General features: G+C 36.7%; 1 long non-coding RNA gene and 1 pseudogene across 1 annotated transcript; one reads left to right on the forward strand and one right to left on the reverse strand.

Moving 5' to 3' along the window:
• Positions 1 to 4,458: 4,458 nt before the first annotated feature.
• On the forward strand, positions 4,459 to 6,333 carry LOC110902602. Its single transcript, XR_002571254.2, has 5 exons — positions 4,459 to 4,650; positions 4,900 to 4,946; positions 5,471 to 5,560; positions 5,673 to 5,835; positions 5,941 to 6,333. It is a non-coding gene; the product is annotated as an uncharacterized LOC110902602 (long non-coding RNA).
• Positions 6,334 to 29,661: 23,328 nt separating this feature from the next.
• LOC110900795 lies at positions 29,662 to 38,035 on the reverse strand (annotated as a pseudogene).
• Between the last annotated feature and the right edge of the window lie 34,054 nt (positions 38,036 to 72,089).

Below are 72,089 nucleotides of genomic sequence, written 5' to 3' on the forward strand. Positions count from 1 at the left end.
TCGGCTCGTTTTAAATACTATTTTACATGTCAAAACACTTTTACACAAGTTCATGTTTCCTGTGTGGTGGAGTTTCACCTTTTAACCCTCGTACCGCTAGAAACAAGCTTATGTCAAGATTCGTGATCTTAACAAAGTCGGGTTAAACGATGATAAGAGCCACCACATCATAGATCGGGTCTCTACAACCAACATATTCGAATACTACGACTTTTACACGCGTTATAAGCTTTTAACCAACAATAATCGAGTTTTAGTAGCCTTTAAAGATTTAAAAGATGGGTTTCCGACTTTTAACCGTTAAAAATCCTTTTAACCACTTTAGATACGTTCAAGAGTGAGTTTTAAATGTTATACCTCTAGCTCGGGGCTAGGGAAGATCTTTGGCGAAAATGGCGTGGATAAAAGCAAATGAACGAGGTCCTTCAACTTCCGCTTGCTTCAAGCTTCCTCGTACGTGACCCGAACACCTTGTTTAAGCTTGGAATGGCAAGATCAAGACTCGAGAATGATGGATGGATTGTGGGTGCTCTCGGCCGAGAACCAAAGAGAGAGGGAGAGAGTGTGTGATGTTTTGTGTGTGTGCAAATCTCTTGTGTGTGTGTGTGTTTATATAGAGAAAATTGTGCCATCGTCCAACGGTCTTTCAAGCTTTCTAGATATCCACAATCAATCAATTAAAATATTCAAAAGTGTACTCCTAGTTCCATCATGTTGGCCGAAATCTTTAGGGGGGTGGGGTATCCGGTTAGATCTCGATTGTTCAGTTAGAGTTCAGTTACATTAAGTTGGTTACTTTTAGAGATTAACCCCGTTAGTTGTTTGACGCGTTATAATGCGGGTTTTAGGGTAATCAGGGACCCTAACTGGCTCAGAAAAATACCAATAATATTTCTGGCAATATTTTTATGTTCCGGGTATAGTCCGGTTGTTTGGTTGGATAGTAATCCGTTAAAGCGCTTAAGTAATCCTTTAAGCGTTGTAAATAATATTTTTAGCGACACGATTTATTCTGCAAAGTGTCAGGAATGTTTCCTCAGGTTTTGGCACTTTATTAATTAGCTAGAAGCTAGTGTGTTGATAAAAGTGCTGTGTTTCGTGCTTAGAGTACGTTTTAGGCACATCCAATCTCTGTATCTTATTCCTAGAGACGCAGTTATACAACCCTTGTATCCCTACACACACTATGGGTGTAGTAAAATATTTCTGGCTCATACAGGCCTTTAGAGGCAGTGTTTGCCTGATGCTGGCTATATCAGCATGTTCAATAGGTTATCTGTTCAAATGCTACTGTGCTTTTGTGCATCATGTTTGTCACTAGAGTTCAGTAAGTAAATAATGTAGTGACGGAAAATCAAAGTATGATGCAAATATGTACAAGTATCAACAATCAAGTAGCAGTTTATCATAAATCTCAGTTAAGCACAGTAATTAGGCAACAATTAATAGTTAATTAAGTCGTACGGATACCTGGTTTAGTGAGGGTTGTCACAATAGGATGAGTATATTATCCAACATTACCGATTTATAACAAGACGTATTCCTTTCAGGAATACCCAAACAAGTTTCCCAAAACCTATCCCTCCCCGGGATACTCAAAAACTGTCCCAACCACCGGGACGCATGCTCAAGAGAGATGAACTCACCTTGGATTGCTCGGCAGAGTGGTTCACTTGGTTTAGTTATTAAGACCAACCACGCCCTATTACTGATTCCATTTAACATTAGGCTCGTATTCAAGTATTGTCACATACACAATTACATAACACATAGCACCTAGGAGTCACGTATTAATCATAACGTATTTAGATGTTTCTTATTTAACACGTGAGTCATTACATATCCAATACATCACATTCGGCATGACATAATCACAATTCAAGTACGCAGTTTCAATAGAGTGGGCGACCCGGTTTCGTGAATAGGCATGGCCCAATCGACTTGGCCCGGTGCAAAGCCCGATTGCCTGACCAGGCCCACACGGGGTGCGGCCCAATTCATTTGAGCGATTCGTCTAACTGTGTGGCACACCTCCCTTGTGTGACCCAATGAAAGGTGTGCGGCCCAAGTTTTTTTTAGTGCAATCTAGTTGCACATTTAGTCCGGTGTGTGTGCGGCCCAAAATTAATAGGCCAACTTAAGTGTGTGACCCACATGCTCAATACATGGCCCAGGTGAAAACCTGACCCACGTAGATGTGCAACCTGAATGAAGTGTATGGCACCCATGTTTTCCTCATTCATTAGTTGATTTAAGTAACAATAATTAACAACTAGTACACACCCCAAAACCGATCAAACCATTGCAAGATTTCAGTCCATTAGTCCCTATCATCTGTTTGTTTATTAAGAGCAACGTTCAAACAAGCACATACAGTTTCTAAAAGAACCATTAACTTGCACTCTTAATTTCAAATAATAACAAGTTATCAGTTAGCAATTTCATGGACATCCAAATTAAATATTAATCATGATTTCACATCTCTCGAGGCCCACTAATAGTCCCTAATTATTATTGAATCCTTAATGCATGATCATTACTCGAATCGAATCAACACAACTTATGAAAGAACCAAACAGTTTTGTTAATTATCCATCATACAATTCCATATATGTTTATAATTAACTAATCTAGACCTCTTATTATAATCAAAGTTAGCAAACATTTATATAATACTCTACACCAAATCATGTTACAGCCGATTACACTTATTAGATTTATATCATTCTTTTAACACTCTAGTCATCCGTTGAGTTTCTCATGATCCTATCTTAATAATTATACACCTTGTACATAGCATCAAATCATGTTTCTATAGAACATACATATACAATTTTTGTTAATCACATAACAAGATCAAACAATTAAGAATTTAAAACAGATACGTACCTACTAACCAAAGGAGGGGTCGACTGAAAGAGATGATGCCTCGATGGGGGGGTTTTACTGCCATCACTTGCTTAGGGGTATAGGGTTTGCAATAAGTTGTATATTGAAACATTTAATTTACGTATACATAAAGGAAAGGATGAGGTTGGGCCGAGTTTAATTACAAGTGGTGGCGGCCCAATTAAGTTTATCTTGATTGCCCTATTGTCAGATTCATCATACTCAAAGTAAATCACATGAAACTTATCAGATTGCATTCAATATGTGTCAGCCCACAACATGATTGGTCCAATAGCTTTAATCCATGAGTTTGAAAGTTAATTCAATTAATGTTGCATTGACAAAGTGTGGCTTCAGAATATTATTTGTCCACTAAAGTGATCGGCCCACTTACACATTTTGGTCCACGGTTCAAGGTGATTAATGCAACTGATTGCATTTTTGGCGGCCCATGCTAGTTCAACAGTTCATTCAACATGCACAAGTTTACAACACAAACAATTATGAAAAGTTAGTGTGAAACAAGTAACATGTCGGGGAAAGGCCTTGAAAGCTCGGGTTGTCACAGATGCGGTGGCATTTTCATATATAACATAAATTTTATTACGTGGACGCGCTTCATTAAGGGTAAAAAAAGGTAAAACATCCTTTCTTACATAAAACGCCATTTGAAAATATAAAACGCCAAGTAAATACGAAATGCCAATTTTATTATTGCGTATTTTTTTTTGCGTTTAGTTAAGGTCTTAGCCTGCAAAAACGCCATAAAACGTAAAACGGCATAATATATAAACGCCAAGCCTTACATCCGGATAAATGTTAATTACATTTATTGTTATAATAATAGCCTAAAATACGCGCCAAAAAATCCTATAAATAGAAACATCTCACCACCTTCCATTGATCACACCAAAAAAACACATAAAACACAATGGTTCCTAAATACCACTCACAGTAAAATGCCAAAAAGTTGAGTGAAATCAACAATGACAAACATCTTTTCTTTGATACTCGGTAATGTTCTGCACGAAGTTTTGCTGAATGGTTTGTTAGGTGAGGGGAGTAAGATTTTGCTACATGAGATGGACAAATTTCAAGAAAGAGATCTGATGACACCCATATGTCATTTTGTCTTCTTTGTTCTTGAAGAAGGTTTGGATGAGGAGAAGAGACCGATCCCAGTGTAAATGCTACTTTGGCCTCGATGATGATAATGAAGATGACGGGCAAATAGCATCCACCCACACGGAGTCGATCTATGTCTCCAACATCCACAAACCCACTTGAACACACGAGCAAGAAAAAAAACCACGCCAAACGAAAACATCATTTATTTGTGACAGTTCTTGTAATTTCAAAAGAAGAAAGAGACTGATGACAGTGAAGATTTGGATCAAAAATTGCTTCTATTTTTAATTTTAATTTTCAGCTAAGAACAACAATACATTAATTCTCTAATCTATTATATATAATAAATGAAAGTTTTTTGGGCTAAAGTACCGCTTGATTAGGGCATCACTTTTTGCCTTTTCCCGCCCAACAGTACCACTCCCCTAAAAAACCCTAAAATATTCTCCTTCACTTCACTTCTCCTTCTGTACTCTCTTCTCTTCTCTCTTCATCGAACCCCCAGCTTATGAAATCCACCTTTTTCTTAGTTGTTATACGATTCAAACCCTAAATCGATTCAAACCCTATGAAATCGTCTCCTTCTCCTGTCGTCGAGCAATTGAACGGTCGAAGAAAACCCTAGATCAACAGGTAATGGTTCCTTGATCTTCTTCTTTTATGATTGTTTTTGCCTGTAGTTGTATCTCTTAACGGTCCGGAATTTTCAATATGGTGGGTTGATTTGCAAAATTAGTATGTGCTAATGATATTGGTCTTTGTCATGATCATTTGCAATCGATGATTTGAATGTTATAAGTGATTTGAATGAAATTGCTGATAGTGTCGGTTTGTAGGCTAATTTTTTTGACGATGACGTTGTTTTGTTGTGTGATCGTGTAGATCGTCTATTTTGGGGACAGAGTTATCCTGGAGGAACCTATAGAGAGGTATATTTAATATTTTATATAGTTTTGGTTTGAAAATGTCAACTGGTTATTAGCGGATTATAGTCTTGATTATACGGCTTACTGTTAAAAATTATCACTAAACAGCTTTAATGAAATATGTGTTTTTAGCTTTTTGGCTAAATTTCAAATACACCAGTCCCACATTTCATTATCTATAACTAAAACATTTCGTACCCAAATATATGTGTTTTTAGCTGTAAGCTCTTCACTTATCAATAACCAAAACATTTCATTGGTTTTGCTGTTGGAAACTGGAGGATAAAAATGTTCACTATATAAAATGACATATAATTGCTCTCCGGTCGCAAGAGTTGTTTTTTTAGTTTTTAACCATAAAGACACTCAGTGTAATGCGGTGAATGTCAGATAGCAAGTCAATAATCAATATTCACCATCTTGAAAACATATTGGTTTTCTCAAATAAGCGTTTTGGGAAACAGTATTGTTAGGATATTTTGCTTTTACGTGCTTGCACTTTTATAGCCTTGACTTTGCTGTTCCAGGTGGCCAATATGTGACTGTTTGATTGCTTTTCATTCCTCTGGATATGGATATCTGCTTGAGAAGGCTGAAGCTTATGCTGCACTAAGGAAGTATGTGGTTTTCTTTTTTTTTAAATATCTCCTCTTCTTGTCGGCATGTAGTTAAAAGAAATTGATCGTCACAATGAGACTTTGGGCTGAATATGACATTTATTTTATTTAGGAGTGCACGGTGCAAGTTAGTGAACGTAAACATACAAAATAAAGGAATAAACTGGAGTTCAGATAAAAATCTCTATTAGAAGCATGATCTTCAGCGGTTTGAGGCATTAAAAGTCATACTGCATGGAAACGCTGAATTTGAGGCTGTTGATGTTAACCTCGAGGTTAGATTTCTTCTCGTCTTTTCACTCTAGATTTTATTTAAGAATTTGATTCATATCTTCATGATCAATTAGTCAAACACTTGTCATCTTTTGTTCTTTATTCAGGGAAATCATGTGTTTATTGGCGGTAGTCTCAGAGGAGCTTGAAGCAGAGCTTGTGTTTATTTTTTTAACGTTTAACCTACCTCTCAAAGTGACGCTTATATCTAATTTTCAGGAACCTCAAAAAGTACTTCAACCAGTAGACAAGACTTTAAAGACTATGGCTACCGAATTTGTTGGGTACCAAGTAATCTTTTTTTTAGGGAAATAACTTTTAGTATGTTGTTTTCATATATCTATTTTTAACATTTTCAGGTCTCAGGTATTTCTTACTACTCAAAGTTATGTTAACATTGCTTCCATATCTGTCACACCCCAACCACGTAAAACAACAAAACGTGGCAGAAACGTCGGGGAGTGTTGTAACAGAATTATCGTTTATAACCATGGATACAAAAAGAGTTTCATTTTATTGATAATTTTAACCATTAACATTGTCTTAACACATAACAAACAAGTTACATATTGTCTATCACTATTATTATGTCACTAAGGCCTTGTCCAGATCCTATGTGATGCATGCATCCTAGAATCAATCAAGCAACAACACCTGAAACATATGTAAAAACAAAGTCAGCAAAGAAATGTTGGCGAGTACATAGGCTTTATAAGAATATCGGAATCATGACTCATTTATATGTTGCAGTACTTTATTAGACTACAAGAGTCGAAAATACAAACCTCGTTTTGAAAAGTGTATTGCAACATAACATAATCAACTCAAATCAAGTTGGTTATAGTTTGTAAAATCTCGTAGCCATGACTCTTAACTCCAAAACATTTGTTTTTAGAAAACCATCTTGTAAAACATCTCGTAAAAACTCGTTAATAAAACTCGTATGGTTTATATCTGTTAGAAAACATCGTTGTGTGACATCGTTTAAAAATCGTTTACCCAAGTGAACTAAATAACGCCACGGTATGTAATATGTTGAAAACACTTATATATAGGAAATACCAGCGGCGTATCCACCATGCTTTCATCACATTACACCCGTCCCTTTATCTAAACACTAACGAAAAACCAATCGTTTACCCAAATGTTTAACTCGTTAAAGTCGTTTTCCAAATAGTTTCCAAATTGTTTACTCGTTTAAATCATCTTTGTTTTAATTGTGAAAACTTATTTATGGTTGTCTCGCTAATAACATTCAAACCTTCGTGACTCGACTACCTCGTTTCTCGCTTCTCGCATTAACAAACCACCAAAGGGTAAGTTAACTACTACAGATTCAGTCGCTACCCACAACCCCCACACATAACCATGGGTGCAGTAAGATAACGGGATTTGTCAGATCCTATGGTACCATAACCTAATACTGGTCGGTTCGGCCAAAACGAATGAATGTCATTCGTTATGTAACTACAACCAACAAGTTTGTTCACCTTATTGAAATCGTTATTAGTTTAGTATAAATCGTTTTAATCGTTTTTGAAATCATCGTTTAATTCTTGAAATCATTTTTGTACATATGAATCACCCCAAAACACTTTAAAAACAGAAAAATAGGGGAACTATGTACTCACATGTAGTGCAAAGTATCCTCAATCAAAGAACTTCAACAAACTCAAGTAAACCAGAGAAATCAAGCAGCACCTAGTAATCTAATCACTAATCAAACAATAGACGCCTAAATCGGAAGATCGGATAGAATGAAGTCTTGTAAACCAAATGAGTATTGGAACTCATGTGATATAGTTTAACAAAGCCTACATCTTAAATCGGAACCTAACCTAAGTGCTTTCGACCCATCGCGACCCATTAAGGTAGCTTACGCTACTTTAACGCGTTGTGTGCGCAAATGCCCGTTCGAGACGTCTAACTAGTCCTATGACAAGTATTATATGCCAAAACATGTTTAAATATGTTACATAATCAGTTACGTGACAAAATTTTAGTTTACATATGCTTAATTAACAATTATGTATGAAAAGGGCATTTTAGTAATTTACCTAAGGCATATAAACTACCTATCATACAACTACTTAAACTAGGTGACCATAAGGTATAACCTCGGAAGGTTATTCCCTATGCTACTATGGTCACTAATAATGTTTGGTCGGATCCTAATGATCGACCAAATGGGTCGTGTTCGAAAGTCTAAGCGGGTCTTTAGTCCGCTTGCCTTACGACTCTACACAAGCACTAATCTAAAAGTGACGAGCTAAACATGCTAAAACATGTTTAGTTAAGTTAGAAAACAGGTTTGGTATCAAAACAAACGGTTTTGATACCTAAAGGTAGCTTGGTTACAAAATACGCGAGAATACGCATTTTGGCCGAAGCTACGACTCGTCACTGAGCCTAGATAACGTGGTAATCAGTAGGTATAGTCACTAGGGACCATAACCATCGTGATTACGCTCACGTTATGAAGTTCAAACAAACTTTGTATTGACCATAAACTGGTCAATGCAGAAAGTCAAATGCAATTTGACTTTTACGATAAAAACAAATAAAAAGAACGAAAGAATACTTACAAAAGGTCCCCGCAAGCTATGATCCGATTTACCCTCAGGTATGAAGTGTTCACTCCAACTTAGAGGGCCAAAATCAGATCAATTGTGCTTTGGGAGTGAAATGGGGGTGGGTATTTATAGGAAATCTAGAGCCATTAGGATCGTTTATCGGGAAACGAGCTTTGATCTAAGCCGTACAAGTGGGCACATGGTATTTGAATACAATGGGCACTCAAAAACCATCAAAATATGCCCCTAGAATGATCAAAATCATGTGCAAAGGACCTGCAAACCAGCTGCTGTTTAAAAAAAACTGGTTGCTGTACTGGGTATCTCACGCGGCCCGCGTAGCCAGACACACAGGCTTACGCGACCCGCCTGGGCTGAGTTTCCAGAAATTGCAGTTTAGTCCCTACACTTGAGAATCTTGCATTTCGGCTCGTTTTTGGCACGTTTAAGCCCCGTTAACCTCATTTCAAGGCTCTAAAATGAAGTTAAAATATAGGGAACTCAAAACATGCTCAAAAATATCTCGGATGTCGGTTCGTTTGGTCGTACGATCGCGTTATTCGCTTAATTACGACGAAAGTCGTAACGAACGCAAAAACGATCCAAATTAAGCGACGAATGGAATTTTATCATGCCAAACAATAAAATAAAATATTTTAATGCTTACTTAAATTTTTGGAGGTCCGGATATATTCAAAACGTAAGATATGCGCGAAAATGCAAATTTATGCACTTTTTGACGCTTTTAGTCCCTATTGATCAATAAAGTTTATTTTAGCATACCGAACCCCTCAAAGCCTATTTCTAAGCTATGTAAAGGTTATTTAGGGTATGTTTAACTTATGATCAAGTTCCGGAATGTTCGTTACTATACAAATCAGTATAGTTTCGCAGTTTGACACAAATAGTCCCTACAATCGAACAAACTTGATTTCAACACACCAAACGATCCAAAACTTATTTCTAAGTTATGTGGAGGTTATTTAAGGTATGTTAAGCCTATTTCACTATTCCAGAGTGTTCGTTGCGTTAAACTGGTTTTATTTACGCATCATTGCGCGTATAACTTTCTAGAAAGCGATTTAAAGCTTGAAATCGGAATCGAATCTAATTGAAAAATCACCAAACATAAATACACATATAATAACACAAAAACACACATAATAACACCAAAGCACACTGTTTTATTAATAATCAACATTCTTTTACATTGAACATCGATTACAGAACACAGTTGTCACAATATCCATCGTTCCAAGGACGATTGGGGGACAAGTAATCGTAATTACTAATTAAAACGACAAAAATTGCGACTTGCATACTGATATTATATTATATTATTATTATTTTTTCTTTTTCAGATGTATTATTATCACCCTTTTTATGCTCTTTCTGATCCTGCAAAACTCTACAATGATCTTCGATGGAACGTAACAAGGCCTCAAGGGTTTGAAGTCGTGATGCGTGTTAGGTGCAACTTCGTGTTCTTCACTCTCATCTTCATCAATCAAGAACATAGGTATGCTTATCCCTTCCAATTTTGATGTTTTTGTTATGTGATTCCAATCATAACAGTCCTGTTTTTGGTTTTTGTTTTTGATTCCAATCATAATAGTCCTTATGTTAGGAGCATTAAAATATGGGTGCAATCGAGGTTTTTGAGAAACATTCTGAGGCGGTTGTAGCTTACATCGAGGTTTTTAATGATGTTTGAAGCCTTGAAGTTATATGTTTATATGTTTTTATTAGGCAAGCATTCTTCCGATTTTGTTGTTTTATTTTGAATATCCTGCTCTATCTCGGTCGATTGTTTTGCTTTCGAGGATTGCCAGAAATGTGTGATTTTGATTTGTGATTTCATTTTGTTTTGGTGTTAGATCTTGACTACTGGTGTTCTGAAAGAAGACGAACTAGGGTTCCGCCATTTCGGAATTGGTAGGAAGAAATCTGAATTCATACAAATTGGGGACTAACTGGTAGGTCATTTCATTATTTTTGCAAAACAGAGGGTTATTAGTAATTATCGATTTGTATAGTTTCAAATTGTGTTTTGTATGATTGATTGGTTGATTTTGAAACTTTATATAGATCATACGCATTAATATATACAATGGGTATGTCTTTTTGCTTCGAAATCCTCTGTCTCAGGATTAATTTGTGATATGTTTGTGATTTTTTTATAGATCGTTTCATTTCGTGGCCAAACTCATTCAATACGAACAGATCAAAACTCTGAGCACATCAACAGTATTTAGACATTCTCGACAACTTGATTACTTAATTAGATTGTTTATGATAATTTAAAATTAAATTTCATTTGTTGTTTCAGCTTTGGAATGGAATTCACGGGTGCCTCAAATAAGTCTTGCCCAAGTACTTCAGCTCAGAGTGGTCAGTGGCCCAGTTTCGTTTGGTTGAAGGTTGACAATACATTGTTGTGTTTGGCCACCAGAAGAATACAGTTGTTATTCTTAGCATGGATGGAAGGTGAGTTACTACTTTTGTATTATTTCACTCCCTGTCTAAAACAAACAAGAAATTACATATTAAAAACGGTAATTTTGCATTTATCTCAGTTTATATTCGAATTCAAACCAAACACATGACTCATCAAAATTTCATAAAATCATATTTATCTTTTAAAAACACAAAAAATATCATGCTTAGTCGTTCCATTGTAAAGAAAATATGATCAATAGTAAAGAAAATATGATCCATAGTAAAGAAAAATAAGATTATTATGAACTTTAGAGCATATGCATGTAATTGCGTCTAAAAATGGTAAAAGAACATTATTATTAGATATATTGAATTGATACAATCTTTATTTATTTTTTGTTGAGATGTAGTTTTTATAGATGCCAATTTGATCCTACAACTGGTGGGGAGATGATGCAACTGGAATATCGTAATTTTATATCTTTTTATTATAATTATTGAATTTTATATCTTTTTATTATAATTATAAAGGTGTATAAAGCTTAAACCGTAAAACCAAACCATTTGTAACGGTTTGGTTTGGTTTGATTTGAATTTTCAACAGTTTGAGCCAAAAATTATCAAATAGTGTTTTGATAAGAAACCGTTATTGACGGTTTGAGCCAAAAATTGTCAAATAGTGTTTTGCAACCACTATTAGGTTAAACAGTGTTTGAAACCACTGTTGGGTTAAACAGTGTTTCGAAACGACTGTTAGGTTAAACAGTGGTTTCAAAACACTGTTGGGTTAAAACAGTGTTTTGTGGAGAAAACAGTGGTTCTTTTTATCCAAATAGTAGCTTGACTTTGGTCAAACAGTGGTTTGACTTTGGTCAAACAGTGGTCAAACAGCGTTACAAGAGTCCAGCCAGGATGAAGTCGAGATCTATTATCTATTATAAACATGAATAATTTGGGCCACGTGTCGGCATAATGTTACATCTCAGATTGATTTTGGCATAATATCTCCAGATTCAAGGTTAGTATACCAGTTAGTAAGTTATATATTGACGTGATTGATTAATATTGTTGTTTACGCAGAAGTAAAGTTGTGGTGTTGCTAGATTAATATTGTTGCAAAGAAGGTTCAACGGCTAATTGGTGATTGGAAGTTGACGAGATATCTCAGGCACGCTGCCTTCGAAGGAATACTAGAGAGCTCAATCATTTAACGAGATTGAGATCGACGATTGTATAACTGGGGAGCTTTTATACCTTCATACTTTCAAATTTGAGCCGTTGTTAATGGGTTTAACTGGTGAATTTAAATTCCTTCATACTTTTTAGATTTAGCCTTTGGGCTCTACAATGTAATTGTATAACAAGTTAGAACGAGTTGGGTTGGTTGTGCCAATCCTTAAAGACATATTCTAATACTTTATTTTTTACTTTTGTAACATGCTAAGGACGATCCTTATGGCCAAAATTAAGAAGATCAACATTATGCATGGTAACGGCTTGCAGGTATGTACATATCATGCTCATTTGGTGAAACTATTGTTAACTGTTTGGATGACTAATCATGAATCTTGCGATAGGTTAAGGACTGACCGCTATTAGACTTCTCATTTCACCAAGAAAACACTCTTTGCCCCTCCCTTTTGCATCAGTTGCAGAACATTATGACACAGCACGATCTTACTTGCAGTTGCAAAGGTAAGATGTACACATTGTTTTGCATTGGAATTTTATTCATGACTTGTGAGAAACTGAAGCAAGTATTCTCAAAATTAGACGCTTGCAGGTTGCAGATGACGCTATCAGAAGTGTGAAGCATAGCCTCCTAACTCAGTGGGTCTCGCCTCCAGAATATGTGGTGAAGCGAAACAGATGGGTACCGAGTAAAGTATTGATTTTGGCCTGTAGAGTGGAGCACGAGAGATTACTGACTTTTTGTTCTTTGGTAAGAAGAAATATCAACATGGGCTCTGAACTATGTGTGGGGATGCACCTGAAATAACGGAGCATCTTTTCATTTTCGCACAAACTGTATGGCAAGTGTTCAATCGCTCAATGATGCAAACTATCACCTATTTTTGCTTTTGATATGCGAGACATATTATTCTATTTGAATTGGCTTGAAAGTCTCTATTTTTAACCCGTTTACTTAAGAATGAGTTGATTTGGGTTATGTTATCAGTTATCCACAACGGGTCAAATGGGTAATTCTAAAAAAAATAGCTAAAGCTGTAACGCGGCAAATGGGTTGATCCAGGTATGTTCTAGCAATGGGTCACCTGGCTAAACCCTAAAAATTAGTTAAAACTGAAATAGGTCGAACAGGTTGAAAGTAGTCCAAAGTGTATATTTAATTATATACTGAATAAAACTGATTCAAATGATTTTATCTACAGGTTTGTGTAAAACAAAGGGAATTGAATTTGGCATTTTCAAATTTTCTAATGTTTTTGGATTTTTTAAAATTTTCTACTCCCCCTAAAATGCAAACACATTAAAGAAATTTGAAAAACAACTATGTTCTAGACCCACTTGAAGAAAATTCAAAACAAACTGTACAGAAACATGACAACCGATATCAAATCACCTCAATTCGCCATTCACTAGGCATAAACAATTTGAACTCCCCCTTTCACAAACCATTTTCTCATTTAGATTCCAAAACACTTAAGTTTGTTTTAATCAATATGATTTTTCCGGAAAATGAGTTTGTTTTTACCACTTGTAAGTTTACCACTTGTTTAAGTACGGGGATATGGTTCATCATCTTGTCATTTTTATCAGCTGTAGTAAATCAAGTACAACTTAATGTCCTTGATTCACTGTTTGCAATCAAGCAACCTCTAAACCACTTGTAAGAATAACCTCTTGCAGGTATAACCAATCAATACCAATTGTAGGAATGAATCATCTACATTTTACCCATCAAAGTGCCGATTCCTGCTTCGCACTTACCAACCTGGAAGCTCCGGCGTAATCATTCAACCTGTAATATTTTAACAATTTCAAGTATTTTCAAAAACAATCTTATGAAACATGAAAGATGTCGATTCCTGATCCACGATTACAAACTTGGGATCTCCGGCAAGTCAGGATTTTCAAGCAAAGAAAATGTCCACCCAAGCCTGACCAGCCTTGGGTGATTTCAATTCAGATTTTGTTGGGGAGTAAGTTGCTTTCTTTTAAACGTAGAGATCCTTTACCCCTTTCACCTTCCCATCAACCATTTTTCTGAAAATCTTCTTTACTTTCCCATTAAACGCTTTCTCAACATCAAAATTATCCTTTTCAGAATAACACTGACTTGAGATTTCAGACTTTCCAACTTTCCTTTCAAAATTCTCAGTCCTCAATGGTGGAATGTTCTCGTCATCCATTGAAGGAACTGAGTTTTCATCACTCTCATCAAATTGTGGCTCCTCTGATTTTGTGGAATCAGATTCATTGCCAGATTTTACTTCAGATTTCTTAACAACCCATTTTTGGTTGTCAAGTTTCACACTACGCCTGTAAAATCTCTTCGAACACTCACCAACTTCAAATGTTGAATTTTTGAAAACTTTAAATTTTTCAGTTGGTGGTTCGGTTTTATCAAGAATAACTTCTTTCAGTTTTCCAGAAACTCCCTGTTTTGTGTTTGTCGCTTTCGGACAGTTCCATGCAACGTGACCAGCTTCATTGCATCGGAAACAGGTTCTTGTCTCTTTCTTCACATAAGCTCCATTCTTTCTCTTCTCGGCAAGAAATTCTTGGTTAGATTGTTTCCAGAATGGGCTCTTTGCTTCCTCTTCTGGGCTCTTTGCTTCCTCTTCTGAGCTTGTACCTGAAACAAATTTTGTATTTGTTTTAGAAAATTTTTCATTTTTATAGTTTTCTGGTGGAATAAAACCAAGTCCTTTCTTTTTGTAGCTACGATTTTGGTTTGGTTTCTTTTGAAAACCAGAACCAGAATTGTAACCTTTTTTCTTGTTTAATCTTTGTTGTACTCTTGAGGTGTAAGGCTTAGGTTTTACATTAAGATTTTCATCTTTTATTTCAGAAATGTTAATTTCTGTTAGTTTGAAAACCTTTTTATCAATTCAGTTTTAACACCTCTTATTGGAAACTCCTTATCAAAATATAATTTGTCAGTATCATTCAAAGTATATGCAACTTCAAACGTTTCATCATTCAAATTAGATTTTGACAGCAAAAATTCTTTACTATAAACCCGTTTTCACGATTATTTCGAACTCTTTTCGTACGAATTTGAACTCCCGACTGACTAACACGAACTTTCGGACTCGGACTTTGACTCTGACTCCTCATCCTTATCCAACACCTGATCGACCACTCGTTTTATCAGTTCTGACTCATGATCTGTGTCGGACGCTGTAAACGTGACATCAATATTGTCTGGTAAAACATCGATTACCTCGGATTCTAGCTTAAAATTGACCGCCTGTTTTAGTTCTTCTTCATTAGGTTTTCTAGGCGAGTACCCTTCCCAAATCGGAGGCGGACACTTATTATAACAGACACCCTGTTTCTTACCAGTATCCTTCTTCTTCTTTGGCTTTGTTTCTTCACCTTTAAATGCTTCAAATCCTTCAACTGTTGGATAAATTCTATCAATTATGTAGTCACAGCCTTTGTAACTTTGCAGCAATCTTCTGATTCTTTCATTTTCAGCTGCTTCACTATCCAACTCTTTCTTCCACTTTGCACATTCTTCTATGTACATGTTGATCTCTTTCTGCTTTGTCATCATGGTAGCATTCATCATTTTCAAAGCTTTCTCTCTTTCAGAGTTAGTCTTCTCCAGACTATTCACATGCCTATTCAATACATCATACGACTTTTTCAAATTCTTTACATCAAATAACAATTGTTCTTTCAACTTTTCTAACTCACTAAACCTCTCGTCTTTCTCTATACATTGTTTACAAGACTCTAAACATGTAAGACAGGGTTTTGTGATTTCAACGATCTTCTCGACTTCAACTATCTTTTCAACTTCCACAATCTTCTCAACCACTTTGACTTCTTTCAATTCTTTTGCAACTTTCTTCTCTTTCAATTTCTTCAACTTTTCTGCAAAATAAAATTCAAAAGTGTCAGAAGATAAATGTGTTTTTCCAAGATTTATATGTTCCATTTCTTCATCACTATCACTTGTTTCTGATGAACTGTTTTTAGATGAAACAGATCCTTCATCTTCACTTTTCTCTTCATCAGATAACACTTCCATCCATTCTTTCAGCATATCTGGTTGTCGAACAATATGTGCAATAAAAGCTTGAACATTTGGATCAGCTGGAATAAACTTATCCCAGCTAAAACCTTCAACCATTCTCTCATCTTCTTGATCAACGACGCCATAATAAGCTTTCCTATTTGCATCCTCTATCATTTTTCCATGTGCCGTTTGAGCTACTTTTTGTTGATGCGGCTGATGAGTGATTTGCTGATAAATTGTTTTCCTATAATAATCATCTTTCCCAGACGACTCCTTTGCTCCTCTCGGCTCCTGATTCTTGCACTCTCTTTTAAAGTGGCCTTTCTCCCTGCAACGAAAACAAACAACTTTAGATTTATCAAATCCAAGATTAGAAAGATTTGTATCCATGAAATTAGTTCTTCCTGTAACCAATCTAAACTTTTCTGCTCTCCTCAAAACGCTCGCTAAGGCCCATTTAATATCCATCAGTTCTAGCTCCTCTGCATCAATTTGGTCATAATCTTCCTTTGTGAGCATCGGATTACCAATTCTTCCGGCAATCAACCCTTCATAAGACTCTAATGCTGTGACCAATAATCCCATATGATGCTTTACAATTTCTTCAGAATAATTTTGACTATTTTGAAGATGTAGAGCTACATTACACTGAATCGAATGCCCATTTCCAGCAGATGCACTTTGAACACTTGGAGAATTCACCGTTGAGAACCCACTAGTGTTGACTGATCCTTGACTGCTTGGTGTAGATTGATTTCCAGCACTAAATGCAGTTTGTATCTTTGGACTTGCTTCAACAGTTTGAACATTTCCTTTATAGTACAATTTAATATATTGTTGATGAGTAGAACTGTTCATTCTAGCAATTTTCTGCTGCTCCAGATCCTGTGCCTCCAACTTCTCTATAAACTGTGCAATCGATAACCTGCTAAACTGTCCGGAATTCTTCAATATCATCAGATATGTACCCCATTCCTATTGTGGTAACGCATCAGCAAGCTTTTCAACCCATTCTGCTGGAGTCTTTGTAATTTTCAACTGTGACATAGTGCGAACCAAATGACAGTATCTTTCAATAAGAGTCTTCATTGTTTCACCAGGCATGCACGTAAAAAGTTCAAACTCCTTTTTCAACAAAGTTGCTTTACTTTGTAGCATTTCAGTACTTCCCTCAAATGCAAACTTATGCACTTTTTGACGCTTTTAGTCCCTATTGATCAATAAAGTTTATTTTAGCATACCGAACCCCTCAAAGCCTATTTCTAAGCTATGTAAAGGTTATTTAGGGTATGTTTAACTTATGATCAAGTTCCGGAATGTTCATTACTATACAAATCGGTATAGTTTCACAGTTTGACATAAATAGTCCCTTCAATCGAACAAACTTGATTTCAACACACCAAACCATCCAAAACTTATTTCTAAGTTATGTGGAGGTTATTTAAGGTATGTTAAGCCTATTTCACTATTCCAGAGTGTTCGTTGCGTTAAACTAGTTATATTTACGCATCATTGCGCGTATAACTTTCCAGAAAGCGATTTAAAGCTTGAAATCGGAATCGAATCTAATTGAAAAATCACCAAACATAAATACACATATAATAACACAAAAACACACATAATAACACCAAAGCACACTGTTTTGTTAATAATCAACATTCTTTTACATTGAACATCGATTACAGAACACAGTTGTCACGATATCCATCGTTCCAAGGACGATTGGGGGACAAGTAATCGTAATTACTAATTAAAACGACAAAAATTGCGACTTGCATACTGATATTATATTATATTATTATTATTTTTTCTTTTTAAGATGTATTATTATCACCCTTTTTATGCTCTTTCTGATCCTGCAAAACTCTACAATGATCTTCGATGGAACGTAACAAGGCCTCAAGGGTTTGAAGTCGTGATGCGTGTTAGGTGCAAGTTCGTGTTCTTCACTCTCATCTTCATCAATCAAGAACATAGGTATGCTTATCCCTTCCAATTTTGATGTTTTTGTTATGTGATTCCAATCATAACAGTCCTGTTTTTGGTTTTTGTTTTTGATTCCAATCATAATAGTCCTTATGTTAGGAGCATTAAAATATGGGTGCAATCGAGGTTTTTGAGAAACATTCTGAGGCGGTTGTAGCTTACATCGAGGTTTTTAATGTTTGAAGCCTTGAACTTATATGTTTATTTGTTTTTATTAGGCAAGCATTCTTCCAATTTTGTTGTATTATTTTGAATATCCTGCTCTATCTCGGTCGATTGTTTTTCTTTCGAGGATTGCCAGAAATGTGTGATTTTGATTTGTGATTTCATTTTGTTTTGGTGTTAGATCTTGACTACTGGTGTTCTGAAAGAAGACGAACTAGGGTTCCGCCATTTCGGAATTGGTAGGAAGAAATCTGAATTCATACAAATTGGGGACTAACTGGTAGGTCATTTCATTATTTTTGCAAAACAGAGGGTTATTAGTAATTACCGATTTGTATAGTTTCAAATTGTGTTTTGTTTGATTGATTGGTTGATTTTGAAACTTTATATAGATCATACGCATTAATATATACAATGGGTATGTCTTTTTTGCTTCAAAATCCTCTGTCTCAGGATTAATTTGTGATATGTTTGTGATTTTTTTATACATCGTTTCATTTCGTGGCCAAACTCATTCAATACGAACAGATCAAAACTCTGAGCACATGAACGGTATTTAGACATTCTCGACAACTTGATTACTTAATTAGAATGTTTATGATAATTTTAAATTAAATTTCATTTGTTGTTTCAGCTTTGGAATGGAATTCACGGGTGACTCAAATAAGTCTTGCCCAAGTACTTCAGCTCAGAGTGGTCAGTGGCCCAGTTTCGTTTGGTTGAAGGTTGACAATACATTATTGCGTTTGGCCACCAGAAGAATACAGTTATTATTCTTAGCATGGATGGAAGGTGAGTTACTACTTTTGTATTATTTCACTCCCTGTCTAAAACAAACAAGAAATTACATATTAAAGAACGGGAATTTTGCATTTATCTCAGTTTATATTCGAATTCAAACCAAACACATGACTGATCAAAATTTCATAATATCATATTTATCTTTTAAAAACACAAAAAATATCATGCTTAGTCGTTCCATTGTAAAGAAAATATGATCAATAGTAAAGAAAATATGATCAATAGTAAAGAAAAATAAGATTATTATGAAATTTAGAGCATATGCATGTAATTGGGTCTAAAAATGGTAAAAGAACATTATTATTAGATATCTTGAATTGATACAATCTTTATTTATTTTTTGTTGAGATGTAGTTTTTATAGATGCCAATTTGATCCTACAACTGGTGGGGAGATGATGCAACTGGAATATCGTAATTTTATATCTTTTTATTATAATTATTGAATTTTATATCTTTTTATTATAATTATAAAGGTGTATAAAGCTTAAACCGTAAAACCAAACCATTTGTAACGGTTTGGTTTGGTTTGATTCAAATTTTCAACAGTTTGAGCCAAAAATTGTCAAACAGTGTTTTGATAAGAAACCGTTATTGACGGTTTGAGCCAAAAATTGTCAAATAGTATTTTGAAACCACTGTTAGGTTAAACAGTGTTTGAAACCACTGTTGGGTTAAATAGTGTTTCGAAACGACTATTAGGTTAAACAGTGGTTTCAAAACACTGTTGGGTTAAAACAGTGTTTTGTGGAGAAAACAGTGGTTCTTTTTATCCAAATAGTAGCTTGACTTTGGTCAAACAGTGGTTTGACTTTGGTCAAATAGTGGTCAAACAGCGTTACAAGAGTCCAGCCAGGATGAAGTCGAGATCTATTATCTATTATAAACATGAATAATTTGGGCCACGTGTCGGCATAATGTTACATCTCAGATTGATTTTGGCATAATATCTCCAGATTCAAGGTTAGTATACCAGTTAGTAAGTTATATATTGACGTGATTGATTAATATTGTTGTTTACGTAGAAGTAAAGTTGTGGTGTTGATAGATTAATATTGTTGCAAAGAAGGTTCAGCGGCTAATTGGTGATTGGAAGTTGACGAGATATCTCAGGCACGCTGCCTTCGAAGGAATACTAGAGAGCTCAATCATTTAACGAGATTGAGATCGACGATTGTATAACTGGGGAGCTTTTATACCTTCATACTTTCAAATTTGAGCCGTTGTTAATGGGTTTAACTGGTGAATTTAAATTCCTTCATACTTTTTAGATTTAGCCTTTGGGCTCTACAATGTAATTGTATAACAAGTTAGAACAAGTTGGGTTGGTTGTGCCAATCCTTAAAGACATATTCTAATACTTTATTTTTTACTTTTGTAACATGCTAAGGACGATCCTTATGGCCAAAATTAAGAAGATTAACATTATTCATGGTAACGGCTTGCAGGTATGTACATATCATGCTCATTTGGTGAAACTATTGTTAACTGTTTGGATGACTAATCATGAATCTTGCGATAGGTTAAGGACTGACCGCTATTAGACTTCTCATTTCACCAAGAAAACACTCTTTGCCCCTCCCTTTTGCATCAGTTGCAGAACATTATGACACATCACGATCTTACTTGCAGTTGCAAAGGTAAGATGTACGCATTGTTTTGCATTGGAATTTTATTCATGACTTGTGAGAAACTGAAGCAAGTATTCTCAAAATTAGACGCTTGCAGGTTGCAGATGACGCTATCAGAAGTGTGAAGCATAGCCTCCTAACTCAGCGGGTCTCGCCTCCAGAATATGTGGTGAAGCGAAACAGATGGGTACCGAGTAAAGTATTGATTTTGGCCTATAGAGTGGAGCACGAGAGATTACTGACTTTTTGTTCTTTGGTAAGAAGAAATATCAACATGGGCTCTGAACTGTGTGTGGGGATGCACCTGAAATAACGGAGCATCTTTTCATTTTCGCACAAACTGTATGGCAAGTGTTCAGTCGCTCAATGATGCAAACTATCGCCTATTTTTGCTTTTGGTATGCGAGACATATTATTCTATTTGAATTGGCTTGAAAGTCTCTATTTTTAACCCGTTTAATTAAGAATGAGTTGATTTGGGTTATGTTATCAGTTATCTACAACGGGTGAAATGGGTAATTCTAAAAAAAATAGCTAAAACTGTAACGCGGCCAATGGGTTGATCCAGGTATGTTCTAGCAATGGGTCACCTGGCTAAACCCTAAAAATTAGTTAAAACTGAAATAGGTCGAACAGGTTGAAAGTAGTCCAAAGTGTATATTTAATTATATATTGAATAAAACTGATTCAAATGATTTTATCTACAGGTTTGTGTAAAACAAAGGGAATTGAATTTGGCATTTTCTTATTCGGTTTGTGTTAGGTTCTAGATCCTTCTGACCTTCATATTCTAGGCATTGAAGATTATATGCAAACTCCTAGGTATGCTGCTTTAGATCACCTCTATGCATCCCTTGTGTAGTGACTTAGTGCTCATCATGTATATGTTTAACGATAGGCAAATTGAGAGGTTTTCATTGAATAATGATCAATTATTATTGAGATATTATTTATTTTGTATGATAAATTTGGGGTCTTTATCGTTATGTCAAAAAGATAACTCTACATGCTCACTTATCTTTATCTATAAGTAGTTGTTTAAATTAGGAGTTGTTATAATTGCAGGTAAAGGTTGTCTAATCAAATATATCAAGGAAAATATCGCAAAAAGCAACCCGTTTTTAGCCGAGGAGAGGATTCAATTTGAGCAATTTACGGCTATCCTAGCCAATAAATATTTATCTGATGCCAAGGATCTATGGCCGATGTGATTGAACGGTACGGAGGATGCGGAGCACATTTTGGTGACATGTAGGTTTGCTGTAGAGGTTTGGAGAGAGGTGGGAACATGGATTCAGGCTCCGATTCCACAGCAGGCAAACACCGTAAAGGCTGTCCTTCAACATTGAAACCAACAGTTTTCGGATAATGTTAAAACAAAGCTTATTGGTGCGATCGTCTTTGCTACCTTATGGAACTTATGGCTCGCCCGAAATGATAAAGTTTTTAATGCCAAGGTCTCTTCGCTAGAAAGAGTGCTGAGCGGCATCAAAGACCAGACCCTTCTTTGGCTTTCGAACCGGACAAAGCTTTCGATGATGATTGGCACATGTGGGATGGGTTCAGTTATGGTTGGGCTGGGGCTTTATGGTATTTGTATTTTTTGCTATAATTTCCTTCCAGGTCTGTTCCTTTTAGTTTCCCCTTTTGTCCTAATTTCTTGCTAGAACTTTTATGCTCTATTTCTTTTTGGTTGAATGAGATAAGCCTTGCCTTTCAAAAAAAAGGTTGCTAATGGTTTGACGACTAAAACATTATGGATGCGATACACGGTAGACTGTTTTAATATATTTGTTTTTTTTACATTTTCGCATATATTCATAATTCTACTCTGATGTATAGCTTCAAACTCTTGCAAAATGTTAAGGTTTGTGTTTTAAAGCAGAATTTTTAGTTATTATCAAAGTATTAATCATTTGATAATTTCTCATCGAAGGCGTTTTTTAGCGTTTTTTATAGAATGAGGTATTGTATGATTTTAATTATATATTAATCATAAATAGTTTTTAATAAAAGTAACTTTCTTGACCCCGGGAAGCAATCCCAGGTAATAACCTAGTAAAGAAATATAACAAAACGCCAAATGGGCAAATGCTTGTGAAACATCATCATGCCATAAAACGCCCCAAACTAGCAAACCCTATACTAAAATTACTTTGGACATAGTAACCAAGTTTTAAAAGTGTTCCAATTAGGTCACTTAAGTTTCAAAAGTGTTCCAATCAGGTCAGTCAACATTCAGTTTTCATTAAAATTAAGGGTTTTTTCATCCATTTCATAAGTAACCATTAACCATGGTGATGTGGATTTTTGTTTCTTTTTTCCCTTTTATTTGATGCTAACTTCGAGTGATGGCGTGGATTGTAACTTGTTATTTTTTTAATTTTTAATGTAATTAAAGTGTTTTTATTTTTAATAAATATAATTTCATATATTAAAATAATCCGACCCCAACATCTTATTCTTCATTTTTTTCTTGACACATAGAAAAAAGGACATGACACGATTTGAATGTTAAGTTATCTAATTGGGACAAAAACGATACAAGTGACCTAATTAGAACACTTGTAAAACTTGGTTACTATTCTGTGACATATTCCCTAAATCTAAAAACAGGTTAAAACAATGTGCAAGAGAATAAAACAAAAGTGTCATCTTTATCTAAACGCCATTGGAAAACAAAAAGCCATAATTACAGCCGTAAAGATGGGACGTGTTACAGCGATAAACAGATGAATCTGAAACAAAACACAGTAACTGCAAACAGTAAAATGGAGCGACAGAAACATAATTACTAACATTTATTATATTAAAAGCCAAATACTTGGGGATTGAATTTATTTATTTATTCAAAACGCCATAATTACATGTCACTGCGCGGGGAAAAAATGTCATTATAAAAGTAGAACAAGAGAACACAACTTAACACGCCAAACATTGTCTAAAACGCCACATATTGTCCAAAACGCCAAAAACTTAAAAGAAATGGCTAAGGTTGTTGCATGGAGGTTTAAAAGGCCGGAGAGACGATTCATCGTAAAGTTCCCTGATAAGAGAAGGGTGAAGGTCAGGACAATCAAAGCCATACTTGGTATGGCTGAAGGGGTTTAGAGGGATATTCTAGCCCTTGGGATTCCAATGGCCAACGATTGTGAAAAAACTCGAATGGTAATAAGAAGATTGGAGGGAAATTTTCCGGCAGAAGATGATGATGATGATATTGACGATACTTGTAGGATCGAGTTCTGACCCGAACGAGTCTATCAGAGGAGTTTTCGTCAATTACAGGTGCGGAAAACAAGTAATCAACGTAGAATCAGCTTGCAAATCTCTTTAAACACCTTTCTGTATTGATTTATAACAATTTACATCCAAATCTCGATCCGGCAGCACTTTGGTACGAGCTACAAGATCACCTCTTCGTGGTTCGCTTATGTGCACCTATTTATAGGTGTTGAGGTTCCCTCCAAGGTACATGGACACATAAGCGGACCTGACACATAAGCAGACCTCCTAGTGACACATAAGTGGACCTGACACATAAGCGGAGCTCCTAGTGACACATAAGCGGACCTACCAGGTTAAACCTATATGCTATCCTATTTTGTCATAAAACATGCCCTGATCTAACAATCTAAAACTAAGACTCGATACAAGACGAAGTCGACAGATGTAGTGCACTAACAGACTCCCCCTCAGATGTTGACGAGTCGCAGTGTCGAGTCTTTGACAATGTCATGTCTTCACATCTTCAGTCTTGATCTGTCTCTGGGCTTCTCTCTCTCAATCTTTTATTGCAGGTCTTCAGACTCCCCTTGCGATATGCTGGCATTTCTTCAGTTCATCAGCATCATCAACTTTAGGATCGTTGTCTGGCTTTCCATCTAACAGCTTCTCAATATCAATCAGCTTGGCTCTTCATGTCTCAAGATCATTGCCTGGCTATCTCCAATCAGAGTCCTCGGGTATTGGAACCTGGCTCTCATCTAGCTCAGATCTCAGAAACGAATAACCTGGCTCATCTTGTCCTGCATAATCAAAGTAAATTTCACTCACATACATATTTCAATCATAAACTTGCACTAACTCAGACTTACCTTCAAAACAAACACAGATTTTAATGAACAACTTGAAAGATTAGATAATGAAAACATTTAATTCCAAACATACACTCCCCCTCAAATATTGCTCATCATGTTTAGCACTCGGAATTTTGAAAATCTGCTTTTCAATACCAGTTGTCAAAAATCTTTTTGAATTTTCTGAAACTTTATGTTAAAACACACTGAAAATCTTTTTAGATTTTGTAATAAAGAAACATGTAATGCAGTAAAGAAATATTTACAGACAATATTTTTATGAGTTCGTGTAAGAAGATCATATCAGTTTTTGAGACAAGTCATCAACACCGTTAAGCTTCATTTCATTTTAAGTTCTAAACAATTCACCTAGATTGTCAGTAGATTGTCAGTATACTATACTGGTCCATTTAAATTTTCACACAAAGTTCAATTGATCCTAGATACGATGTTAATGTTTTAATGACTTGAACTTATCTGTGTGTCCCACTACTTGAATATACTCACGTATCTAGATCCCAATATTCAGTCTTACAGGTGAGTATACCACAAATGATATCTGTTCAGGGGTTAAATGCGAGGGCCGTGAGAGCTCAGGTCGATACTTCCGTATACGCAAAGAGATGACGGCTTCGACTTTTCGGTGTGTCCCCTTTAGAGGATCTTTTGAATTACAACAGCAGCGACTATCAATTTTATTGTTTCATCAGCTTGCTGAGGGCGATGCTATGTTTCAAGCATTTGCGTAAAGCATTATCCGGGGACTAGGTCAGTATTTCCATACAGCAGAAGTCCCGGGATAATACCCCAGATATCAATGAGCATAAAGACCTAGTATCTCAGAATAAGGGACCTTTCAAACAAGATTTCAGGGGTTACCTATATATCCAAGATGTTGTTACCCACAGAATAAGCAAGAGTTTTTAAGTTTATATCTTGTCACAATCTACTAAATGTGTAAAAACCTACTGGCATATCTGCAGTGAGATTGTTTATCACATTTTAACTTTCCAATTCTTTAGCATGTTGTGACAGTTCACTGATGTACTATCATTTCCTCTTTTCACAACGAAACTCATTTTGAATTTTATCATGTTTTTGACTTTTTCAAATTTTCTAATGTTTTTAGATTTTCTGAAATTTTCTACTCCCCCTAAAATGCAAACACATTAAAGAAAGTTGAAAAACAACTAAGTTCTAGACCCACTTGAAGAAAATTCAAAACAAACTGTACAGAAACATGACAACCGATATCAAATCGCCTCAATTCGCCATTCACTAGGCATAAACAATTTGAACTCCCCCTTTCACAAACCATTTTCTCATTTAGATTTCAAAACACTTAAGTTTGTTATAATCAAAATGATTTTTCCGGAAAATGAGTTTGTTTTTACCACTTGTAAGTTTACCACTTGTTTAAGTACGGGGATATGGTTCATCATCTTGTCAGTTTTATCAACTGTAGTAAATCAAGTACAACTTAATCTCCTTGATTCACTGTTTGCAATCAAGCAACCTCTAAACCACTTGTAAGAATAACCTCTTGTAGGTATAACCAATCAATACCAATTGTAGGAATGAATCATCTACATTTTACCCATCAAAGTGCCGATTCCTGCTTCGCACTTACCAACCTGGAAGCTCCGGCGTAGTCATTCAACCTGTAATATTTTAACAATTTCAAGTATTTTCAAAAACAATCTTATGAAACATGAAAGATTCCGATTCCTGATCCACGATTACAAACTTGGGATCTCCGGCAAGTCAGGATTTTCAAGCAAAGAAAATGTCCACCCAAGCCTGACCAGCCTTAGCCTTGGGTGATTTCAATTCAGATTTTGTTGGGGAGTAAGTTGCTTTCTTTTTAGCGTAGAGATCCTTTACCCCTTTCACCTTCCCATCAACCATTTTTCCGAAAATCTTCTTTACTTTCCCATTAAACGCTTTCTCAACATCAAAATTATCCTTTTCAGAATAACACTGACTTGAGATTTCAGACTTTCCAACTTTCCTTTCAAAATTCTCAGTCCTCAATGGTGGAAAGTTCTCGTCATCCATTGAAGGAACTGAGTTTTCATCACTCTCATCAAATTGTGGCTCCTCTGATTTTGTGGAATCAGATTCATTGCCAGATTTTACTTCAGATTTCTTAACAACCCATTTTTGGTTGTCAAGTTTCACACTACGCCTGTAAAATCTCTTCGAACACTCACCAACTTCAAATGTTAAATTTTTGAAAACTTTAAATTTTTCAGTTGGTGGTTCGGTTTTATCAACAATAACTTCTTTCAGTTTTCCAGAAACTCCCTGTTTTGTGTTTGTCGCTTTCGGACAGTTCCATGCAACGTGACCAGCTTCATTGCATCGGAAACAGGTTCTTGTCTCTTTCTTCACATAAGCTCCATTCTTTCTCTTCTCGGCAAGAAATTCTTGGTTAGATTGTTTCCAGAATAGGCACTTTGCTTCCTCTTCTGAGCTTGTACCTGAAACAAATTTTGTATTGATTTATAACAATTTATATCCAAATCGAGTTCTGACCCGAACGAGTCTATCAGAGGAGTTTTCGTCAATTACAGGTGCGGAAAACAAGTAATCAACATAGATTCAGCTTGCAAATCTCTTTAAACACCTTTCTGTATTGATTTATAACAATTTATATCCAAATCTCGATCCGGCAGCACTTCGGTACGAGTTACAAGATCACCTCTTCGTGGTTCGCTTATGTACACCTATTTATAGGTGTTGAGGTTCCCTCCAAGGTACATGGACACATAAGCGGACCTGACACATAAGCGGACCTCCTAGTGACATATAAGCGGACCTGACACATAAGCGGACCTCCTAGTGACACATAAGCGGACCTACCAGGTTAAACCTATATGCTATCCTATTTTCTCATAAAACATGCCCTGATCTAACAGTCTAAAACTAAGATTCGATACAAGACGAAGTCGACAGATGTAGTGCACTAACAATACTCCTCTACCAACAGTTAGCAGTTTGGTGGTGCATGAAGAAGCATGAACGGTTGAAGTGACTTATCAACATGGGGTGAAATATTCATTGCCGATGTAGGAAATGTTGAAGACAGAGAGGCTATATCTACTTGAACAACTCTGTGATTTAGCACCTTTAAACGGTGCAAGATCCAGGGTTGCAATGATATTCAAGTATAGGCTGCGGCAAAGAAAAGACGAGATGATGGCGTTATACGCCAATCTAAAATATGATGATGAATCTAAAGAAAGTGAGGAACAAAGCGATGGGTACATATCTCTGATGTAATCCCATCCACAGAAGACTATTAGTTTATTTTAATTTCGTATTATTGTAATCTTATAAAATATTAATCAATGATAATCAATTATTAACAAACGCCACGAACGCCAACAAAATTAACTATGTGATACAAAAAAATTAATTCCACGAGACAGATCCAAAAAACAGTAAAACGCCAAAGTAATTAATGAATCTATTTAACGCCAAAATTATCTTAGACGCCAAAAATTAAGCAGCATGTGACACACGAAATCGGGAAAAAAAGAATATTGAAAAGACAAAAAAAAAAACCCTCAGACCCCCTGATTATATCACGCGCCACGTGTTGGGCCAGGATGCGTTCTCACCATTCTCACACTTTAGAGCGTTTTCTCCTGACCTCGTACCTATATATATATATATAGGACAAAGATACCTAAAAATAGCTAAAAAACACACAAATATTTTTTATTTTTTTTATAAAAAAATCGCTAGTTTTAGTAGACAAATTTTTTTTTATTTGGCGTTCCCATTTACACCTTCCCATATATATATAGGGAGAGGATCATGAGAAAACTACATATAAATGAGAAAACTAGAAAACTAACTAAAAAAAGCCAAAAAAAAGTTAAAAAACATACTAAATTTTTTTTTACAATTTTTAATAAAAAAATCGCTAGTTTTTATGCCTAGAAAAAAAATTTTCAAAAAAAAAAATTGTTGTATTGCACATGTGCAATATATGTGAGTATATGTGTACTACACATATGCACTATATCCATAATAGTACACATGTGCAATACAACCAAAAAACTAACTAAAAAAACCAAAAAAAACATGCCAAATTTTTTTTTTAATTTTTTTATATATATATATATGGGAAGGTTTAAATGGGAACGCCAAATATTGTGAGAACCGTGAGAACGAATGAAAAGACTGCGAGAACTTGGTTAAAAACAATTTAAATTCAAAATTTCTTTTTACACCTATCATTATCATTCGAATACAATATTAGAAATTTAAATTATACACGTTTAAATTTACGTGAATTCGTAAATAATGAAAATTTACACGTGTAAGTTTGTCATTTGCACATGTGTAAATTTGTTATATTTACACGTGTGTAAAAAATCTAATAAATTGATTTTGAGAGGATAAATGAATTATTTAATGTTGTAAATTCTTTTTTTTTTTTTTTGATGTTGTGTCTTAATTACAATGAGGTTTGTATTAAAAAAAATTGGGTTTGATTGGTTTATGCATTCGTTCTCACGGTTCTCGCAATATTTAGCGTTCTCCAAATAACCCTCCCCTATATATATACTAGTGGGAAACCCGCGCGTTGCGGCGGAGTCGACAAGACGGGGTGGGAACATAAATTTTATGTAAGTTGTATATATAGATAAAAGATTTAACCAGTTAAGATATAAAAGACAACCATAATCAACCCAATCATAAATAGAATTGAAATTTCGACCTCTATGTGTACAATACAAAAAGGGCAAGTAATACTAGAGGAACATTGGGTGATTGGGTAAAAATTTGGGCGCTCAGCAGTAACCAATATGCTATGCTGGCTTGAGCGTCATAGGGTGTCCTCAAGGCTTCGGCCTCATGACCCGTGCTAACGGTCTATTTTGATGCTCACCAAGAACATAACAAACGATATATCCCGATTTAGCACTATGTAATGGCCCATTCTCATACCATACAAGATTTCGATTATACAAATTCTCAATGGAATTTTTAAAAATTAAAAAAACTTGGTTTAGAAAGCAGGAGCACATGAAATATCGACCGATCGGTTTTGGGTTCATGAAACTCGTACTTTCTTCCTGGCCCTAATCATCACAAGAGAAAACCCCATTAGTGACATGATTACAACCTGCACAAACAGCAAGAAACGAAACAGTTAACGTGAGCCTCAGTCACTTTATGTACAAGGAAATAAAATGGGTCCCACAAAAGAAAGTAATTTATATTATTTCAAGTTAGTTAACAGTTGAAAAACAAACTTACTGATATTGCAGGAGGTATGCCAACGAGTGGATCTTGAAAGAATTTATTCGCTAGCGCAAGGGCCAACAAACTACTCTGCATACCTATATAAAATAAATTTTTATATTAAGGGTGAGTGTCACATATTTAAATAGTAACGAAAATATTAGTTTTGGCCATTTTTGAGACATGTCAAGGAGGAGATGGTGAACCTGTTTCATAAGAAAGTGTTCTTTAAAGAGGTTTGACTTCTGGTTCATTGCGAAAAGCAACGCCAGTAAATGCATATCCAAGTATAAACGCTGATAAATGAAATGAGGTAACAAGCAACAAAACTGATAGCCCAAAGGGCGATAAAATCGAATTTATGTTAATTGCAAGAGGAGCCCCGACACATAGAGAAGTCACTAAAACTGATAATGGCAGCAAAAAGGGTTTGATAGCATCTGTATATACAAAAAGAAAACACCCGTAACAGAAAAATTAAAAAAAAAAAGCTGAGCTTGACTTTTAAAGTGAAATTTCTTACTTGTCAAGTACATACTTACCGATTAAGAAGCAAGCCAGCAGCAATAGGCGAAACAACAATCTGCAAAATATTGGAAACCATTCCTTTTACGTCAACATGCAGCCTCTTTCCGATGAGCAATAGAGACAATAGTGGGGTCACGAAAACAGCTGTAGCAGTAGATATTGATGTCATAACGATGCTTAGTGGGGCCATCATGGGGTGCGTTAGAAAAATGGCGTAATTTGACAACTGGGCCCCGCTAACACAAGATGTTAGCATGATCCCAGTGCGCCTGAATCAAACATTCTTGGAGTTAAAGCATACATATACTATAACAAGAATATATCGCTTGATATAGCTCGGTTTAAAAGTGAGCCGGGCCGGCTCGGCTCTTTTAGAAAGTGAGTCTAACTCGGCTCGGCTTGTAATGAGCCGGATTGGCTCGGTTTAGCTCGCTTTTTAGCTCGGCTCGACTTAGCTCGGATCATTTTACTTATAATATATTTTATTTGTATATACATTATAATATATTACAAAAAAAACTAATTATTATTTACAAGTATTTAGGTTTCTAATTTGATATCTATGGCTTATTTGAAGGTTGATTACCATGCTAATGAACTAACTATTATTTCGTCGAAGTTTAATACTTATTTTGTGTTGTTTAACTTGATTTTGGCTTGTGATGTATTAGGTCGAACTTAATCTTTAGAGCTATGTGCTAATTTTTATTTTTAAAATCGAGCCAAAGCAAGCCCAGCCGAGCCAGCTTGGTTTAAAACCAAGCCGAGCTCGAGCTTTGATTTTCAGCTCGATTTTGAATCCGATCCGAGCCAAGCCAGCTCGGTTTATAATCGAGCCGAGCCCGAGCTTGCCCTAGCTCGGCTCAGCTTGGCTCATGAACCGCCCTACCTACAAGAGAAGGTCTAAGCCCATATTATTACTTGTAGGAAAAGTTATGTGAAAATGGAGTTAATATGAGGAGAAGCTACAAGCTAGGTTCAAAAATATAAACCCCATTTCCTTTTTTTAACCTTCAGCTCATTGAATGTAGAATGTAAATAAAGATTTCGGCTTATTGGATGAAAAAACTGAATAAAAATGGTCTTTCTATATTATAATTTAAAAAAAAAAAAAACTTTGCCAAGTTCACTCTATTTTTCTCTCTTTAAACTAACTGAGGGCTTAAACATTATTAACGAATTGCGAGTTAGACTATTTTTTTACCAACTAAGCCATCACAAGTACAACGAGAGAACAACCCAAAAGAAGGAAAATACACAGAACTTGATCAAAATACATCCCCTCGAACATACACCAGCTCTCCAAATTAGATACTGCGATCCTAGACCAGGGCCGGCTCAACCATTTTGGTGGCCTAAGGCGAAATAAAATCTTGTGGCCTTTTTCCCAAAAAAATGTATGTAATTGAACGTTAAACTTGAAGGGCCCAAGTGTAATTATTTGAAAGATTGTGTTAAAACTTAAAAACAAGGAAAAAATTGCTGAACCAGGGATTCGAACCTGGGTCTCACCAGCATCCATACATAAACAAAACCACTACACTACCAACCATCAATGTGTTGTTAACTCACACCCTAAATCTTTTATAAATGGACTGTGGTTTCATCAAATTGTGAAGGCCCTATAGTTTTGGTGTCCCAAGGCCCAAGCCTCGTTTGGCTTACCCTTGGGCCGGCCCTGCCCTAGACCTTTAGGCCATCCACCAGTACGCTATTATCTTTCTCCACCAGCATCAAAGCAGTGAGTTAGACTATTATTTGTAGTGAGTTAGACTATTATTTGTTGTCTGTTGGCACACGCCACATGTATATGCCCTGCAAAACATTTATTTTCATTCACGATACTTGTCATTAAGTATACCATTATCTTAAGGCAATGGCACGTGGCACATGTATCGCTGCATTCGCTCGTGTCTATCGGCTATCACAAATCACAATCGAACCTCTGATTCTGAAAATATTGCAGCCTTTCACATATCTCAGCAACATCTCTATTCACATGCCACTGACTGTATAGCATTGTCATCCTACACATAATGTAATTTTAATACTACTGTGGCATTATCATTAACATACCACTGTATAACACTTTTTTTTCTGTCATACGCACCGTTTTATTTGGGAACCCATGAGTTTACTAATAGAGTATTGATGAAAACGGGGTTGGGTATCATACATGGGCCGTATATATGGATGTTTTTCAAGTATCACGTTTTTTTCCGTAAAAACCCCATCATTCTAGGGTTTCTAAACTCTTCATCACCTTTAACAACGTTAATCGGAACACGCCGCTTAAATCGGAGCACAAGTAGAGTAACGTTACCGATCAGTCCGTTGATCGAGTAACTAGCAGAAGAACCCGATACAAACAAGTTCTCCACAGTTTGTTATTCAGATCTCTATTCGGTCATCTTTCCAAACTACAACACACGATAACTTTAAACTTTATAGTGTGTGATTTGACCAGGAAATGATTGGAGGTGATTGCTACTTTTAATAAGCTGTCATAGTTGTCAAATTCGATTTCAACAAATCTTTTCCTTTTCCTTCAATTTCTAGAACATTCTCCGTAACATGAAGACGTGTCGGGTTCTTCTACTAGTGGTATTTTAATGAAGTATTGAAGATTGAATGTGCAAACCCAACCGTTTTTTACTACGGAAATGGTGGCTATGCGAAATACAAACCGAAACCGTTTTTTACTACGGAAACGGTGGCTATGCGAAATACAAACCGTAATCTTTTGTGACTTTGGGAAACACGAGTTTTCTTTTTTGAGCTTGATGGATGTCCGTTATCTCAGTTGAGGCGGGCATTGTTTAAATCTGAATATAACTAGATGTTACGTGTAACTTCGTTAAACCAAGAACAAAGCCTATTTCGAAACACATGTGTTTGTATCAGCGTTGTTTATCACCCTGTGTGAGCATTGGAAACCCGACAAATAGTCTTGACAACTGTGACAGCTTATCTATCTGTGTGTGGCACATCCATCCTGTTATAGCAATCGATATGATTAATTTTACAGATTTTTTTCTAATTAGCGTTGTTAACTACCAAAAGAATGCATACACAAATAGTTCTAGTGGACGAAGCAAAGAGACCGTTGTGTATCTGAATCAGGTTCTTAAACAAACACTACTAAAGATGAGTTGGTGATAAATACCGGAGCTGTTATCTCGGTTGTTCAGTACTTCCCTCAAATTTCTTTTTAAGAGCTTCCCAGATAGAATAAGCATTTTCGTCGTGTTGAAGCAACACAAATATATCCTCCTTAACAGCTTGTTGTAGCAAATTGATCATCATCTTTTCTGCTTTATAACTCTCTCTCTCTCTCTTGCTTAGTGAACTCTGAAATGATTTTATCAACACCCACTGAATTCTTTGGCCTCTCATATTCAGTTTCGATGCTCTCCCAAGCTTTTAAATGATTCGCCTGCACCCAATTCTCAAACCTTTTCTTCAACCCGTGATAATCTTCAATTCCCATAAGTTTCAGGGGTTTTTTGCATTGTTCCGATTTCATTCTCCATTGTCATGTTCTTAGCAATGTCGGATGCAGTAGTAGGAGTTGTAGCAAACGCATTGTAAAATTCAGAATCCATGTTTACTTAGCACGTTTTTCAAGATCAGTGACAAATAAACGAAATCCTGATGTTCACAATAGTGGATCCCTGATGTTCAAATAAATGGAACCCTGATGTTCAAATAAGTGGAACTCCTGATGTTCAAATAAGTGGAACTCCTGATGTTCAAATAAGTGGAAGTCCTGATATTCAAATAAGTGGAACTCCTGATGTTCAAATAAGTGGAAGTCCTGATGTTCAAATAAGCGGAAGTCCTGATGTTCAAATAAGCTGAAGTCCTAATGTTCAAATAAGCGGAAGTCCTGATGTTCAAATAAGCGGAAGTCCTGATGTTCAAATAAGCGGACCAGAATGTTCGAATAAGCGGACCAGAATGTTCAAATGAGCGGACCAGAATGTTCGAATAAGCGGACCAGAATGTTCAAATGAACGGAACTACAGACTTAGTGCACCTATGAGCGAACCAGGTGTTTAAATAAGCGGATCTACAGAGGAATTTGGAGCGAACCTATCAAATTACATGGTCACAAAAGCGGATCTACAAACTGTCCATAAAAGCAGAACCTATTCGGATATTGATTTGACCCATTTTTAGTACGTATTTAAGCCTCAAACTTTAAAGGATTTATCAATGATCAATTATCTACAATCTGTGAAATTTTGAGCGAATTTCGACCGTAAAATCTCGTTCTGATGAAGAAAGAAGGTGTAGAAGTAAGAATTTTAGATGAAATCCAGCAAATCTCTATAGAACTCCTCCTCCTGAAGCTCTGATACCACTTGTAGGATCGAGTTCTGACCCGCACGAGTCTATCAGAGGAGTTTTCGTCAATTACAGGTGTGGAAAACAAGTAATCAACATAGAATCAGCTTGCAAATCTCTTTAAACACCTTTCTGTATTGATTTATAACAATTTATATCCAAATCTCGATCCGGCAGCACTTCGGTACGAGTTACAAGATCACCTCTTCGTGGTTCGCTTATGTGCACCTATTTATAGGTGTTGAGGTTCCCTCCAAGGTACATGGACACATAAGCGGACCTGACACATAAGCGGACCTCCTAGTGACATATAAGCGGACCTGACACATAAGCGGACCTGACACATAAGCGGACCTACCAGGTTAAACCTATATGCTATCCTATTTTCTCATAAAACATGCCCTGATCTAACAATCTAAAACTAAGATTCGATAAAAGACGAAGTCGACAGATGTAGTGCACTAACAATACTCCTCTACCAACAGTTAGCAGTTGGGTGGTGCATGAAGAAGCATGAACGGTTGAAGTGACTTATCAACATGGGGTGAAATATTCATTGCCGATGGAGGAAATGTTGAAGACAGAGAGGCTATATCTACTTGAACAACTCTGTGATTTAGCACCTTTAAACGATGCAAGATCCAGGGTTGCAGTGATATTCAAGTATAGGCTGCGGCAAAGAAAAGACGAGATGATGGCGTTATACACCAATCTAAAATATGATGATGAATCTGAAGAAAGTGAGGAACAAAGCGATGGGTACATCTCTGATGTAATCCCATCCACAGAAGACTATTAGCTTATTTTAACTTCGTATTATTGTAATCTTATAAAATATTAATCAATGGTAATCAATTATTAACAAACGCCACGAACGCCAAAAAAATTAACTATGTGATACAAAAAAATTAATTCAACGAGACAGATCCAAAAAACAGTAAAACGCCAAAGTAATTAATGAATCTATTTAACGCCAAAATTATCTTAGACGCCAAAAATTAAGCAGCATGTGACACACGAAATCGGGAAAAAAAGAATATTGAAAAGACAAAAAAAACCCTCAGATTATATCCCGCGCCACGTGTTGGGCCAGGATGCGTTCTCCCATTCTCACACTTTAGAGCGTTTTCTACTGACCTCGTACCTATATATATATTGGACAAAGATCCGTTAGGAACCACCCTTTATTGCGAGAACCGCGAGAACCAATGTGAACACAACAAAAAATGCCTAAAAATAGCTAAAAAACACACAAATATTTTTTATTTTTTTATAAAAAAATCGCTACTTTTAGTAGCCAAAATTTTTTTCTATTTGGCGTTCCCATTTAAACTTTCCCATATATATATATATATATATATATATATAGGGAGAGGATCATGAGAAAACTACATATAAATGAGAAAACTAGAAAACTAACTAAAAAAGCCAAAAAAAAAAAAAAGCTAAAAAGCATACTAATTTTTTTTTACAATTTTTAATAAAAAAATCGCTAGTATTTATGCCTAGAAAAAAATTTTCAAAAAAAAAATTTGTTTTATTGCACATGTGCAATATATGTGAGTATATGTGTACTACACATGTGCACTATATCCATAATAGTGCACATGTGCAATACAACCAAAAAACTAACTAAAAAAACCAAAAAAAAACATGCCAAAATTTTTTTTTTAATTTTTTATATATATATATATGGGAAGGTTTAAATGGGAACGCCAAATATTGTGAGAACCGTGAGAACGAATGAAAAGACTGCGAGAACTTGGTTAAAAACAATTTAAATTCAAAATTTCTTTTTACACCTATCATTATCATTCGAATACAATATTAGAAATTTTAATTATACACGTTTAAATTTACGTGAATTCGTAAATAATGAAAATTTACACGTGTAAGTTTGTCATTTACACATGTGTAAATTTGTTATATTTACACGTGTGTAAAAAATCTAATAAAGTGATTTTGAGAGGATAAATGAATTATTTAATGTTGTAAATTCTTTTTTTTTTTTTTTGATGTTGTGTCTTAATTACAATGAGGTTTGTATTAAAAAAAATTGGGTTTGATTGGTTTTTGCATTCGTTCTCACGGTTCTCGCAATATTTAGCGTTCTCGAGATAACCCTCCCCTATATATATACTAGTGGGAAACCCGCGCGTTGCGGCGGAGTCGACAAGACGGGGTGGGAACATAAATTTTTTGTAAGTTGTATATATAGATAAAAGATTTAACCAGTTAAGATATAAAAGACAACCATAATCAACCCAATCATAAATAGAATTGAAATTTCGACCTCTATGTGTACAATACAAAAAGGGCAAGTAATACTACAGGAACATTGGGTGATTGGGTAAAAATTTGGGCGCTCAGCAGTAACCAATATGCTGGCTTGAGCGTCATAGGGTGGCCTCAAGGCTTCGGCCTCATGACCCGTGCTAACGGTCTATTTTGATGCTCACCAAGAACATAACAAACGATATATCCCGATTTAGCACTATGTAATGGCCCATTCTCATACCATACAAGATTTCGATTATACAAATTCTCAATGGAATTTTTAAAAATTAAAAAAACTCGGTTTAGAAAGCAGGAGCACATGAAATATCGACTGATCGGTTTTGGGTTCATGAAACTCGTACTTTCTTCCTGGCCCTAATCATCACAAGAGAAAACCCCATTAGTGACATGATTACAACCTGCACAAACAGCAAGAAACGAAACAGTTAACGTGAGCCTCAGTCACTTTATGTACAAGGAAATAAAATGGGTCCCACAAAAGAAAGTAATTTATATACAAAAAGAAAACACCCGTAACAGAAAAATTAAAAAAAAAAAGCTGAGCTTGACTTTTAATGTGAAACTTCTTACTTGTCAAGTACATACTTACCGATTAAGAAGCAAGCCAGCAGCAATAGGCGAAACAACAATCTGCAAAATATTGGAAACCATTCCTTTTACGTCAACATGCAGCCTCTTTCCGATGAGCAATAGAGACAATAGTGGGGTCACGAAAACAACTGTAGCAGTAGATATTGATGTCATGACGATGCTTAGTGGGGCCATCATGGGGTGCGTTAGAAAAATGGCGTAATTTGACAACTGGGCCCCGCTAACACAAGATGTTAGCATGATCCCAGCGCCTGAATCAAACATTCTTGGAGTTAAAGCATACATATACTATAACAAGAATATATCGCTTGATATAGCTTGGTTTAAAAGTGAGCCGGGCCGGCTCGGCTTGTAACGAGCCGGATTGGCTCGGTTTGGCTCGCTTTTTAGCTCGGCTCGACTTAGCTCGGATCATTTTACTTATAATATATTTTATTTGTATATACATTATAATATATTACAAAAAAACTAATTATATTTAGGTTTCTAATTTGATATCTATGGCTTATTTGAAGGTTGATTACCATGCTAATGAACTAACTATTATTTCGTCGAAGTTAATACTTATTTTGTGTTGTTTGACTTGATTTTGGCTTGTGATGTATTAGGTCGAACTTAATCTTTAGAGCTATGTGCTAATTTTTATTTTTAAAATCGAGCCAAAGCAAGCCGAGCCGAGCCAGCTTGGTTTAAAACCAAGCCGAGCTCGAGCTTTGATTTTCAGCTCGATTTTGAATCTGATCCGAGCCAAGCCAGCTCGGTTTATAATCGAGCCGAGCCCGAGCTTGCCCTAGCTCGGCTCAGCTTGGCTCATGAACCGCCCTACCTACAAGAGAAGGTCTAAGCCCATATTATTACTTGTAGTAAAGTTATATGAAAATGGAGTTAATATGAGGAGAAGCTACAAGCTAGGTTCAAAAATATAAACCCCATTTCCTTTTTTTAACCTTCAGCTCATTGAATGTAGAATGTAAATAAAGATTTCGGCTTATTGGATGAAAAAACTGAATAAAAATGGTCTTTCTATATTATAATTTAAAAAAAAAAAAACTTTGCCAAGTTCACTCTATTTTTCTCTCTTTAAACTTTAAACTAACTGAGGGCTTAAACATTATTAACGAATTGCGAGTTAGACTATTTTTTTACCAACTAAGCCATCACAAGTACAACAAGGGAACAACCCAAAAGAAGGAAAATACACAGAACTTGATCAAAATACATCCCCTCGAACATACACCAGCTCTCCAAATTAGATACTGCGATCCTAGACCAGGGCCGGCTCAACCATTTTGGTGGCCTAAGGCGAAATAAAATCTTGTGGCATTTTTCCCAAAAAAATGTATGTAACTAAAAGTTAAACTTGAAGGGTCTAAGTGTAATTATTTGAAAGATTGTGTTAAAACTTAAAAACAAGGAAAAAATTGATGAACCAGGGATTCGAACCTGGGTCTCACCAGCATCCATACATAAACAAAACCACTACACTACCAACCATCAATGTGTTGTTAACCCACACCCTAAATCTTTTATAAATGGACTGTGGTTTCATCAAATTGTGGAGGCCCTATAGTTTTGGTGGCCCAAGGCCCAAGCCTCGTTTGATGAACCAGATATGGATGTTTTTCAAGTATCACGTTTTTTTCCGTAAAAACCCCATCATTCTAGGGTTTCTAAACTCTTCATCACCTTTAACAACGTTAATCGGAACACGCCGCTTAAATCGGAGCACAAGTAGAGTAACGTTACCGATCAGTCCGTTGATCGAGTAACTAGCAAAAGAACCCGACACAAACAAGTTCTCCACAGTTTGTTATTCAGATCTCTATTCGGTCATCTTTCCAAACTACAACACACGATAACTTTAAACTTTATAGTGTGTGATTTGACCAAGGAAATGATTGGAGGTGATTGCTACTTTTAATAAGCTGTCATAGTTGTCAAATTCGATTTCAACAAATCTTTTCCTTTTCCTTCAATTTCTAGAACATTCTCCGTAACATGAAGACGTGTCGGGTTCTTCTACTAGTGGTATTTTAATGAAGTATTGAAGATTGAATGTGCAAACCCAACCGTTTTTTACTACGGGAACGGTGGCTATGCGAAATATAAACCGCAACCGTTTTTTACTACGGAAACGGTGGCTATGCGAAATACAAACCGCAATCTTTTGTGACTATGGGAAACACAAGTTTTCTTTTTTGAGCTTGATGGATGTCCGTTATCTCAGTTGAGGCGGGCATTGTTTAAATCTGAATATAACTAGATGTTACGTGTAACTTCGTTAAACCAAGAACAAAGCCTATTTCGAAACACATGTGTTCGTATCAGCGTTGTTTATCACCCTGTGTGAGCATTGGAAACCCGACAAACAGTCTTGACAACTGTGACAGCTTATCTATCTGTGTGTGGCACATCCATCCTGTTATAGCAATCGATATGATTAATTTTACAGATTTTTTTCTAATTAGCGTTGTTAACTACCAAAAGAATGCATACACAAATAGTTCTAGTGGACGAAGCAAAGAGACCGTTGTGTATCTGAATCAGGTTCTCAAACAAACACTACTAAAGATGAGTTGGTGATAAATACCGGAGCTGTTATCTCGGTTGTTCAGTACTTTCGTGATAATAAAACAAGCAGACATTGATTTTGCCAAGATTGAAGGAAAGAATCTGGCCATAAGCATTGTGGATTCTCAGCGTTATTCGAATGTAAGTGGATCGAGTGATACGCTTATCTATTCTGGTCCAGGTGGGCATGGTTTGTTCGGGAGTAAATCACCACCCAAAGATCAACAACTTGTGAGTGGGAATATGACTATGAAGACGTGTCGGGTTCTGCTAGTTATTCGGAATGTTTCGAATCATCACAGAAGACGTGTCGGGTTCTGCTAGTTATTCGGAATGTTTCGAATCATAACAGAAGACGGATGCGGTTTGCATATTCAATCTTCATTGCTTCATTAAAATTACAACACACGATAAAATGCTTGGAAAATTGCATCAACTCTCCTATATCAACATACTCTTCTCCAGACGCTTAGTTGTTATGAATGACAACTTGAGGGGTCTAATTAACTTTCAGATTCATATTCAGAAAACAGACGATTTGTCAAAAAACCGGTTGATGAAACCGAAGCTGTTATTTCTGTTGTTCAGTACTTCCGAGATCTGAACCAACCGAAATCCACAAATTCCAACAAATTGCATCAGGAAGCTCAACTTGAACGGACGATATGTATCTTCTATCATGTGACAGACCCAATTCTTGCAAGTTAAATCCACAATCAACGTATACAGGTGCAAGAGAATGACGAGTTATTTCAGTTATTTCTGTTGATCTTCATCTTCATCTTCATCTTCATATTCAAATGAAAGCAGCCAAAGGTTTGTCCGGTTTCAAAGCCGGTTGAGGATTACGAGTGTTCTACAGTCGTTCAAAGCCAGTTGATGATTACAAGGATCGTTCTAATAGATTAAAGAGAGAATAAACCAATTTTTACCATCTTTTACCCATAGTATACGGGCCGTATAACAATATACGACCCGTATACAATCATCGTATACATAGTATACGATCGGTAAAAAAATTTTCACATGTTGTATACGACCGTACGACCCGTATTTAAAGGGTGAAAAATGACCTGGTAAATTTTTTCACATGGTGTATACGGGTCGTATAATAGTATACGGCCCGTATTCTCAGGGTAGAAAATGGTTTACTCTCTTTAATCTATTACAGCGATCCAAATAATCAGTTCAAACTTTCAACAATCAACATCTGATAGGCCTGGTAACCGGAAGAGAAATCAATTGTGTTTTTTTAGTTGCTTCTCTTGTTAAGTTTCTGAACCAACCGAAATCCACAAATTCCAACTGTTTCTTCATAGATTCCGTCCGGTTTCCAAACTCTTTCACTCAAAGTTAATATTCACTGTGGTGGATGCAAGCATAAAGTTAGAAAAATACTCAAGAAGATTGAAGGGTACACAACTGAAGGTTCAGTGCACGAAAAGTTTCTTATGAACGATATGTATCAGGAAGCTCAACTTGAACGGACGATATGTATCAACAACTTGTGAGTGGGAATATGGCTATGAAGAATAGTATGGATAAACAATCACCGGTACGGGTTTTGGTGTTTTGGTAGGTTGAAAGAGGTGAATGGTCCTTGTTTTTCCATGTATGTGACAAAACAAGGATCTTTCTAATCATTACAGAAGACGTGTCGGGTTCTTCTGCTAGTTATTCGGAATGTTTCGAATCATCACAGAAGACGTGTCGGGTTCTTCTGCTAGTAGTATGAGTCTGAGTCCATTGTTGTTCGGAATGTTTCAAATCATCATAGAAGACGTGTCAGGTTCTTCTACTAGTAGTATGAGTCTGAGTCCATTGTGGTTTGTGAATGTTTCGAATCATCACAGAAGACGTGTCGGGTTCTTCTATCATGCGACGAACACAATTCTTGCAAGTTAAATCCACAATCAACGTATACAGGTGCAAGAGAATGGCGAGTTATTTTTAGTTATTTCTGTTGATCCACAAATTCCATTGTTTAAATCAGAATCAGGTTCTCAAGACAAGGACCGTTCTAATAGATTAAAGAGAATAAACTCTTTTTTACCATTTTTACCCATTGTATACGAGCCGTATAACAATATACGGCCCGTATACAAACATCGTATACATTGTATACGATTGGTAAAAATATTTTTTACCAAGAGTATACGGCCATATAAACAGTATACGACCCATATACATATGGTAAAAATGGTAAAAACCTCTTTAATCTATTAGAACGATCCAATAAACGAAGAACAACGCCTATTTTCAAAACACAGGTTCATACAGTGCTGTAATAGGTTGTGGTTCAGCCAAAATGACATCTAGCATTACTAACGGTTCAAGTAAGTGTCTAAAATTTTGAAAATTCAGGTTTACCTTGTTAGTTTCTCAAACACTACTAATCATCTGCTTCCTGAATCTGAATCATAATGCTAACTTTGAGTCACAAACCGTTAATCCCAACGCTTCTCTAAAAAAAATTCTTTCTTTCCTTTTCATGAGGTAAAACCGGTTTCAACATCAAGGGTTGTATCGGAATCAGGCATTGGAAGGATTGTAGTAGTTAGACATTGGTACCACTGTGAAAATTGTTAAGTTTCTGACCCAACCAAAATCCACAAATTCAAGTCAAGGATCGTTCTAATAGATTAAAGAGAATAAACCCTCGTTTCTTCATCTTCATCTTCATCTTCATCTTCAAGAACAATGATGAACAGATGATGTTTTTTTTTCACAGAACGTGGTGGATTGCGGTGGGAATTAAACGCATGTACATGACAAAACAAGGATCGTTCTAATAGATTAAAGAGAATAAAGCAAGGATGTTGGGAATTCGCATAAACATATATTCGTTTCATAACCTCCTCCTATAAATCAACCACAACTGACAAAGAGCTTGTATTAGAAACCATCCACTACTAGAAAATTAGGAAATTGTCACCAAAGTTTTGCTACCGAAAAAAAGAAGGTAGCGATCTAGTAAATTAGATGTGCTTATAGGATACAGTAGCTAAGCGGTAGCAAATTTTGCTACCATTTATTTCCCATCACAAGTTCGTGGCAAAGAAATTACCCTTATTTTATATTTGGTCTTAAAATCGTGCCAAACAAAGTTCGTGGGCCAGATTTTCGTAATTGTGACCGCGAAAACGGTAGCAACATTATAATTTAATATGGCGGGCCATTTTTTATCAAGTCCGCTCTTTTTTAGAATTGCTAGGGTTGAATTGCCACCATATTAGTGACCATGAAATTTTGAGGGTGATTATTTTTATTTATGGCGCCATATTTTATCCACAATTAACTCACATAACCAGCCTCTCCACTAATTAGGGTTTGGATTGAATATTATTCACCCTTATACATCATTCCATCAAAGCCTGAATAAAAGAACGAACTTCTACAGAAGGTATGATTCTTGTTCCTATGACTTATTTATATATCCTACGCATTACCAAACACCAGTAGCTCGGTGCCTACGTGTCACGGCCCCAGCCCCGGTTTGACCCGGTCAGGAGTCGCGGGACAGGAACCCGTGGTATTTAGTTGATGCTACAGCGGAAGATTTTAAAACAGGATCTTTTAAAACATGAAATGCCCGATTATTTTATTTCATAATTCGGGATAATCCCCGTAATTTACAGTAGAGGAATTTTACTAGGAAATTCCCTGATTTTATTAAAACTTGTTTATTTATTTTAACTGAGCCACCTCTTCAAGCTTATTAGTGCTCCGTAGCACGTTTTCCTTGATTTATAGCAGGTCGCCTGAAACATGTTTTAAAAATATTTTGTCAGCGGGGAAATACTGAGTGAATCATTCATTTTGATAAAATGACACCTAGTTATAAATTACAGCATAAGAGCGATTACAATGGTTTCTATCTTATTGTTATATGGCGCTGTGTCACCTCCTGGTGACGATGGTCATACCACTATTGAGTCCTGTCACCCAATTAGTGATGATATATCACTGTTAGGGCTTATTAGCCTAACCCGTGAGAAATTAGTAATGTGCACAATACCCCACTAGCCATTGATTAAGATTACCATGACTTACTCCCTGTAATTATAACATTTGAAAATATGGAGTATTGTAAAATATGATTGATAAAAAGAGAATGACTCACATTGCAGATTTAAGCGGGCAGAGTTTAGCCTACTGATTAGCCTGTTAACCTAATTTAAATAACAATGCACACGAACTAGGTTAGTAACTAATACAGCATTTACGATAACTCACGAGATTAAACTCTCACAATGAATGACAAAGTGCAATACTTAAACATCCATCGAATTAACGAAGAATGACAAAGTATAAACCCAATTTGAGCAGCACTTAAACATCCGTTGGATAGTTTCAATCGATCGGATATTGAATCGTAATAGCGATCGAGTTATTTCCCTGTTATCGCGGCAGCGTTTCGTGATCGTGTGTGTTTTTGAAGTAAACTGACTATAACTCAGTGTATATTACGAATTTGTTCGTCGTTCCAACGCCAAAATGCAAGTCCCACACCCCTCTATTTATACTGAAAATTTGACCCCCTCGCATGACGCGAGGGGTCTACGTGGTGCGTCGCGTGACGCGAGGGGTCACCCTCTACCATAGGGTAGCCACGTCCCTAACTAGCTTAGCTGAGTTGACAGATTTTCAAAATTCGATTTTGACAACTATTTATATGGATAATCGTTAATAGGGAATACCACCCCCCCCCCCCCCGCGGGTTTTAGGGGCCCTGATCCTGATTCTGATTGTTCTGAAAATTTTAGGGTTTATGCAGGATGACTTGGGGTCTCAATTAGGGTTTCCTACTGAACAAAATATACTAGTAAAAAATAATTTTGATGAGAGTTGTTACATCCTCCCCACCTTAATAAAAATCTCGTCCTCGAGATTTACTGGAATAGATGAGGATATTTCCGCTTTATTTCTGATTCTAGTTCCCAAGTGTATTCTGGTCCTCTCTTTGAATCCCACTTGACTTTGACTAGCACTAGTCGTTTGTGCTTAAGAAACTTAATCTTTCTATCCTCCATCTGCAGTGGTTTCTCCACGAATTTCAGCTTTTCGTTTACCTCCACATCTTGAAGAGGTACTACCAGGGATTCGTCAGATAGACATTTCTTGAGGTTGGATACATGAAACACATCATGTACTCCGGCTAGTTCTTCTGGTAGTTGTAACGATAAGCAACGGGTCCTATTCGTTGGATTACGGGAAATTGTACTACGTACCTTGGACTTAACTTTCCTTTCTTACCGAATCGAACTACTCCTTTCCAAGGAGAAACTTTCAAGAGTACCCTGTCTCCAACTTGAAACTCTAGTGGCTTGCGTCGATGGTCAGCATAGCTCTTTTGGCGATCTTGAGCAGTCTTCAATCTTTCCTGATCTGAGTGATTTTGTCAGTAATTTCTTGCACAATTTCAGGACCTGATAATTGACTTTCTCCTGTTTCTGCCCAACAAACTGGAGTTCTACACTTGCTTCCATAAAGTACTTCGAATGGAGCAGCTTCGATGCTTGCATGATAACTATTTTTATAGGAGAATTCGATTAAACATATGTGATCGTCCCAGTTTCCACCAAAATCGATCACACATACTCGGAGCATGTCTTCCATGGTTTGAATCGTCCTTTCACTTTGTCCGTCTGTTTGAGGATGATATGCAGTGCTTAGTTTTAGTCGGGTTCCCATTGCTTCCTGGGAAACTAGTCCAGAAATGGGAAGTGAAACGACTATCCCTATCCGATACAATGGAGAGTGGAACTCCATGTAAAGATACTACTTCATCTACATATAATTTGGCTAACCTTTCCATGCTAAAGGTTTCCTTCATGGGTAGAAAATGAGCTGACTTGGTTAATTGATCCACAATTACCCAAATTGCATCATTACCTTTTCTGGTTTTGGGTAACTTAGTAACAAAGTCCATTGTTATGAGTTCCCATTTCCATGCCGCATTTGTAATTGTTGTAGTAGTCCCGAAGGTTTCTGATGTTCTGCCTTTACTTGTGAACAAGTAAGACACTTAGATACATATCTACCTATGTCCTTTTTCATTCTTATCCACCAGAAATTATTTCTTAAATCTTGGTACATCTTATTGTTACCAGGATGCATGGTATATCTAGATTTCTGAGCTTCTTCTAAAATCTTATTTCTTAATTCTCCTTGCTTAGGTACCCAAATTCTTTTCTTATGGAATCTCCAAATTCCATCATTTCCTTGCTCTAATTCTTTTATTCTTCCTTTCATTCCTTCAGCCTCGTCTTCGATTGCTGTTTCTTGAACTTTCTTTAGTTGTTCCATTAAATCTAACTGCGTATTTAATCTAAGAGCACGGACTCGCTTTTGCTTTTCATGATACTTACGACTTAAAGCACCTGCGACTACATTTGCTTTTCCTTCGTGATATTGAATATCACAGTCGTAGTCACTTAGGATTTCCATCCATCTCCTTTGTCTCATGTTTATTTCCTTTTGCCCAAATATGCATCTTAAACTTTTATGATCCGTATAGACAGTAAACTTACTTCCATACAGATAATGCCTCCAAATCTTAAGGGCAAAAATTATGGCTCCTAGCTCTAAGTCATGAGTTGTATAGTTTTCTTCATTCTTTTTCAATGGCCTTGAGGCATACGCAATTACCTTCTTGCGTTGCATTAGTACACATCCTAATCCTAGCTTTGAAGCATCACAATATACTTCAAAATCTTCAGTCCCTTCTGGCAAGGCTAGAATTGGAGCATTTGTTAACTTTTGTTTTAAAATCCTAAAAGCTTCTTCTTGCTTAGATCCCCATTCAAACTTAACTGCTTTACAGGTTAGCTTAGTTAATGGCACGGCTATCTTAGAAAAATCCTTAATGAATCGCCTATAGTATCCGGCTAATCCTATAAAACTTCTAACTTCCATAGCTGTTTGCGGAACCTTCCATTTGGTGATTGCTTCTATTTTAGAAGGATCTACGTGAATACCTTCGTGATTTACCATATGACCTAAAAATTGCACCTCCTGCAGCCAAAATTCACACTTCAAGAATTTGGCGTAAAGCTTTTCCTTTCTTAATAAAGTTAAGAGTGCATGCAGGTGCTCACAATGTTCTTCCTGACTTTTGGAATAAATAAGTATATCGTCGATGAAGACAATTACGAATTTATCCAAGTATGGTTTACAAATCCGATTCATCATGTCCATGAATGCTGCAGGAGCATTTGTTAGTCCGAAGGGCATGACTGTAAACTCCTAATGACCATACCTAGTTCTGAAAGCAGTTTTAGGTATGTCTTCTTCTTGTACTTTCAACTGATGATATCCAAAGCGTAAGACTATCTTAGAAAAATACCTAGCTCCCTGGAGTTGATCAAAAAGATCATCAATCCTAGGTAATGGGTATCGATTCTTAATTGTAACCTTATTCAATTCCCTATAATCAATACACATTCTCATTGACCCATCTTTCTTTTTCACAAACAATACTGGAGCTCCCCACGGGGATGAACTAGGTTGTATAAAACCTTTACTTAGCAATTCATCTAACTGCTTTTTCAATTCTAGCATCTCAGTGGGTGCTAACCGGTAAGGTGCTTTAGCTATCGGTGTAGTTCCAGGAATTAAATGAATCCTAAATTCTACTTCCCTGTCAGGTGGTAATCCAGGTAGGTCTTCTGGAAATACATCGGGGTATCCTGAGACTACTGGGATTTCCTTAAGTTCCTTACTTTTCGTGTTAATGATTACTGAAATCATATACACTATTTCTTGTTTTCTTGAATAAGTGGCCAACTTCATTACTGAAATGAATTTCAGTGGCTTTCGAGGTTTATCTCCTGTAATTAAAATTACTTCTCCTGTAGGTGTATGAATTTCTATGGAATTTTTATCACAGAGAATTCGAGCATGGTTGGCTACTAACCAATCCATTCCTAATATTACACCAAATTCGGCTAAATTCATAGGTAACAGATTTGCAGAAAATTTATGGCCTAAAAGTTCTCTCTTCCTTCTCGCAAAACCTTATCTATGTTAACAGAATTTCCGTCTGCCTAAGGTTGTTAAGGGTAAATTAAGAGCTTGACAAAATGAAGTATTGATAAAACTTTGGTTCGCACCAAAGTCAAATAATACTTTTGCATACACGTTGTGCACTAGGAACGTACCAGCTATCACATCTGGAATGAGTTCTGCTTCTTGGGTGGTCAGCTGGAATGCTCTGGCATTCTTCTTAGTAGTTCCGTCGGTCGTCTTAGCTTTGTTGTCTGCTGGTTTGACTAACTTTGGGCAATCTGGCCTAAGGTGTCCAGCCTCTCCACAATTATAGCAGACCGTAGCTTTCTTCTTCCTACAATCCTCTTCTTGATGCCCTGGAATTTTACAGAAATTGCAATACCACTTGCATCTTCCAAAATGCTTCCTTTTACAGGCATTGCAAAATGGAACAGTGGAAGATTGCCAAGTTCCTTTTCTCCAAAAATTATTACGGTTACCCGCACGGAATCCTTGGGTAATCTTTTGGGCTACTTCCTTTTCCGATTTTCTTCACTTGTGCGTACCAGTTCGTTAGTTAGGGTGTTAGCTAATTCTACCGCATCGTCAATAGTGCGAGGTCTCGCAGCTTTAACGATATTACGGATTTCGCCAATCAATCCCCAAATATAGCGGGAATTAAGCACCGGTTCTGGCGAAGCCAGGTTTGGTACTACTCTCGCATACTCGAAGAATGTCGAAGTATATCCTCAACAGTCTACACCCATCATACGATGGCTCAGGAACTTATTTGCCATTTGTTCCTTTTCATACTCGGGACAGAATTTTCTTTCCATTAGCTGCTTAAATTCTTCCCAATTCATGGCATAGGCCATATTTCTTCCTTTGGCTTGAAGTACCGTATTCCACCATTCTAGTGCCCCTTCTTTAAAAAGATGTGAAGCATACATAACATTGTCTTCTTCAGCACATTTACTTATCATAAGTACTGCTTCGGTTTTCTCCAACCAACGCAGTGCCGCAGTCGCCCCTTCATTGCCTGCAAATTTTGCTGGCTTACAAGCAAGAAATTCTTTGTAAGTGCAACCAGGCGTTGCAGCTTTCATTTTCTTAAGAAGTGGGGCTTGCCGTGGATCATTATCGTGATTAGTATGGTTGCCGCCTCCATTTACACTATTACTGAAGTTATCTTCTTGAGTACGTTTACTAGGAATAATTTGTTGAGGTTCAACAGGTTTCTGGGCAGCAGCCAGAATTGCTGGAATAGCATTAGCTATCCCTTGAGCAACGATATTCTCGATATTCTTGCCTAGTCATAAATTAACCTTCCTGATTTTGCTCTGATTGGTTGACTTCGTTAGCTGGTTCATTACCAGCGTTTTCCATCTGGTAATTATTATATGTGTAAATTATTAGTGTCAAATAATTGATAATTAAATATAACAAAACAATTGCACATAATCACACAAATTTTTACAACACACGTATAGCCAAAATTGTCGATTTCTTGACTTCCATTTTTATAAATTATATTAGGCATCCGTACACACTGTTATTTTACAAAATTTTTATTTTTAAGTTATTTTACAGAGTTATATTTTCATTAATATTGTTATTATACAAACACAGCCTCCCAACCCCACTATTCCTTTGTCAACTGGCATTTTTAGAAGCGACGTTCCCTCTCGTCGTACTTCCAGGAGATTTGTTCTCCCACCTCCCGGATCCTATTCCCTGCACCTATCAGTTCTTCGCCAAAATGGTGCAGTTCAGCTAAGTTTTCATTACTCATTGGTGGATTTGGTATAGGTTCTGGGTCAAATTAAGGGAAAAAGGTATAAGGGTTATTAAGAAGATTTTGAAACTGCCAGTCATTAGTCCACCACTCGTCCATTTCTCCTAAAGGTTGGGTGTGGATCAGAGGGTCTAGAATAGTTGGTTCCAAATTTATTGGGAGTTGGGTTTCAGCAGGATAAGGGTAGAGGTTATTGGTGATAGGTCTAATGATATCACAGCTTGCTAGTAGGTGATCTAATTCCTCCTGAAATGGAAATTCTTCAGTTTGCTTAGAACTTTCCCCAATCTCTATTCCCGCTTGCCTAGAATTTTCTCCGATTTCTATCTCTGCTGGCCTAGAACTTTCTCCAATCTCGATCACTTTTCCTTTATCCATAGGATTCTCTATTTTGGGAATTTTCCTAGTTGCTGGTTTCCACCTGCGTACTTTCCTCCATCCTACATATCTTCTCATTTTCTTAGGCTCTGATTTTTCCGGAGGTGGAGCTTGAAATTCTAAAGGTTCTTCCACATCGGCAATGTAACCAGTAAAGTCTTTGGAAACTTCTATTGGTACGGGATAAAGATTGAGATTCTGAAGGGCTTCAGATAGCTCATTCATGCTGTTTAGCATATATGCAAAATGCACAAAAATGCTAAGTTAAATTTATAATTAAATTTTACAGAAAACATTCAAGTATATTTGCATATCGTGTGATTAATTTAATACAAAGGACAACTGAAAATTAAAACATACTAGGGTTTATTGTAAACTTATTTACTTACTGGGTAAAATTTTCTTGAGAGTTTCTGGATTGTAGCTGATATGGGTGCTAATACTGGGTAAGGGTATTGGTAGTTTAAAGGTTAGTGTTTACTGCTACCGTGGCTAACATATAGAGATCTGCCCATTTTTCATCTAATTCGTCTTCCCATGGTGGATTATTGCCTATTTCCTGGGTTTCCTGATTATCCCTCACTTCTTTTGGTTGTGATTTCTTTCTTTTCTCCTGACTTTTCCTAATAATCAAACTTCTTTTATTAGGAGAAAGTGGCTTCTCAAACTGTGCCTTACGGACAAATATTCCTTCCTCAGTATCTACGAAGTGTTTTGAGGATGATGATCCTTTATCTTTTGGTGCATTATCTAATTGACGATAAATGTCTGAAAGTTTTTGCTTACCCATGCTGTAAACAAATATTCAAATAATAAAACATATAATCACAAAATGGCAATCAGTATAATTAAGTATTTACTAAATGCTTAATTGGCTAAAATCAGTGGCTCTGATACCACCTTTTCCTGTCACGGCCCCAGCCCCGGTTTGACCCGGTCAGGAGCAGCGGGACAGGAACCCGTGGTATTTAATTGATGCGACAACGGAAGATTTTAAAACAGGATCTTTTAAAACATGAAATACCCGACTATTTTATTTCATAATTCGGGATAATCCCCGTAATTTACAGTAGAGGAATTTTACTAGGAAATTCCCTGATTTTATTAAAACATGTTTATTCATTTTAACTGAGCCACCTCTTCAAGCTGATTAGTGCTCCGTAGCACGTTTTCCTTGATTTACAGCAGGTCGCCTGAAACATGTTTTAAAAATATTTTGTCAGCGGGGAAATACTGAGTGAATCATTCATTTTGATAAAATGACACCTAGTAATAAATTACAGCATAAGAGAGATTACAATGGTTTCTATCTTATTGTTATATGGCACCGTGTCACCTCCTGGTGACGATGGTCATACCACTATTAACCTGTCACCCAATTAGTGATGATATATCACTGTTAGGGCTTATTAGCCTAACCCGTGAGAAATTAGTAATGTGCACAATACCCCACTAGCTATTGATTAAGATTACCACGACTTACTCCCTGTAATTATAACATTTGAAATTGTGGAGTATTGTAAAATATGATTGATAAAAAGAGAATGACTCACATTGCAGATTTAAGCGGGCAGAGTTTAGCCTACTGATTAGCCTGTTAACCTAATTTAAATAACAATGCACACGAACTAGGTTAGTAACTAATACAGCATTTACGATAACTCACGAGATTAAACCCTCACAATGAATGACAAAGTGCAATACTTAAACATCCATCGAATTAACGACGAATGACAAAGTATAAACCCAATTTGAGCAGCACTTAAACATCCGTTGGATAGTTTCAATCGATCGGATATTGAATCGTAATAGCGATCGAGTTATTACCCTGTTATCGCGGCAGCGTTTCGTGATCGTGTGTGTTTTTGAAGTAAACTGACTATAACTCAGTGTATATTACGAATTTGTTCGTCGTTCCAACGCCAAAATGCAAGTCCCACACCCCTCTATTTGTACTGAAAATTTGACCCCCTAGCGTGACGCGAGGGGTCTACGTGGGTGCGTCGCGTGACGCGAGGGGTCACCCTCTACCATAGGGTAGCCACGTCCCTAACTAGCTTAGCTGAGTTGACAGATTTTCAAAATTCGATTTTGACAACTATTTATATGGATAATCGTTAATAGGGAATACCCCCCCCCCCTGGGTTTTAGGGGCCCTGATCCTGATTCTGATTGTTCTGAAAATTTTAGGGTTTATGCAGGATCACTTGGAGGTCTTAATTAGGGTTTCCTACTGAACAAAATATACTAGTAAATAATAATTTTGATGAGAGTTGTTACACTACGGCTAAAGATTCTTGATTTATTTTCCAGTTGCTGCTGCGGGATTGACGTTTTGTTTATGCTTCTGATTGACATGTAACTTTAATTCATGATTTTGAGTGTTTGTTTTATGGATTATTGAATGTTCAGATGATAGGGTTTGTGATTGATCAGATAGGGGTTTTGATATTGTTAAGTTGATGTGTATTCATGTGCTAGTTGACCCGTAATAAAAATACCTCACATTTAGCTTAAGGTACACATATTTAACTTTCAATATATGAGGATAGTAAGGGTTTGGAGGCAGACGCAGCGGCCAAACGCAACGGGCGTGACTGTCGTAACGCTGCAGCGCGCGGCTTCAGAAACACAACGTGTGTTGCGCGGCTACAGATGCGCGTACGTTTGTATGTTTGGTTAATTCACCGAAATAAGAATCCTTGTAACGATTTTTTATTATTAAATACCGAACCGTAACTAACGGTTTGATTACACGGTTTAGGCTTTATTGAACCCATATAAAATTCATGAATAAAAATACATGAATAAAAAAAACAAAGGATTAAACCATTACATAAACTATTATACATAAAACAAACAGAAAGTGTTGATATGAATGTACACATTCTATTTAACTGATATTACATATAATAAGCATAAAGTCTTGCTATGATCTGATGATTAACTAATCTAAAAAAACATACAGAAGGGTTAAAAGTTAGATGGAACCTCATATAAGCACTGGATATAAATGCTACAGGCGAGCAGGGTTTCCATAGTTTTGAATTTTTATCATGGTTAAAAAATATTAACTGGGGCTTAGAATCTTAGATTGTAGGCTGAACTTTTAAACTAGTAATGGTTCAATTATATTTTAGTTAAACCCAATATAAAAATATAATTAGTTAAATAAGTGTAATTTAAAATATTTACAAACTTAAAGTATACTCAAATTTTATGGTCCGGTTCGGTTTTATACGACCGGCTTTGGGTATAAACCGTGAACCCAATCGTTCACTACGGTTTGAGATTTTTGAAGTCGACCGACCGGAAGTTTAGAGAAAAAACCGACCGTAGAACCAAACCGATGACCGGTTTGGGCGGTTTCACGGTTTTAAGTCGAACCGTGAACACCCCTAATACGCCCCACGTCTCAAAAAGCTTGAAGTGCACAACCCGTATGGGTTTCGTGACCAACTGAAGTTTTTATAATTCATGCCACGGGTTGCTCAAGTATTAAAAAACGGGTCGAGATAACAGAAATATTTAGACTTAAGTTTTTCAGCATTAGAAACGGGTTGATTGGGACATGTCCTAGCGTGTGAGTCGAATATCTGAAATCCAGGTCACAGGTATCTTAGACGGGCCAACTGAACTTTTAAAATGCACGCCACAGGAAAACGGGTCAAATTAATAGAAATATTTAAACTGAAAACGGATCGAAAAGGACGTGTCCTTGGTTCGAATATTTAAATTGCAGGCGATGGGCTGCTAAAGTATTAGAAAACAGGTCAGGTCGAGAATTTAAAATGCAGCCCACGGACTGCTAAAGCATTAGAAAACGAGTCGAATTAACTAGACAATAGATATAGACTAATATATTACATGAAAAAACATATTAAATAATTAGTTTTCTGATTATACTATACGTTAGTTTTAAAAAGCATTTATTAAGCGTGTCTAAGCGAAAGACGACCTAAGGCGGATGTCGGTAGATAATGGTAGGATGTCGGTTGAACGTGTCCAGCGCCCATGTCAGCAGCTCCTCGCCACAGTACAAGTTCCGGATATGCAGATAACAGGTCATAATCGGTCGCATATGGCATCCACCGTGCGCTCATCCATTTGTTCGAACAGTGGAACCTATTCAAGTATTGCATCATATGTAACAGTGGAACCATGCAGTTGGCCCAAATACCTTTATTTTATATAACAAACACCTCATTTGATACCAGCCGGTGACAAGGGTTATAATAGGAACTCCAACTAGCTGTTACAAATCTTCTTTATTCAAAGAATTAATTCTTTATGTGATGAGGCTCCTAAACTTATAAGGGATTTAAGGTCAAGATGGGTTTTTGTAAAGATGGATTTGGTTATGATAGGCTAAAAAATATATATAAATAAAAAGAATGAAAAAATCAAAAGAATTAAAAAAAGTCAAAAAATTCAAAAAATAAAAAAAAAAACATTCGGACCCGGACCCGTTTCAACCCGAACCCGTTCCGACCCGAACCCGTTTCGACCCAAACAAAAACAACCCTTTTTTGTAATTGACCCGTTTTGACCCGAACCCGTTTTGACCCATGACCCGACCCGACCCTTTTGCCATGTTGTTTTATTGATTTTAAACTAATATATATGTGGTTTTTAAGCTCAAGTTTGAATCTTTATATGATATGATCAATTCTTGTTATATGGGGTGTTCATGATACTGATTTCAAACTAATATATATAGCTGATAGCACGCTCGAACAACCCATTTTGCATCGTTAATTTATTTATTGTTTTTTTCTTCATAATGTATGATCAGTAGGAGGATAAAAACCATGCACAAATTCATAGGTGCTGGGATAAGTGCATTGCTGGTAAATTCCCCACTTTGTTGCGTATCGTACGGAATGAAGCTAAAGCTAAGGCGAAGGAACAAGGTAAAAATGTTGGAGACGATATGACCGATCTATATATATATATATATATATATATATATATATATATATATATATATATATATATATATATATATATATATATATATATATATATATATATATATAGTGGAGAGTTCAAATGAGAAGAAACTTTATGTAAGAAGAAAAAAGAAGAAATTTCAACCAATAAAAATGCTTCATTTAATATAAGTATTTAATATTACTAAAAGGGTAATATGGTAAACCTACAAAGATCATTAATTAGTAGTATTCTTCTTGAATATCTAACTATATTAAAAGTTGTAACTTATCTTCAAAATATGTATTTTTTCAAAAAAAAATAAAATAAAATAATTTAGAGTGTAGGATAAATTACAATGTGTAATATGAGAAATTACGGGTTGTGTAGGATAAATTTCAACATGTGTAGGTTAAATTTCGAAAGGTGTAGGTTAACTTTTGATGTGTGTAGTCAAAAAAACATTAGTGTGAAGGATGATAGTTTTTATGACTAATTAATTAGTCAAACATGATAATAAATGAGATAAATGAAAAACTATTTAATGTTTTACAGTTATACCCTTTGTTCTTTTTCTTCTCAATTGAATTTTCTTCTAAATCTTCACTTGTTAATTATATTATCTTCCCTAAGTGAAGGCGGCGAACCCTAATTCTCCGACAATGTCGGGCGACTCACGACAGGGATCTTCAGAGGAGTGGCAGGACGTTCCATCAAGGAAAGGACGAAGGAATTCTCAGCAGGGCGGGGCTAATAACAAGGTAATTACGAAATTCTATGTTTCGAATTTACCTCCAAAGTGCTCTTCTTTAGATCTGAAGGAGGTTTTTGGAGGTTTTGGTGTGTATGAAGGGTCGTATATTGCCACGAAGCGTGATAGGTGGGGGGAAAAGATTTGCGTTTGTTTCTTTTAGGGATGTTCATGATGTGAAAAGGTTGGAAGGGGAGATGGTAGATGTATGGGTGGGATCGTACAAGTTGTTTGTGGCTTTAACAAGATTTGTGGGTGGGGATATGATTGATAAACCCAAGCCTGATTTGAGAAGGAAGGCCATAATGAAGGAACTTGCATCTCATGCAAACCATATCATAGAGGGAGAATACGAGTCGGGAGCGAATACGGTGGGTAGAGGGGACAACAGTAACCAAACGAGAGGTGGGAGATCGTTTCTCGATTCAGTTTTGAATAGGAACAAGGTGGACACTATTTTAGTGGACGACAATGTGGAAGGCTTCTACCAATGGCATGGTATGTCTTTAGTCGGCAAGGTGGTCGATTTCAACACTTTGACTTCTTTGAAGGAATTGTTGAGGAGTCGAGGGTGGAATTCAGTGGCCATTAAGTATGTGGGTGGTTTCTCAGTTTTGTTAGTGTTTACATGCCTGGAGGATGCTGAGAGCTTTTTGTCAGATAAGAATATGTGGTCTGTTTGGTTTGAGGGATTAAAGGTATGGGATGGTAATTTGAAGGAGGAGGAGCAGATAGCATGGTTAAAGGTTTATGGTGTGCCGGTCCAGCTTGCGGTAGATCAGGTGTTGGAAATGGTTGGGAGTCGTCATGGTAAGGTTGTGCAGCTGGCTAGGATGTCGGGTGATGATAATAATTTTTCTTTTGCTTTTATTGGCGTTTTGACTAAGTCATGCAGTAGAATAGTGGATCGTGTGGATATTAGATGGAGGGGTTTTCTTTTTAATGTGTGGACTGATGAAGATGTGGGTGAGTGGGTTCCAGAATGTGTAGAGGATTTCGATGATGTTTCGGAGACGTCAGTGCGAGTGGTTGATCCGCGGAGGCATTTTGAGGAGGAGGGAGTACAAGGGGATGTTGATGTAAGGAAAGGGAGTACAGTTGAGTTGGAAATGGGTGAAATTCGGGAGCACGAAGGGGTGGAAGAACGGCCGAATTCAGTGCACGATGCTGGTATAGGAAAAGAGAACAATGGGGAGGGCTCGGTGATTTATTTTACTGCTGCGAGAGATGGTGCTACGGCGGTTCGTAAGAAGTTTAGAAGAAAACAAATGTTTAAAAGTAGGAGTGAGTCTCGTGGATCACATGAAAGGCCGAAGAAACGTCTAAGGGATGATAACGATCCGTTTGGGTTGGATAAGTTTATTGGGATTATTTCGAATAACGCGGGTCAGTACGGTAATGAGGAGAGGGAATCCAGTTCGGAGTTTGTGACACCGGATCTCAATACGCACACGGCTGTAGGAGAAGAGACTCGCGATACTGAGGAGCAATAGGTTGGTGGAGATTTCGTCCAAGATTCCTTTGCGGATAATGTTCAGGCCCCGTTTATTCTTGAAGCTGAAGAAACAATTAATTTAGGTAGAGCACTTGGTGCGGATGACTTGAATGAATTTATGCCAAAAGTACAAGAGGTGTTGCGAACTGAAGGGTTTCAAGAGGGTGGACGATGAATGTTCTTTCTTTGAATATTCGTGGGTTAGGGAATCCAGGTAAAGCAGATTGGGTTCGAGGTTTACGGGTTCATCACGAGGTGAGTTTTATTATGATTCAAGAAACGTAATTTGTGGATTTGGATTAGGTGGATGTTGGGCGTTTTTGGGGTAGAGGGGATTTTTGTTTTGATTGGGTAGCTTCGGCTGGTAGATCGGGAGGTTTGCTTTCTTTATGGGATCCAAAAGTTTTTTCAATGAGGAAGGTGTCCAAATTTTCCAATTGTTTACTTGTTTCGGGCAATATTAAAGGTAGTGGGGTTTCGAGCCATATGCTCAATGTGTACGCTCCTCAAAACGTGGTGGCTAAGCGGGGGTTGTGGGCGGAGATCGGTGAGTTAATTGGAGATGGAGACGGGTTATGGATGGTGGCAGGGGATTTTAATTCGGTTAGAAGTGAAGGTGAAAGGCGAAATTCTATTTTTAATGCGTCGGAGGCTAATGAGTTTAATGACTTCATAGACAATACGAATCTTCATGAGTACTCGTTAAAAGGGAGGAGATTTACTTTTGTGGTAGGAGAAAAATTAAGCCGTATTGATCGTATATTTGTTAACTGGAACTTTTTCATGGAATGGCCGAGTGCGGAGTACGTAGCGCTTGAAAGGAATAAGTCGGATCACAGTCCTTTTTTGTTGAAGACCGTTTATAGGAATTTGGACCTAAGCCGTTTAGGTTCTACAATTCTTGGCTTGATCGAGAGGATTTTGGTGAAGTTGTAAGGAAGTCGATTGGTGAGGGGCATTATGTGGGGGATCCGGACACAAGGTTGACGGGGAAATTCAAAAGTCTTCGTAAAGATATTTCGGTTTGGGTCGATGAGTGCAAGAAAAAGGAATTGGGTGAAAAACTTTTATTGGAACAAGAACTTAGGGAGTTGGATGCGGCCATGGAAGAGAGAGAGTTGTCGGAAGTGGAGGTGTGGACGTTGGAAGAGACTAAACGTCGCTTACGTGAGATTGAAGCTTTCTACCATCGGGATTTGAAACAGAAAGCGTGTAGTAAATGGGCATCATATGGAGACGACAAGTCCAGGTGTTTTCACGGTTGTATCAATAAACGTAAGGCTGCGAACTATTTTCTTGGTTTGATGGTTAGAAGAGTGTGGGAAACGAAGCCGAATGTGATCAAAAGAGAGGTGCTTGGTTTTTTTAGAGCTAAGTTTAAAGAGGAAATGGGTCATAGGCCGAAGTTGGTGGTTCATGGTTTGAAGAGATTAAGTTCAGATGATGCTAATGGTTTGATTGACGCTTTCTCGGTTCAGGAAATAAAAACTGCAGTCTTCGAATGTGGTGCTGATAAAGCGCCTGGCCCAGATGGTTTCAATTTTCGGTTTATCAGAACATTTTGGGATTTATTCGAGAAGGATTTTATGGATATTATGCAGCAGTTCCATAGAGTTGGGAGGTTTAGCATGGGATTTGGGTCGTCGTTCATTACTCTTATTCCGAAGGTGGGAGACCCGTCTGATTTAGGAGATTTTAGACCGATTAACCTTATAGGGTGTATCAGCAAGGTAAGGTGGTGTCAAAGGTGTTGGCGAATCGGTTAAAGATGATTATGAGTAATATTTTTTCAGAAAATCAATCCGCGTTCTTGATAGGAAGGTACATTCTTGATGGACCGTTAATGGCAAACGAGGTTCTCGGGTGGGCTAAAAAACGGAGGAAAAAAATGTTTTTGTTCAAAATAGATTTTGACAAAGCGTATGACAACGTAAATTGGGAGTTTTTGCTGTCGGTGATGCATCAAATGGATTTTCCCTCGGTTTGGTATGAGTGGATTCGCGGGATTTTGGTTTCGGCGAGATCTTCGGTCTTGGTGAATGGGTCGCCAACTTTTGAGTTCGGGTGCCAAAAAGGTCTTCATCGGGGTGATCCTATATCACCTTTCCTTTTTATTATTTTGATGGAGGCGCTTTCGGGTATGATGAATAAGGCGTGTGGTATAGGAGTTTTTGATGGTGTTCGGCTTCTTAACGATGGTCCGGTGTTATCGCATTTGTTATATGCGGACAATGCGATGTTGATGGGGGATTGGTCTAATTTCAATTTCGTGAACATGAAAAGGATTCTTCGGATATTTTTTTGTGTTCCGGATTGAAAATCAATTTACATAAATCGGTTTTGTTCGGAGTTGGGGTTGATACTGAAGAATTAAAGAATGTAGCTGATTTGTTGGGTTGTAAAGCAGGAGATCCTCCTTTTGTATATTTGGGCATCAAGGTTGGGGCGAACATGAATAGGTTGTCGAATTGGGATCCGGTTGTGAATACTTTCAAGATGAGGTTGTCGAAATGGAAAGCTAACACATTGTCTATTGGTGGCCGGGTGACGCTAATTAAATCGGTTCTAGATAGCTTGCCTACATATTACTTCTCATTATTCAAGGCGCCTATAAAGATCATTAACACATTGGAAGGTTTAATTAGACGTTTTCTATGGGGTGGGTCGGATGAGGTTAGGAAGATGAGTTGGGTCTCGTGGGATGTTGTTACTAAATCTATACGGGATGGAGGTTTGGGGATAGCTAGACTGGAGATGAATAACATAGTGTTGCTTGGTAAATGGCTTTGGAGGTTTTATAATGAACAACAGGCTATGTGGAGGAGAGTGATTGTCTCTATTCATGGTTCTAGCCGTAGTTGGGGTGTCGCGCCGGTTAATAACTCTATCACGGGAGTTTGGAAAAATTGTTTTACATTTTGGAACAAATACAAGGTGCAAGAAGTTGGTTTTAATAGGATGTTTCGGGGGAAAATTGGCAAGGGGGTCAGATCCGGTTTTGGTTAGATACGTGGTTGTGCGAGGAGCCGTTAAAGGATAAATACCCGAACTTATTCACTTTAGAAAGGAATAAACGGGTTTTTGTTTCTGGTCGGATGAGTTTACATGGGACTACTCGGGTTTTTTTATGGGACTGGAATCGGTCATCTACTACTGCGGAGGAGCTAAACAATAAACACCAATTGGAGGCTTTATTACAACAGGTTACAATAGGAGATACTCAAGATGCTTGGGTTTGGAACGATGGTAAGGAAGAAGGCTTCTCTGTCGAAGCGGTCAAAAAATGGTTGCGGGGATCGGAGACCGGAGATGTTCGTAGTGGTTTTACATGGAGTAAATGGGTTCCTATGAAATGTAATATTTTCATGTGGCGTGCGTTTCTAGATCGTCTTCCCACTTAGATGGCTCTGATAAGACGAAACATTATGGTTGATAACCATTTATGTGTGTGCTGCGAGAGCAATGAAGAAACGGTCGAGCATATTCTGACAGGTTGTAGTATTTCCGCGGGAATTTGGAACGGGATATCTAGATGGTGCAGGATTCCAGGTATGTTTGTGTTTCATGTCAATGACTTGGTGAAAATGCACGAACACTGTGCCATGTCGGGGAATAAAAAGATGGTGATTCATGGGATTATTATTATTGCATGTTGGCTGTTGTGGACGGCGAGAAATGAAAAAGTCTTTTCGAGCAAAGATCCGAATGTGGTGGAGATGCTCGCGGATATCAAGACAGTAGGTTTTTTGTGGTATAAACATAGGTTTAAAGGAGGTGTAGTTGATTGGGATCGGTGGTGTTCTTTCGAACTGATGTAATTATATTTTTGTGGTTTTCGACTTGCTTTTTCCGTCTTGGAAATAGTTGGCCATGGTTTGGTGGTTTAATAAAAGTCAATTTTCAAAAAAAAAAAATTAAATTTTCTTCTCAAATGAACCTTCTCCTATATATATATATATATATATATATATATAATAAATGAGAATTTTAGGTTGCCACAAGTCATCCTTGACTTTCCAACATTTTGGAGGGAATGAATTCTAGAGTTTGTGGATTTATTTAAAACATTATATAAACTAAATAAATAAGTAAATTATATCCTATTTTCACTCCTATTAATATGCTCTATTTATGTTCATGCGTTTACATTCAAAATCTAAAATAGCTTAATAGGACTCAACCTGATTAATGCTTAAATTTATATTAAAATCGATTTTATTGTGTTCTCCCCAACCCTCGATTGTTTTTCAAAGTTTCAACACTTAAAAGTTAGAATTCGATTTGATCGTCTTCTATGTGTTCATCTAATTATTCATTACAACTAATATTTTTGTTGAATCATGGCAATGTTTCATTTTTTTATTTCCAATTTCTAATGATCTCCCCAACCCTCGATTTCCATAAGGATAAAAGTTGTTTTTTTTTTAAAATGTAGCAATATTCATGGACAATTGTTGTAGTTTACTTCTGCTATATTAATGACTATATTATTGAATGAAGCTTAAAGCCTTCTTCAACTCTGTATTCCCAAAATTCACGGTTATGTTTGTGTTTAATGAATGACGATCAACGATGAAGTAAACAATGTGCTTTTGGAGCAAGTATGAGAATTGCCCGGGTTGTAAGGGGATTGAAAAAAATAAACCCAAATCCGATTACTCATCAAAGTGCTCATATTTAGGTAAGTTGTGGTGCTATGTGTTGGTGAGTATATTTCTTATTTTATTATTAAATTATTCATATTTCATGGTTTAATTATTATAGCCGACAAGTAAAGAACGTCACTAACACACTATCTAAAACACTCATGCCATACGACTTGTATGGTTATACGGGTGTCATATAGAACTATGAGATAATGACGTCATTATTATACGTCCAGTGGCGGATCTTGCCCGTTGAACGTGCCAGGGCCGTAAGACACGGGCACTAAAAAAAGCCCGGGCAACCCGGGCCAAACATAGTATATATAAAAAATTTCGACCGAAATGCGGAAAATTAGCACTACGGCCGAAAAACTTGCCCGGGCCGTGGCCCTGCCAGAGCTCTTCTAAGGTCCGCCCATGTATACGCCTATTTATGTTTGTGAACGTTCGTTCATGTAAATCATTTACGTTCGTATATTTAAGTTCATATATGGTTATTAGTTTAAGCTTGTTCGTTTACGTTTATTTACATACTCATTCAATTTTTAGACCATTAAAAATTTGTCTTTATGTCATCAGAAAAAACAAAATTACTATAGTAATACTCTGAATCCTTGAATAAAAATGACTTATTCATTAACTATTAACATTGTGAACACAACCCAATTCAACCAATATATAAATAAATGGGTCAACTACTCAACTATTCGGTGGAACTTACCACTAATTTTTACAACTAATAAAAGTGTGGTTAAATTAACATAATCATTTGACGTTCATAGTATAATACTAAGTATTTTTACGAGCTTGGGACAGAAAATGTCAAAATGCCACACGAAAATTCTGTTTTAGACCGTACGTAGTGGGGTGTGTTTTTTAAAAAAATTTCAAAAAAAACGCCCTATAACGCCACGGTAACCACTACACCCGGCGTTACCGGACGTTATTTTCGAAAAAAATCACATCGGCGTTTTAATTAAAACGCTTAAAATTATGGGGGGCCCAACTTTTTACCGTTGACAAACGGTCATATTATTTATTTATTTTTTTTAATTTAAAATATTACCCACTGTATATATGTCACCTCACATTCTCACATTTTTTATAAAAAAACCCACTTTATCTCCTACTTTCTCTCCCACTTTCTTCTATTTTTTATAAAAAAACACTCACTTTCTCCTACATTTTTATACAATCATGCATCCATTCCAACCCCCTTTTGGTGTCCCCGCAAGACCCACGAACCCGAACACAACCCAACCGCAAAACCCGTATAACCTTCAAGACATGGACCCGAGCTTTTTAACGTACGCGGCTTACTTGAGTGGCGCCACTCCGTTTGTGCCTCCCACTTTCGGCTATGGTCAAGCTGGCGGGTCTCAACCGTCACAACCCGAATCTGAACCCGATGTCGAAGTCGTGCCGGAGACGCAACCCGAACCGGTGCAAGATACATCGAAACGCGGCAAAAGGTCGCATAAGAAGAAGGAAAAAGACGCACCACGGCGTACAAAAAATATCATTAAATGGACGAAAGAAGAGGAATTCACGTTGACTCAGACGTGGCTCGACATTTCGGAGGACGAAGATACCGGTAACCATTTTATATATATTATTTTACTTATTTTGTTACTTTATTTTTAACATACAACTTATAATTTTTTTTTTAATTTGTAGCAAACTTTCAAACGGGCCCGGTTTTTTGGGATAGGGTTCGTGCACTTTTTTTAGCACGTGGGGTCAAGGCGAACATCGGGACAAAGATTCCATTTCTAGCAAATGGACCGACATCAACAACAAGTGTCATGCGTTCCAAGAAGCCTACCAACGTAACTACGATAATCGCCCGAGCGGAGAAAGTGACGTCGGGGTTTTAACGAGGACTTTGGAGGAGTTCGAGAGGACGAAATGCCCTTTCACGTACTATAAGAGTTGGGAGCTACTACGAAAAAGTCCAAAGTGGGCGATAGTTAATCCAGTGACGTCTAGTAGTAGACTTCGGGCTAAAAGGTCAAAAACATCATCCTCCGTTGACCCGTCAACTCCGACATCGGATGCCCGCAATGTTGATTTAAATGAGGCGGTGGACGTTGACGAGGGAATTCAAGAAGAGTTGGTCCGACCCACCGGTAGAAGAAAGGGATCTGGGAAAAAAACGGTCGAGTCGTCTTCCGATCTCGAGTTAAAGGAAGATTTCGAGGAGATGAACCGTCGTCTCCAAGACATTCGCGACCTCGGCCACCAACGTTATGAGATTATGAAAGAACGAGTGGCCAAAACCAAAAAGTTTAACGAGATGCAAGAGTCGAGGCAAATGGAAAAGGACATTGAGTTTTTGTCCAAACCTATCGACCAACTACAAGGCGATGCGTTGATCCTTGCGCAAATGCGTCGCCAAAAAATTAGAGAAAAATATGGACTTTAGATGATGTTCTTTTTTTTTAACTTTCTTTTATTTTTTCTGTTTTTTTTATGTTTTTTTATTTTCGGTTTTTTTTTCAGTTGTCTTTTTTTTTAATTTCAAGTAGTGTAATTTTTTTTTAAATTAATGAAGTTTTTTATGTTTTAAATTAAAAAAAAAATAATTGTGAAATGATTGAATGAGGGTTATTGGCATAATGCCCCACTACGTCACTTTTTGCTATAATGCTCAAGTGTGACTAGGATGCCACGTGTCGGATAATGCCCCATAGTGAAGGCATTATACCAACTTACCACAGCTACTGAGGTGGGCCCTGAGCCCTGTAACCCTGTTGTTCCTTATACTTTTGGTACTATCGATATTGCATATAATGCTTATAAGCTTATTTTATTTATTCAATACTATGACTAATAAGTTATTTAATGGGCTTACTTCTTTATGATATTTGTAGGAGATCTTACTTCATTTTTTTTCACCTTTTCGATGCTAGACTTAGAGGGTGTTCGGATGCATGTTTTGAACATGATTATTGATAGTTTTTGCAGGTTTATAGGCTTTGTCAGTAATATTGAAAGTTATACTACAGGTCTATAGGTTGTTTTAGTCGAGTAAAACTATGTATTTTATGGAGAAGTTGATGTTTGATGTGAGGGGTCCGTTCTCCGGGAACTTATGGAGAAGTGTGGTGGTGTTGATAGATTGTTCTGGTGACATTCTTGCACTGGTTTGCTTATGGCATGTCATTTTCTCATATATATATTTTTTCTTTGTTATTATAGGCATGGTCTAAAGATGACCCTTTTACCATAGTAACAAAGAGATGGCAATTATGTAAAGTATGGTTTAGCAAGGTAAATATTGTCGCAAAACAAAGAGCTGGCAACTTTGTTATGTATGGTTTAACAAGGTAAATTGTAAATATTGTAATTTAATTGTATAAAAACTAGATGTATATTGAATGGCATATTACTTGTATCACATATAATTATATCGAATTATGAACATCTTTTTTTACTTAACATTATATCTTTTATTTAATCCGTGTAATACACGGGTTACCAACCTAGTGTGTATATATATATATATATATATATATATATATATATATATATATATATATATATATATATATATATAGGATAATGCTAGATAAAAAACCCTAAAATTCTTAGAAAACTTTGGAAACCCAAATGGGAAGCCATTTTTACCCAACCTCCCGACATTTTTTTTTTTGAAAAAAATTACACATGTAATATACATGTTTTAGAGTGTTTTGGGCCAAAAAAAACAAAAAAGCGCCGAAGGGATTTTTTTAAAAAAAATAAACAAATTTCAGCTCCTAACACGTGTTAAGCAAAAAAAACAGAATTTCGCTGAAAATTGCTGAAACTTGTTTTTTTTTTTAAAAAATATCCCTTCGGCGCTTTTTTGATTTTTTTGGCCCAAAAGTCTTAAAAACATGTATATTACATGTGTTATTTTTTTCAAAAAAAAAAAATGTCGGGAGCTTGGGTTTTCTCGGGTTTTTTATATATATAGGGTTTTCTATCTAGCCCTACCCTATATATATATATATATATATATATATATATATATATATATATATATATATATATATATATATATATATATATATATATATATATATATATATATCATGTCAATATTATCATTTTTATTAACTTCCAAATTCTACAGAAAAGGAAACTTGGGCGTGAATTGACGGTTCGTGAAGCGTGGAAGCAAGCACACTGTAGGAAAGGAAGTCGACCATTGGATAAAGATCTAAGTTGTAGCAGTTCACTACTTTTGGACGTTGATTCGGAAGGGGATGCTCAAGAAGAAAATCTTGTATGGGTTGATGCTAGGGCAGAGGAGACTTGGGTAAGTCAATTGTTAGTAAATCTGAACAAAGTATTTCAAAATTAAAAACACGAAGTTTATTACAATGAAATTTGTATAATATAATTATGTGTTTATCCCATTAGGTTAAATATGAAGGTTTTCTTGAGGAGAAGTATGGGAAAGAACGTAATAAACATCCAAAATTTGACAAAGACTTGTGGTCACAAGCTGAGGGCAAGAAGAAAGGAAAAGTGTACGGGTTAGGCATTGATAGTGACCCGTATGTACATAGCAGAGAAGACCCTGAGGTATTTTTAATCCTTTTAGACTAGTAACTTTTGTGTATTTATATCGTTTCTCACTATTATTATGTTTGTTTGGTTTGAGATGCTTGTTTTTTATTGTTAGTTTTGATGCTCTTAAATTAGTGAGAATGTTAAGGAATTTCATAATGATTTGATTACACCTTCTTTACGGGTTGTTTCATACAAAAAATGTTTTTAAAGTTAGATATAATTTCCTTCTTAATATGTAAACAAACTGGAACATGTTATCTAGCTTCTAGCACTTGAATTGTAGCTCACAGTTGTATTTTGTTTTCTTTGCAACCAATTTGACCCATTATTGATTTTCGTTAATTCTGATTTCTTGATTCTATTCATTGGTTATTTTGTAGATTGAAAAGTTGAACTTAGTTATTAAGGAGCTGGTTAAGGAAAAATATGAAGAAAAAGAAAGGTTTAATGGAATTATTGCGGGTTGTTGGCTGACAAAGAAAAAGATAAGGTGGATAAAGATGTGTTGCTTGATAGGATGTCACAAATTGAAGCTATGTTAACAACTACAGTTCGAAAATAGGCTATAAACACTTGGTTTTGAATGTTTAGATGTTTATCTTATTAGGATAATTTTAGTTGGTTTATATTTTAGTTGGTATTTTTTATATGCTTTTGAAAACAAGATGTTTTATATAATTATGGGATTTTATTAGACATTTTTATATTATTTGTAGTTTTATTGATATGTAATTTTGATGAAAATAGCAGGGAGAAAAGAAATCTGAATTAAAAAAACAATTAAAACCAATATTCCAGTAATCAGTATGGTAGCAAATAAATGGTAGCAAATGGTTGCAATTGTGTAAAAAATGGTGGCTAAATGATGGCAATATCATGGCTAAATGGTGCAAATTGTGTGAAAATGATGGCTAAATGGTGGCAATATCGGTGCTAAATGGTGGCAATATAGGTGGCTAAATGGTATTAAAATGTGCAAAAACTGATGGCTAAATGGTGGAAATATCGGTGGCTAAATGGTATCAAAACGTACAAAAACCGATGGTTAAATGGTGGCAAATCAGTGGCTAAATGGTATCAAAACGCGTCACAACTTGGTGGCAAACAAGGCGGAGCGTAGCAAACATGAAGTGGTGGCAAATAATTTTGACCAATTTTGTGGTGGTAAAATAAGGTAGTAAGATATAAAAATGTTGGCAATTTGGTGGCAATAGGGCAATTGACACGGGTGTTTTTGTCACCGTATTTTCGGTGGCAAACTGGTGACAATAAGGAAATTGCTACCATTTTGTAACCAAAATTTACATGACAAAAACCATGTTTTTTAGTAGTGATCCTATGTCTTTTACCAACCGAAGAGGCAGCAAGGACAGATAATATTTCATTTGTCGAGAAACCATACTGTCAAGAAGCTAACATCTTTTACTCATAAACCCTCGAATCCCAATGCTTCTCTAAAAAAGCCTGTATTAGAAACCATCCTATGTCTTTTACCAACCGAAGAGGCAGCAAGGACAGATAATACTTCATTTGTCGAGGAACCATATTGTCAAGAAACTAACATCTTTTAATATTTCATTTGTGTCACACCCCGAAATTATCAGAGCATTGGCGTGACTGGACTGGTATCTTCATTGCACAGCGGAAGCAAATAATTTAAGTCTTTTAGAAAATGAACACCACTAAGTACTCGACTCTTCATGGTCATCCTATTCCAACCGCACCTTGTCTTAGAAATGCAACCTGAGAAAGAAACATGCGAAAAATCAACACAAAGTTGAGCGAGTTCATAGTTTGTTTGTAAAAGATTTGAAATAAATCTTTTGATTTGGGAAAGATTTAAAATAAATCTTTGGAATAACCGGTTTTTGAAATGGCATTGAGAAAACGAAGTTAAAAATCATTTTCTTGTCCAGTTATATGAGGACTTTGTATTTGTAACGATATATGATCGTAAAACCATGTATTTGTAAAGTATGTATAACCGTCAATGCCTACCCTGACTTTGACTCTATGCCCGTATAATCCTATACTTTAAATTTGTATAAAACATGGTTTTCATTTTGTATAAATCAAGCGTTTAGTAAGTGTGTACGATGAAAATCCCTGGTATGTAGCAAATAAGGAAAAAGAGATCACCAATGGTTTGCAAGGCCATTGATATGTGTGAAGTGCAAGTAGGGAGACTCAATCCTAGCGGATTTATGCGTTGGGAACAAAGTCACCCCGAGGTCCGTACTGTTGGGCCTGGGGCTGGGCTCGCTACACCCAAGTAGATCTACCGCTCCTGTCCCTCGGTCCTACCCTGAGGATTAATGGCCTCAAGTTTCCGCCTACCCACTCACATGATCTAAGTAGTAACCCTCCTTACGCTAACCATACCATGTAAAAAGTATCCGTGATTACTGTAACATATATTCCACCCCAGCCACCCTGGCTGAACCTCCCCAGCCACCCTGACTGAACCTCCCCAGCCACTAAGGCTGACTCCTTAGTTATGAAAAATCATTCACATTCCGAAAATGAGCATTTGTTTTGTAAAAACCGGTATGTTTAGTATAAACCTTTCGTAAATCATTTGAGTTCCTCAAAATCCATTCGTGATATGATTTAGAAATACGAGTTTTGCGTTTGTTCAAAACCTTGTATGTTCTTGCAAAACGTACTTTGTCTAAAAATATACAGTCTTTGTTTGTCGAAGACTTTGTATGACTTGAAAAACGTGCATGTCTTTCTACCCCGAAAACATTTACAAAAATGTAAAACAGTAAAAAGTGGGGGTTATGAACTCGCCTGAATATTCCTGTGCAAAGCTAGCTAATTACGACTTCGTGATGTCGTTTCCAAGACGAGGCTCGCTAGCGTGCGTTCTACAATATTCCTAACACGGAATATCTAATAAGTTTCTAATTTTTGTAGTAACAAATCTACGTGTTACCGAGCTCTACCGAATCGTTAATCGAACGATTCGACGGTGTGTTGATAGCTTAAAAGAAACGAAGAAGTTAAACTTCCTAAGTTTCGTTTACTATATGTCGAATGTATATGTCGTTGCATGTTTAAAATAAATATATACTATATTTATTTTTATAAAAGCGAATCCATCTTGTTTGATATTTGGAATAAATATAAAAACTTTATATTTATTTTTACAAAATGAAATCATGTCATTTGATATTCGAAATAAATATGTGAACTATATTTATTTTGTAAAAGATTCGTCGACTTGTATTGAAAAATAAATATATAACTATATTTATTTATAAAAGGATTCGAGTTCGTTTGAAATAAATATAATAATAACTATATTTATTCTTGTTGTCGAAATAATTTCCATATCGTTATTCTCGTAAGTTGTAAGTTGTTGTCGAAGCAAACTTTATATTTGTATCTCGTAAAAGTCGCTTTAATACAATAGTTGTCGTTTTACAAGAAAAGCACGTTTTTATAATAAAACTAGTTTTATTTTACGGGTTTTCTTGAAAAACGGGCAGAGTTTCCTCTGTTTTTGGATGTCCCGACAACACAAGTTGTCGCTATTTTTATCAAAATTCAATCAATTCACGCAATATATATCAAATATGCCAAATTAAAGTGTAAATAGTCGCTAAAGTTATCGGTTGAGCTCGTTCACGGAATATATAAAATTATAAGAATAACGAAATGTATTGCGCCGTGAAATCTTTACCATCTTCTCGTGTCGAAAACCGAGCTGACCGAGTCAACTCGCTGAGTTGACTAAGTTGACCGGGTTGACCGAGTCGACTCACTGGGTTGACCGAGTCAACCCGAACCGCTTCTGAAGCTGGCAAATCTTACCAAACCGGACCCGCCAAAACTGCCGACCCGAACCCGAACCATACTAGATCTGACCCGGAACCCGAGGCGTCACCCGAACTCCCTGTTGACCACTGTTGACCCGGAACAAACTCGAAACAGAACCGTGGCACCACCACCACTATCGTGACACCCACCGGAGCCGCACCTCCGTCACCGTAACACCATCATCCTCATTATTAACAACAACAATATCATCATCAGCATCATTATCAATATCAATTTTCAGAAACAAAAGATGAAAGGATGGATTTTTACCGGATGACTCATCGGACAGAACCAAAAACCGTCGAACCGAGACTGACCTGAGCCGACCCGAACAACACTCGAACCAAACACCCAGATTCGTACCAAAATCTCTGCTGAACAGAAAACTAATCGGATAAAGGCTCCGACCGCCGGTCCGTGGCTCCGACCGCCGGTCCGCCGGTTCTCTCTCCTCTTCGCAGCTCTCTCTCTCTCCTCGCCGCCTCTCTCTCTTCTGTCGCCTGACCGTCGTTCACCGGAGGGGGGGGGCTGTCGGATCGCTTTGGAGTCACCACCACCACCACCGCCGCCGCCGTGTGCGGCGGCGTGTCTTCATCCGCCGCCGGCTGTCGAGAGGAAGAGGGAGCAGATGTGAGTGTTTGTCATATCTCTTTAGTCTTGCAGTGGATTAGTGTGGGTATTAGGTTTGGAGGATATGAATATTCAGGAGTTTGTGTGTGTGTATATGCAGATCGAGAGTGAGAGATAGGGTAGGAGAGAGAGTGTGTAATTGGCATTTTCTTTTTTTGTGTGTGTATTTTGTATATGTAAAGACAGACTTAAAGTCTGTTGGAGGAATGAGGATTAAAGAACCATAAGGTGCTATATATAGAGTTTTGAGGGTTAAAGGTTCTTTTGTGCATTTCTATTACATTCAGGTCAAGCATTTTTCCCTTTGAACCAAAATCTTTTGGAGATATATTTAGAGATTTTGGATATGTTGTAAAGATTTCGTAAGATATTACAAGATTTCATAGAGATCTTGTATGTTATGTGCAGGTTTAGGCTTGTGGGTTTTGGGCTTGGGCCCAGGGCCCACAAGCCCATCTCATGTGTAAGCGGTCCGTAATTCCTACGAGACCCGATATCGCGACCTAAACTCCATAAGCATAAAAATATTCGTGTAACATCCATATTTGTCGGTGTCATCAGTATTTCGTACGGTTTCAGTCCGTTATCATTTAACGTTTCACAAGCTGCTCTGTAAACCACCGTTCGCTCACTGTAAAGTCGGATAAACGTTCCTGGGCACTCCAAATGCCTAATTACATTAATTTGCTTTGTAAACACTAATTATTGTTGCGTTAATCCTCTGTTAATCACGTAATTAAGATCCGTAAATTACCGGTTGTCAC

Source organism: Helianthus annuus, chromosome 13, assembly GCF_002127325.2.
Source record: "Helianthus annuus cultivar XRQ/B chromosome 13, HanXRQr2.0-SUNRISE, whole genome shotgun sequence".
Lineage (NCBI taxonomy): Eukaryota > Viridiplantae > Streptophyta > Magnoliopsida > Asterales > Asteraceae > Helianthus > Helianthus annuus.